The 63,181-nt window shown below is 38.3% G+C and overlaps 1 protein-coding gene across 1 annotated transcript; it reads left to right on the forward strand.

Annotated features, from left to right (window-relative positions):
• Positions 1-27,050: 27,050 nt before the first annotated feature.
• On the forward strand, positions 27,051-60,416 carry igfbp3 (insulin-like growth factor binding protein 3). Its single transcript, XM_056480739.1, has 4 exons — positions 27,051-27,631; positions 44,870-45,150; positions 45,322-45,441; positions 58,254-60,416. The coding sequence occupies exons 1-4, from the start codon at positions 27,274-27,276 to the stop codon at positions 58,371-58,373; spliced, it is 879 nt and encodes a 292-aa protein (XP_056336714.1). The 5' UTR covers positions 27,051-27,273; the 3' UTR covers positions 58,374-60,416.
• Positions 60,417-63,181: the final 2,765 nt, after the last annotated feature.

Genomic DNA, 63,181 nt, shown 5'->3' on the forward strand with positions numbered 1-63,181 from the left:
CTCACCCTGGCTCTGATAAGCGAGGGAGATGGCATCCACTATCCAGTTGGCCAACCTCTGTTTAAATACGGCACTTCCCTTCTGCCGACCACCATAACAGACAAAGAGCTGGTCAGAGGATCTAAAGCTCTGAGTGCGGTCCACATATATTCGCAAAGCGTGAACGGGACACAACATTGAAAGGGCTGGGTCTGCCTCCTCCGCGGGCAGCGCTTGCAGGCTCACTACCTGATCCTTAAACGGCGTGGTAGGAACCTTGGGCACATAGCCGGGTTCCCGAATTCTAGGCACGAGTCACTGACCGAAAATGCCTTCAGGTCCCTAACCCTCTTAATCGATGCCAACGCGACCAGCAGAGCTGTCTTCAAGGACAGAAATCTCAAGGATACTGAGTCAAGTGGTTCGAAGGGATCCCCACATAGACTCGTAGCACTACCGTGAGATACTAAGAGGGCATGAGAGGGGGGCGGGGTGGAAACATCCGCCTCGCACCTCTGAGGAACCGGATGATGAGGTCATGCCTCCCCACGGTGCCGCCATCCACGCATCATGATGAGCGGAGATGGTGGCCACGTAAACCTTTAGTGTGGAGGGCGACAGCCTTCGCTCCAACCTGTCCTGAAGGAAAGAAAGCACAACACTGATCTGGCAAGATCGGGGGTCTTCTCGGCGAGAAGCACACCTCTCAGTGAATAGACTCCACTTCAGGGCGTAGGCATGCCTCGCAGAGGGTGCACTAGCCTGAGTGATGGTATTAACCACCGCCAACGGTAGGTTACCTAAGTCTTCCTCGCCGCGTCTATGGACCACACGGGGAGGTTCCACAGATCTGAGCGAGGGTGCCAGATGGTGCCCTGTCCCTGAGAGAGTAGGTCCTCTCTCAAAGGGATCCGCCAGGAGGGAGAGTTCTGATATCCAGGTCCGGTTGGGCCAGGGGGGCGCAACTAGCAAGACCTGCTCCTCGTCCTCCCTGACCTTGCACAGAAACTGCGCGAGTAGGCTCACTGGGGGAAACGCATACTTACGCATGCCCCGAGACTCGGGGTGGAGTCGCCATTCTCCCGGGGAAGGAGCTGCCGTGAGAGCCCGTTGGCCGCACAATTGAGCCCATCCAGGGTGTGAATAGCAAGCAGCGACTTCAGCCGCGTATGACTCCAGAGGAGCACGGTCGGAGTGACATCTTGAAAAAGACGCGCTGCACGACCGTGTTGCTCTTTTAGGAAAGCTTTTTTCCTATGTACAAACTGCTCTTGGAGGACCGGACCCAAAGGATGCCAGGCAAGGGAGAAAAACCCAGCTCGACCATCTGCCACTGCGTATACGCACTCTGGACCGAGAGAAGCTGCTTCTCGATCTCTCTCTCTGTAGACACAGGTTGGAGAGACCCTCAAAGACTCTCTCAGAAGCTTCGTGAAATGCTCTGACAGCGAAAGGATGTCGAGCTTGGCACTGGCTGCATCTTTAAAGCATGACTGATTGTCATTGATACCAGCTGTGCACGCTGATGCCGCCAACTCATTGGCATTTCATTGGCCCGTTTTTATACTCTTTCAGATGATTGGTTTCTGACGAAATCCCCATAGTGGAAGTTTCCACATAGCATTGGAGTTCCCCATCCTAAGGGGAACCTTAGCTTTGGTTCCAAAATCGGCGGTAACTTCTGAGGTATGTTAAGTAGCCATAGCAACTTACTCTCTGAAGATAACCTGTTCCGGAGCAAGTTATGTTCCAGAGTTTGTCTGTTTCCCAGAGTTTACTGAGCATTGCATTCTCTTTTGATGAGAATATTTATGGACGTAGAAGCACAGATATACAAGTTTTTTTGTTGTGAGAGGGCTGTAGGTGCATAGTTCTTTTCATAACCAAATGTTCATTTGAATTAACGTTGTCGTTTTTCAAAAGAATCGTTATTTAACAAACCTTTTGAAATCAAATGTGACAACCTGCGGGTCTGTGCTTACCATAGAAAACATTCAGTGCAGCTCTTTGCATTTGCGTCAGGGCATTTAGGCAACTGTACAATGTGGCAATAGGACCATTTGTACAGTATGCCTGGCACAAAGTTTTATACACTTTTGTACAGTTCCTTGGTCATAAACCACTGCATTTCATTATACAGATGATTTAGAGTGCGGCAATAGCGTAGTGGACAGTGCGTCAGTAAAGGAAAATTGAGCGCACAGAGGAGCGAGTTTGAATCTCACATAGATCTCGTGTTTTTCTCTCTTTTGCACCCCTCACATTTTTCTGTAGCTTATATATAATATTATAAGAAGTGGCAGCTTTGCCTTTTGTAGGAAAGTATATCCATATTTTAAGATGTAGGACGTCGTTCATATGTTCATCTATTCACACACACATACTTTATAAATTTTTAATATAACTTTTTCAGGGTTTCCAAATGCTATTGTGTGCATTAATTGCAGCCGGTTTTAAAGCTCCATCAGTCACTAAAGGACACTGATAATATAAAATCTGTCAATCATTACTGGGCACTACATTGATACTTGCTGGAGGACAAAAGATTACCTGTTCTGTCTTATATGATGACATCCTACCTGCAGCCTGACCCAGAGGAAACCTCAGTGACCCAACCAGACCAAAGAGATGGAAGAGTGTTAAGAAATATTATTTGTCAAAAAAAATGTTTAATTAAATAGTTTAGTCTGAAGCACTGTTCATTTCTTTATTTCCTGAACTAAAATGATTTTTTTACACTACGACATACTTGTGGTAAGCAGGTTTTGGGTTAATCATCCGAGAATTCAGGGTTTAGCAGATGGTAAGTTAACCCAGCTTTCTGGAATACCCCCCTGAAAAGGCAGTTTACCTTGCCGACAACAACACTTTATTTGCATGCTTTGTTTTAGAATGTATCAAAACCTAGTGCTTGCTGTACAGTTGAGAGTTTTCTTTTGATTACGCCACAGCCACGCTGAGTTCTTCTTATTAAAGGATTCTGCTTTGAAGACAAGCGAAAGTTCTCCCTGGTTTTTTGGGCTCTTCTTAGAATTTCACAACAGTTTGGTGCCGTGAGCCAGACTAGAGAAATTCACAGGAGCATTATAACATAAAATAATACAATGAATAAAATAATTTAAAAAAATGTGCAGAGAAAGCTTTAGTAACAATAAATATAAGATGGCTAATATTTTGATAATTCAACAGTGATTCATGTCTAATATTTGTGTGCGCTATGCATTTTTTATGCATTATTTATTTGTTTGTGCTTTTTACAGTACTAGTGTGCTTTTAGTTTGGTAATATGCTAAATTCTAACTCTTCTGAAATCAATTATTTTTTTGAGTATCGATCAGTTTCATTAAGTTAATCATAAGGAATTTGCCTATGTAGCAGTAGATAGCAATCAGCTAATTTTTTTAGGCAGAACTATAGTGACTTTTCACTCAAAGTTGTGTTTAAGGACATGGTAAATGTGGAAAGCACTGGAATGAACATTTATTGGGTTTCAGTGGAAAATCCACAAGGCAAGAAAAAGTTACTTGTTGTTTAGTAAAAAGAACATGAACAGATAATAAAGTTTGTTTGTAGGGTGACCATCTATCTTAAGCTGCTTTGGCACAATCTGTATTGTAAAATGTGCTATACAATTAGGCATGAATCGAACTGAACCAGATGTTAATGTTTTCTGGGGACAGTCCCAATACTTAATCTTGTTGAGTGATTTTTAATAAAAAAATTAAATTAAAAAAACATAATGAATGTATTCTCCCCATTTTAAAAAACATTTTAACATAACTAAAATGCTTTAGTATGCTCCTAACATTATTTATCATGATGCTAATGATTTTACCATGCTTACCATGCATTTTACTTGTTATCTTGTTGCTCACGTTTTCAGGATGTTTGTAATTTTGCTAGCATTAATTAGCACATCTCTGACACATTTCATATTCATGTATTAAGCATGATTAAAATGCTGATGCTGCTGGCATGATTTAACAAGAGTGTTAACATAAATATGTATATGTTTTTAACATGATTAATTTTGTTAAATTAGCATGTTGCAACATTGTTGGCCCATGGTTTAGCATGTGAATTCTTTTATTTTATAGGATGCTGCTATATGATGTTTAATCATTCATCTCAAATTCTTTAATTCATTAATTTTTGGCTGCAGAAAACACCCATACACTCACATTCACACACAATCATACACTATGGCCAATTTAGCTTATTCAATTCGCCTATACCACATGTCATTGGACTGTGGGGGAAACCAGAGCACCCGAGGAAAGCCACGTGAACCTGATCCAGCCAGGCTCAAACTAGCAACCTCCTTGCTGTAAGGCAACATTGCTAATCGCTAAACCACTGTGTTGCCCTCATCTCAAATTAGTGTGCCATAATGTTTTAAAATGTTAACATGTTTTAACACATTGCAAGCATGTTTCAAGCATGCTTTAACATGTTGTTTAACATGTTTGCCAGCTAGGTCAGTTGCAAGGCTTAGCAGCTAAAAGATAGATCCAGCTTTGCACCGTTGTGTTCATTCAAGAAGAAGAAGTAAGACTAACAAGATTAAATAGAATGTGAACTGCCACTGACTTAAACCCAACTAGGTAAAGGTGCTGTATGTAAAATTTTGACTTTTCTAAAGTATAAAAATACCATAATATGCTTGCAGATATTTCAGCCAGGTGAACATGCCAAGTGAACATACTTGTTTATCTGAAAAACAATGCTGCAGCCAGATATTTTGCTCTTAAAATGTGTGTTAAGTGCCGGAACGACTGTCATTGTTTTGGTTCTTTTAACCCGCCCAATGCTAATTTAGCCAATTATATTTCACAACCTTGGTGAAAAACAGCGTATTTCTTCATTCATTCATTTATTCATTCATTCATTCATTCAGAAAGGCTCTCAAAGCATGCGCCTGTTACCGAAATGCGGCCTCCGGTGGACAGCAGTAGAGTGCAAAATGAGACACAGATTCAGAGTTGCAATTGAGGTTATCAAGTAGCAAATAAACTAAATATTACGAATGTAAACATTAGGTGAGCAGGTTACATTGTAACCCTGTGTCCTAACAACACACTACATGACGAGATTTGCAGTAGAAACCAATTTGGCTGTTTGCACCAGACGAAACATAACAGAAATTTAAATACAGCCATTTGGAAGCACAGAACATGCACTCACTCACGAAATGGTAAGAATTATCATCTAATTAATACATATTAAACCTCTTTAACATTATTAAATGTACATGCTGAATCACTGATAATGCCACTATTCTAAAGTTCAAATGTTTTTTCAAGATCTGAGGTAAACTATCTGCTGCTGCTTTCAGTAGTATGGATTACATGTCATGTATAATGGCATTCAAACTCACAATATTAGCATTTAACACTGAATATAGCACATGTGGTGTACCTGAGATGACTATTGTCAATTTTCTGTTGTTCACCTTTCACCAGAAATAGAAGTCATTTTTACTATATCAATTGGTGTTGGTTAGGACAAAAACTCATTTTAATTTGGAAAATAATCATTATATTGTGTGCCGTTGCTCTTAGAACACAGTTTAAATCAGTCTTTAGGCTCGAGACTCGCTCCTGTTGGTCATCCGGCAACCTGCGCTTGCGTTTGTTTTCATCCAGGAATGCAATATCTAGTTCAACCACTGGGTGTCAAACTTACATACTGCACCATTAGGAGTAGCTAAAAACCAACAGGCATGGTTAATATATTAAATAAAAATAAAATAAAATTATTTTTTGGAAAATAAAAAAAAATACAGTCTTACTATAGTGCATTCAACTTATAAATACAATCTTTCTCACATTAATTGGATGTTCAATAAAATTGACAGCTAATGATGCATTCAACTAATGTGGGAAAGATTGTATAAGTTGAGCAGTCCAAATCAGTTCTGTGATCAGGGTGAGAAATGTTAAATATAAAAAAAGGTTTTTCAATATCAAAATATTAGCCAATATTTGTGTGTGTTTTTTTTTTTTTTTTTTTTTTTTTTGCTTTTTAGCATACCTAGCATAATTCTACATGCTGAATCGGGCCAACTCGATCTGATGTTAACCTGATGAGAGGCAATGTGTGGAACACACTAAACCAACTAGCTGGACCAATGCTTACCAAAAGTCCAACACTGCCCAAGGGCCAACCATTGGCATGGTGTGTCCCGACCCTTAACTTAGTAACATACTCTCTTGTGCTAAGTGCTATTTGTGTGGTGCTGCCTTGGAAGAGCATTCCAAATCAGTCTCTTCTGAGGGTCCATGACCATTTTGAAGCTGCCCTAGAAGGCAACTGCATATATAAGCAGTAGACAGTCAGCCTGCTAGAGCTTTAGTGAACTTAGCACTTGCAAGGTGTGTGAGCATGTGGTGAATGGGGACAGTGTTGGGCTAAACTTTTATTGGGTCTGTTCCATCTGTTTTGGCTCACACTCAAACCATGCAGTGCGAAGTCATGCTCGGATCTCACACATTCCTTCAGCTTTATACTCTCTACTGTGCGCTCACTATTTCCATCTTCAAAACTGCTCTCACGGAAACACTTTTCCGAAAATAGAGCTCAAAGCTCAGAGAGCTTATCAGGAAAACACAAAATGATTATGTTCAGTCTGCTTCGCTTCTAGGATATTTCTCACAGTGACAAACCACCTGTGCGTCACGCCTGCTTTCTCTAAATCGATTTCCATTCTGATTGAGCTCTGTAACCTAGCAAAAGCAAATCTTTCCTGCTACCCCCCACCAATTAGCTTCAGTCTCTTTTCTGCTGCTGTAATAGCCGAACAGCGAATGATTATAACACGGTGGAATTTGATCTCTGCACTGTTAAGTCATATGCTGTGACTGTAATTATTCGTTCCTGGAGAGAGAGAGAGTTGGACACGAGAAGAACAGAGCACAGAAACATTCAGGACATATTCAGCTCCGGCCTGTGAGTGCAGTGAGCATTTGGTTTCCTTCCCGGTTGAATTACAGTGGCTATCGAAAACTGGAGTGGCTTTGGGAAATGTGCCATGGAAAGATGATGTTGTTCTTCACAGGCAATCAGTTTTTTTCAGTCAAACCTGAAAAATAATGTCTCTGTGAGTTTAGATTCAATGAGGCCATTTATCTGATAATGTTGTTTACATTTTTTCGGCTGCAAATGGGCACAGAGGCCTTGCGCCGAACGGTTTCTTGGCTCGAGGTGTGTGAGAAGCATGGTCACAAATTTGGCCATGTGCAATGTGGAAGTGTGTTTCTATGAGGTATTTATATGTATGTTTCTACATATATACCACAGAATATGCAGAATTTTTATGTATGTTTCTTTGTGGTATTTATATTTTATACCCCTTTTTAACTTTCTTTTTCAGTGTCTAGAAGGAGTTGTTTATTCCTGGCACATTTGCTTTGGTGAATATAGACCGAAAGTGTTTTTACAGTTTACATTTTTGCGGTCACATAATGTTTAGTTTTACTATTAGGATAATTTTTATTAAATTACATTTAAAAACATGCTATTTATTTTTACCATGCTGTGTATATATAATATACTACTATTTAAGTGAAATCATGAAACTTGCGTACATTTTAAATATTGTAAAATAAAATATTTTATTCACTATCTAAGCAGTTTTAAGTTTAAAGTACTTGAATCATGAAGATTTTGTGATGTTTTTAAACGAAGTCTCTTACGCACACCAATGGCAAATTTATTTAAACAAACGTACAATAAAACAGTAATATTGTGATTTTTTTTGTCAGTTTCAATATATTATGAATTAAATTTATTTATGTAATTTAAGCTGAATTTCTGCATCATCTCTTCAGTCTTCAGTCTCAAATCATTCTAATATTCTGATTTGTTTCTCTATTATGACAGATTAGGTTTGGTGATCAAACCAAGTCAAAGTGAGTTTTGAGGAAAACCACAGGGTGAACAGCAGGTTCTCATGCTCTAAGTTTATTTTTGAAAGTATCTCAAAGTCAATGGAAAATAGTCCGTTGTGTCTTCAGCATAGGTTTTTGAAAAATTATCTTTGTAATTACCATTATTAAACCAGAGGCACAGAAGCACAAGAAACCAGTCTCACTCAAAAGGCTGATTTATACTTCTGCGTTGAGTGATCACTGTGACCCAAGGTGCCTTCCTTGCACGTAGTCCTTCATTTATACTTCTGCGTGCTGTTTGTGTTGCTTTGCAATAACACTTCCGAAACGCTAGCTGGCAGTAGGCTTTTATGTTCCACTGTGTCATGTTTCTTTGTGTGTGTTTTGTTTTTTCTGAATGCTATCTTAATGTACAAGTAGCTCAAACTCGCTCATTTAGAGGTGGGAACCGGTGGACGTGCAACTTCAACAACAACTTTAATCATACAGTAAACACAAAACAACAGTTTTCATCGGGAGCTCCTCCATGGGACTCCACACTTGTAAACACTCACTCCATCAGGCTGGTGGCTCTTCACACCGCCCACACTCGTCACCATTACCAAGCCGACCAATCACAGAACATGCGATATGCGTCTTTGCGATGTGTAGTTTTGAGAGGTGCGTGTCAGCGTCGCCGTCAGCCACGGCGAGGGCGACCATGTGAAGGGTGCACTGGACCATGCATGTGCACTTGACACAGAAGTATAAATCAGCTTTAAGCTGATGTGTTTCTGCACTGATCTTAAATACTGTCTCTTTGCCTCAATCACTGCAAAAGCATAGGTATTAGTATTGCATAAATTGCATTGTTAGTATTGCATAAATTGACTTTTGATCCATCGTTCTCCCAACATGCTCTGCAACATGACATGTGCTTGACCAAACCCCCTTTGTGACATATTCCCCACACTACCTCCTTGAGAGGGAGTCTGCCACAACTATTTGTGAAATTCCCCACCCCAGCCTGAGGATCACCTTTAAAATAAAAGGCTTTAATGTTAGATACCAATGGGTTATCCGTGCACTGGTGTTCTGTCCTTTGTGTGGTGGAGCCATTTGAAGGGGTACATGATCTTACAGAAAGCAAACTCTGGAGTTAATAGAGCAGTGTGATGAGTCAGGTATGTTTTCACAGTAGTGTTGTACTTAGCTATCCTCTTTGAGGGCTTACAGCTAATGTACTGTACTGGTCGATCCCCCCTGACCTCCTGGCACAAGCCTGGAACCAAATCCTTGTTAGACACGCCTGACTGTAAAAAAGGAGAGTCAGTAGAAATCAGTAGAAAAAAAAGAGCATATTTAATGTGGGTAAAGGCTTATTGGCAGAGCTACTGTATAACTATTAGGGCCAGGACACATCAAGCTGACAGTTGGCTGTTGGCTTCGTCAGTCAGCAATGGTCTGGCTAGTTGGTTTGGTGTGATTTTGTGTGGCCTCTTGTTGGGTTAACGCCAGAACTTGTTGGCCCAATTCAGCATGTCGAAGCCTAATCGGAGCGTAAGTGTGACGTAGTGAAGTGATGTAGCAAGTAAACAATTCAAGCCAAGAAGGAACACAAAGAGGCAGGCTGTAATTTTGCTACATTTCTCAAATATTTGCAAATTATATGAATTTTAGATTATCAGACATATTTGCAAGAGCGAATCCTTTCATGGTGAGCAACAATTACTGTGGTAATGGCTGAACACTGCTTTGTTTACAATTTGCATGTATGCATCAGAAGTTCTGCAGTGCTGAACGAGAAAACAGATCATGCCCCCCACATTGCAGAAAGACATTTACTCTTGCATAGCTGCAGAATGCATACTTTTGAATCAGGTGGCTGCCATCAATTTGGTGTGTTTACGGGCAGTTTTATTTTTGTCCAGATGGAAGACGTGAGCCGACACGAGGTGACAACACAGTTGGGTTTCATTGGTGCTAGTTGTTTGGCATCAGCATGGTGTATACCAGCCTTTAGAGCAATGGTCTCAAACTCAATTCCTGGAGGGCTACTGCTCTGCATAGTTTAGCTCCAACCACCTCCAACTCACACTTGCTTAATAGTCTCTAGTAGTCTTGAACACCTTGATTAGTTAGATAAGCTGTGTTTGATTGAGGTAGGAGCAAAACTGTGCAGTGCTGCGGCCCTCCAGGGATCAAGTTTGAGGCCTGTGGTTCTTCTGAATAATTAGGTACCTAGCACTATCCACAGGAACTTCTTCAACATCTTTTTAATTTTGGGTTGCAGACAAGTTGTAATTGCAGCTTATTACTTTGGGGACACACCTATCCATGACCCAAGTAGAAGCCCATAAACCATGCCTCCAATCGCTTAATTGCACACTTTTTGCAGGTAGGCTGTTAGCATGGTCAATGTCAGCATACCCATAAATGCTTTCTAGGCTAAAGTAAAAGTTTTTAGATCCAATGTTGAATAAAAATGAGAGAACCATACCAGTCAAGAAATTCATCAATATGTAATGTAATGTATTTATATAGTGCATTTATTGTGTGTGGACATACACTCAAAGCGCTTCACAATCATAAGGGGGGGTCTTTCCACTCCACCACCAGTGTGCAGCATCCATTTGTATGATGCGATGGCAGCCACAGGACATCGACATCAGTGTGCTCACCACACACCAGCTATTGGTGAAGTGAAGAGACAAGGATCGAGCCAATTCGGTGGATGGGGATGATTGGGAGGCCATAATCGTAAGGGCCGATTGAGTGACTTTGGCCAGGACAATATGTGGCACTGGACATGCTTTGAACTTTAACACAGCATTTACTTTGAGATGATCCACACAGAAATGGACTGAGCTGTACATCTTAGCATCTTAGGAACTTTTTAATTCATCCTGAACTACTTTTTTAGGTAAGCAGTAGTGAGGTTTGGACTAGTAGTCAGGGGTAGTCTGAACTCTGTCATGGTGGACCAGTGTCCTGCTTGGTTTAGATTCAACTTGCTTCAACACACCTGCCAGGAGGTTTCTAGTATAGCTAGTAAGAGCTTGATTAGCTGGTTCAGGCGTGTTTGATAACTGGCCCTCCAGGATCGAGTTTGGACACCCCTGAACTAGATCATCTGTTTGTGGGTGATAGACAGTAATATGAAAAGATTCAAAGGCAAATAATTAATGTAGCTCCTGTAGTGTATGGGACATTAACACAGTGGTGAGCATCTCTTTCTGGATTCCCACCTGGGAGATGATGTGGAAGAGTGAATTCACCACACCTTTATTAGAAATGTTGCATAGTGTGACAACTTCCTTGTATCATGTTACATAGTCCACCAGGGATGCCCTCTTGTGGTTTTTTCTAGTTGCATGATGATCAATATACCAATTCTCACAAAGAGGATTTCTTGAAATGGTAAAGGGCACAAAGGTGTTTTTTGGTAGATTAGTGGTCAACTGGCTGAAGGGTTTGCCCCATTGATCACTTTGGCCTGCTTAAATGCATTTTTACACTGGCTTCAAAGCAAGACCTTGCAATAGAGAAAGCTGACTCATTTCTCGATTTCTTTGATGCAGTTGGGGATGAGCCCAGTAGGGCTTCCCTCAGCTGAGAGGACACATTCCTACCATTCATATTTTTGTTTCAAGATACATCAGCACACAAAACGCCACCAAAAAAATTAATCTAGCATATTAGAGCCCAGGATCAGCAGATTTTTGAATATCTAACTGCCATGTCCACACTATGCTTTTGCCATAAAATTTGATATTTACGGCCATTAGTGTGTATAGTTCACTGATTTATTTTAATTTGATGTAGCCTATCATGACCAATTGCAGCAACTGGCAAGAAATGCAAACCAATGTCCCAAACTACATTTCGAGACAACTCAGGCCTGTGATCCACCCTCCCGCACTATCAGCAAGACCTCTCTGGCGTTATACCACCAGGCCCTTGGATTAAAAAAGAGAGGGATGAAAGTGCAAGAAGACTGAGGTATCAGAAGCCTCCAATATATCTTGGGGGCCCTGCAGTCTTGACCTGGAAAATGGGCACAAGGAGTGGGGAAAGAGAAAGAAGGCTGTGCTGGTTTTTGCAGATTTGCTGACCCTAAAACATTGCAAAAAAGTGGACCTCCACTATCTCAACGACCTCCTCTAGCAACATTGTGGAAGTCACAACCAACGTCACTATATCAGTGTCCTTCTTGATGACCTTTTTGTCGGACAGAAGCCATCAGTGGCAGCAATCCCTGAGCTACTGTACAGACACAACAGGTTTCTGGAGAACAGAACACTTCAAGAAAAGGAAGAACAGGAGGTTTTGGACTGGTAAATGCTGAACAGCAATCTTGACTTCCTGAGACAATAGGTGAATCACTCTTACAGGCCATTGGTTCCCCAGCCAGCCACATACCTCTGTCACTTTCTCAATGAGATTCAGGAATGATGGCCCCATCATATGCAGTGCCACCTTGCAGAGGTGCAGAGGATGATTCCGCGAGCGAATTATCATAATTTTTTTCATATCAGTCGATGTCAATAATTATCGTAATGAATGTCAAATCTTTATATCTATAAATTTTAAAGGATTTTCAGCATGCTAATCCCTTTGTGGAGCTGATTTAACACATTTTGTGAAATGTTTTAGCTGTCTGACAAAATAGATAAAAAATAATAAACAAAAGAACAATCTTAATCATTTTTCAGCATTTACTGTCCAAGTTTTCAACAATCAAACACATTACACTACAAGTCATTGTATATTATTGTTCAACATCAGAACAAATATAAAACAGGTTTGGAGCAAGTAAAAGGTGATTTAATGGTGACAGAACTTTTAGTTTTGCATGAGCTATCCTTTTAATAGTGAGTATTGTGAATTTTAGGGTAAAATATACTTTAATATATTTTATGTAGGGATGCTAACAATTACTTGATGATCTATTGATTGTCAATAACCCTTTAATTGATGGACCTTATCAATGACTGATTAAGCATGGGCATTTAAAGGTTAAGTTATGCTTTGCGCTGTGGAATGCCTCCATGCATCACAAAAACAAGTGTGTGCAGTTTACCTTATGGAGTCACCCACTTGACATTACATATTGCTGGATGCATAAAACCCTGTTATGCGCAGATCTTGGTTATATCCGTGGGTGTTAACCAATTTTATCTGACAGACTGGCACGAAAAGGGCCTATGCAGACTCTCATTTTAAAAATTGTGCATCACGGCGGGACATGCGGGAAGCATCTCCGTTCACACAACTAGTTTATGAGTTTTCTTATCCTTCAGACCGAGTTGATTCTTCCGAGGTAATCTAAGGTTGGTTTCAAACCTGTTTTGTTCCGAAACAGGGATTAAAATTGTTACAATGTTGCACTTTGTACTTGGTGCGGTTCGCTTTCACATGGCAAAGTTTCTAAATGGATGCTTTCACTTTCATATTTGACATGAAACGCACATTTACCGGTAGGAATGACATCCCATCCTACTCATAATTCTCTCTTCACATAGCCACATATATGCCTATTACATACCCATAATACACTGTGATTTAGCCGGGCTCGGATCGTTTTGCTTTCTGACTACAATCAATCCACTCCAGTGCTAAAGCATATATAGCGGACTTGTTTTGAAGCACTTCACCTCAGATATTATTTGTTCTTCTTGTTTATGTTTTGATGACTGACCAACATAAAATAAGTGTCTTAACAGTGTCATAAAGTGTTTATTGAGATTGCGAGGTCTGTTATGGTGTCTTTTTTTTTTTTTTCGTAAGGCATGGCTTTTTGAAAATGATGACATGAGACAGCTGGGTAGGTGCGCTGATGCTTGTAGATGTTTCACGTTTACCAACACTTGTTTCTAGCATCTTCTAGCATAGTTTCTACCAACACTAGCATCGTCACAAGAGTTGGCATTGTTTTAAATAATGAAACAGCTGTTGCCTGTTTTTGATGACACGAGTCGTCTGCACAGTTTGCTCTGTCACGTTGCTCTGTTTTGTGTTGGATTGCAAAAAACGAAGTAGCTCCAGACTACTTAAGTTCGGAGGTGGAAAGAGTTTTAAAATCTTCTACTCAAGTAAAAGTACTGTTACTTACAAAAAATTTTACTTAAGTAAAAGTAAAGTTACATGTCTATAAATCTACTCAAGTAAAAGTAAAAAATAACTTATTAAAAATGTACTCATGAGTAAAAAGTAAAGAGTAACTATTTCTCAAAAGGGACAATATGCTATAAATCTCCAATTAGTTGTTTTCATTTGTATATGTAACTTTAAAAATTAAAGACTAATAACAAAAAAATTATAATTATTTAACATATCTTACAAATTATACTATTTAACAATTTACACAAATTCACAAATTCTAAAGCTGAGTCAGCACAAATTCTGCTGTGTTAGCTAAATGGGCTATATGCACATGGACTTTTTATTTATTTATTAATTTATTTAACTTACTTTTTATTTACTTTATTTAATTTCCATTTCAAAATTGTCACGTTTAAGATCTGATTTCTTTAAAAATCAGCAATCTTCACTGCCTGTTACATATTCGATATGAAGTGGGTCTCAGATCGGACAAGAAGCACTGCATTAAAGTCCATTTCCCCCTGCCATGTCTTTAAAAATATGACAGTTTGTTTTACCCCAGTATTTTGGTTGTTGCTAGATCGGATACAACTGCAGCCGGAAGTAACAAGAATTATTTATATTATTTATTAAATTTCACATTTGTTGTATTTTATTAACGTCTACCCCCACCCCAACCCTAAACCCAACTGTCACAGTAATTTAAAAACAGTAATTGTATTCAGTATTATTTATGCTATCTATTAAATTACCCAATAAATTGTATTTTTAACGCCTACCCCCACCTCAACCCTAAACCCCACAGTACTGTAAAAATATTAATTATTGCTATACAGTGACCTTGTGAAATCTAAAATTGTCACATTAAGCTTTCACCGGAAGTTTATTGTTGGCTTTAAAACTCCAAGTTAGCTCCAATTTAGCTCCAAGTCCGCGTTAATATCTAATCTTTGTGCTAACGAACATTAGCAATGTTACGAACACAGCTGGGCAAGGTACTTCCAAAATGTAATACATTATATATAAAAAAGTTACTGTCATTTCTTTTTTTGTAACTAGTTACATTACAATATTAATAGAAATGCATTACACTACTTTTGTATTACTTTTAGGTTACTTTAACCAAAATAACCACAGAAGTATGAATTTTCAATAGTATGTCTATGTTTTCAAATACATTTTCCAATTAATTGTAATAATTCTGAGAGATTTTTGTTTACACAAGGAGTCTGACAACAGCCAGTGCTCCACACAGAGATCTGATCATTTGACATATTTTCTTTTAAATATGTATTCATAGCGCTTCAATTCTTCCACATACATACACACACACACACACACACACACACACACACACATATATATATATATATATATATATATATATATATATATATATATATATATATATATATATATATATATATATATATATATATATATAGCTTTGCATGTATGGCTATGACTGTGTACTCACCTTAATCACTTCTGGGGATGGGGACTTATTACTTTAAAAGGTAGCAATTTTATTTTACCCATTATATATGCATTGATAATATCCACTGATTTTTATATAGTCAATCAAATGAACTTAAACAATTAAAAATGCAACAAACTTTTGTTTCGACCCAAACTACAAAAACAAACAAATTGAAAACTTTAAGTTTTAGTATTGGTTTTGCTTAAGTTGCATACTAGTTTGATCATGTATACATGTCATTATAAATATATTTTATAATATTATTACAAAGACATCATGCTGCCAATCAAAAACTAAATGACATGATATAACAGGCAATTGTCCTCTGAATGCACCTGAAAAGACATGAATGAATTCTCATTAAGCTTGAGAAGCAGTTACAGTTATTCATGATATATATATATATATATATATATATATATATATATATATATATATATATATATATATATATATATATATATATATATATATATATATATATATATAAATTCGTAAAATAAAGAGTTGCAGGTTAAGGAAACACTAAACAACCTGTGATAGTTACCGCGGGCCCTGGTGCAGATGAAAAGAAAAACAAAGATAGATGGGTAACTAGAACAGACAGAGATAAGGTGCGCTGGACATTATTGGATGCACCGGTAGGCAAACGCCTGCGAGTTGCTTCTACGCTATGCGCTGCGCACGCGCTGCTTCAGCTCTCATTGCGCGTGCGATGGAAAAAAAAAAAGTCTCCCCGCATCCATCGCGGTCTTTATCATTTCAAGTGCGCGCCGCTTTGTTTCCGCATAGTAATGATCTTTATATCGCAGATCAAGTGCAATGAAGTGTTTTAGACAACATGCGCAAGCCGTGGTTGCGTCATCACAACGATTTGGTGTAGCAACTTTTATACTCTTAGCGCCACTAAGAGTAGGAAATATGTCAGCGTAAGATAATTTCTACGGAAGATTATCAGACTTTAGCGTTAGTGATGAGATTTCTAAGTTAGTCTAACAAGTGCAAACATTACATTAAACAACGGATTGAAGATGCTTTAACTAAGCATTCTAAACTTTCCACGTGTTGTTAATTTGTTTTCTGCATCATAAAGTTCCATATTACGCGATAGACTGCGATTTATAACGTAGGCTATTTAGGGGAACATCGTTGCCATTTAAAGCTATTGTGAAAAAAGTATCAGCTTGTGTGACTTTGTAGACACAGGTTAACACGAGTCAATGGGCCTACTATCTGATTGCACAATATTCTAATATTCTGTTGCATAATATTATATATTAAATATATATTAGACATAATATGTTGCATAATACAATCGTCATTGTATTTATTTTTTGTAAAATCATTATTTACGTTACATTTGTGAGCATGGGTCACGAGTTAACACGATCCAAAGGCACAGGCACACATGAGTCTACAACTGGGGGGGATGGTAGGGGGGGGGTCGTGTCAAGATGGCAGAGTGACAAGTCAAACTTTACACAGGCTGTAACTAATGTTGAAAGAAAGGCACTCTTTTTACGCTATGGTGTATAAATAATTAGTACATTTGTACTTATTTGGTACTTAATCGTGTATGTAAAGTCAGTCTTCTGCTAACGGCCAAAATTGCAGAGAAAAACGAAGAATTTGTGCCGGATACGTCAGATTGTGAGGAAAGGCTAGATGTGATGGAGGTGGAAATATCATCAGCTAAAGCCGTGCAACAGAAGGTAATGCCCCACACCCCTCTCAAAAGCCCTGGGCCCAAACGAGTAAAAGAAACACAGGAAAAAGAAAAAGATGAGATTTCTACTAGCGTTTTTTACGCCGCCATTCAAAGTCTCAGTCGGAAGTTTGATGAGAATGCAGAGTATATTCGTGCTTTCGAATTTCAGCTTAAAGAGAATACTGATGCAATCGTCAACATTACGAAGTCTTTGGATGCAAATACGACGGCGATGAAAGGTGTTAAGGAGGATGTGGAAAAGTTAAAGGCACGGGTGAATCAGCTTCAGAAAGATAACGACCTCCTGAAACAAAAATGCATCGAACACGACCGGTACAAGCGCAGATGGTGTTTGCGATTAAACGGGGTTCCTGAAAAAGAAGACGAGGATACCAGATGTGTCGTGATGGAAATGCTGTCGCAGATCGTTCCTCACTCTCCTGATCAACTGCAAAGTACAGTGGACACAGTTCACCGTCTTGGAAAAAAAAAGTGAAAGGAGGTACACCACGCCAGATCATCATCCAATTTGGCATGCGAACTGTCCGTGACATGGTTTGGAGAATGTCAAAAAATGCATCAATCTGCAGGGAGAGAAACATTCGCTTCAGAGAGGACTTTTGTAAAGACGACAGGGAGGCTCATGCTTGACTTTGGCCTAAAGTTGAGGAAGCCAGAAAGATGAACTTGAAAGCTTACCTACGAGATGGATATGCTGTAATTAATGGGCAGAAGGTAATGGTTTAATTAAGGTAAAAAAAAAGAAAGAAAGGAGGTGTGGAGGAAAGCCTTGTCTTGAGTCCTAGACACAACATCATCTGAATCTGAACTTCATGTTCTGGATAGAAATAAGTACTACTTTAGTTTCATAAAATGTTACTTTAGAAAAGATTATTATTTTTTTTCACCATAGGTTATAGACCAGTCTTAAGTTTCTTAATGGTTGTATATGCCTTTCAATAATGAGTGAAATTGTACAACGCCTGTGTCAGTTAGGGGAAGTTACATTTAGTTTTTCTTCTCTTTCTTTGTAATAATGTCTTTTTCTCTGTTATCTTTAAATGTTCGAGGTATTAGATGTAATGTTAACCGTAAGGCACTTTTTTTTTTTTGCAAGGAGCAAGTTAAAGTTAGCTTTTTTTTTCTACAAGAGACACACTCAACCGATTTAGATGTGAGATTTTGGAAGTCACAGTGGGGTAAAGAGGTTTTTTTTCTCATGGAACATCTAATTCAGCAGGAGTTGCTTTCTTGAGTAATCGAAATGACTTTAAAATAATTGCAAATTTAGGAGATAAAGAGGGCCACTGGATTATGGTGGTTCTTAAATTCAATAACTATTTTTTCTTATTGATTAATATATATGGTTACACTAACAAGGCTGCCAATAAGTCTTTTTTTTTTTTTTTCAAAATTTGGCTTCCATGATTGATGACTGGAAGAACACTTATCTTACTGACAAAATTATCATTGGGGGAGATTTTAATGCTGTTCCAGATGAATGGCAGGATAGGTATCCTTCTCCATTTAATAGTTTTTCAGTAACCCTGTCATAGAATCTTTGACTCAATCTCTTGACTTAATTGATATTTGGCGGATGTTAAATCCACATAAGAAGCAATATACTTGGGGGGCTTTCTCAGGGTGTAGCCAGCGTTCTAGATTAGATTTTTGGTTGATTAGTAATAATCTTCTCTCTTTCTCTTATGACTGTGATATTTCTCCTTCAGTCTTAACCGATCATAGTGCCATATTACTCTCACTCAGAATTAATTCTACTTCACTATCTCATTGGAAATTCAGCAGTAAAATGTTAAGAAGCACATCCTTTTGTAAGGACATTTCTTCACCGATAAATGAAGTTAAAAATTTGCCTGATTTAACTCCAACTGGTAAGTGGGAATGGTTAAAATTTTCTATTAAAAGATTGGCTGTTAAAGAAGGGAAATCATTAGCGAATGTTAGGAAAAAAAGACAGTTAAAAATTTTTATCTAGATTAAATGACCTTGGTGATAAAGATTTTCTTGGAGATATAGAACAAAATGAACTTCATATTTTGCAGTCAGAGTTGGATGACTACTATACAGAGAATGCTAAAGGAGCTTTTATATGATCTAGAGCGAAATGTATAGAGGAGGGGGAGAAAAATTCTTCATATTTTTTTTATTTAGAAAAGCATAGACAAGCTTCAAAAACTATTAATAAACTTAGCATAAATAACAATGTAAGTGAAGAGAAATATTTGATTGATGATCACATCTATTCATATTATTGTAATTTCTATAAATCAACATTCAATGAGAGTGACTGACTTTTTCTTTTCCTTTTTAAAAGATAAAGTTCCTATTATAGATGACAGCTTCTGTGAAATGATGGAATCTGACATTGTTATCTCTGAACTTGATGTTGCTATTTCTCAGATGTCCAATGGAAAATCCCCAGGTATAGATGGAATTACAGTTAAGTTTTATAAACATTTTTGGCCAGAGATAAGATTTTTAGTTTTTGAAGCAATTAAGGAATGTATAGAGAAAGCAGAACTATCAACTTCTATGAAGCAGGGTTTAATAATTTTAGTTCCAAAGCCAAGCGAAGACAAATTATTTTTAGACAATTGGAGACCCATAACTCTTTTGTCCAATGATTTTAAATTGCTCTCTCATGTATTTGCCAATAGACTTAAAAAAGGTGTAGGCGAGATAATTAGTGAAACACAATCAGATTTCATTAAAAGGAGAAGTATTCACAATCATATCAGACTGATACTTGATATGCTCGATTATAGTTATTTAATTCCTTAGACAAGTTTATTTCTATTTCTAGACTTTTTCAAGGCATTTGATACTCTTGAGCATCCTTTTTTGTTTAAGTCTTTAGAAACTTTTGGGTTTGGTCCGAGCTTTTGTGGGGTAATTTCCATGTTCTATACTGATATATTTAGTAGTATATCCCTGAATTCAGGATCATCTCCTAGAGTATACATCAAAAGCGGAATCCATCAAGGATGTCCTATCTCACCTTTACTTTTTGTAATAGCTGAACTTATGTCATTATATATAAAAAAAATCAGAGTACACTATAGATATTGATATACTTGGTAGGACTTTTACCATAAGTTAGTTTGCAGATAACACTCTATTATTTCTTAAAAATAGGGAGGCACTCCCTTTAGCTCTTGACAAAATTTCAGTTTTTTCTAAAGCTTCTGGATTGACCTTAAACCTAAGAAAATGTGAAATATTAACTATTCAGAATTGTACTTTAAGAGAAAATAGAGGGTATTCCATTAAAAGAGGAAGATAAATACTTGGGAGTTACCATCACCAAAAATTCTGTTAATAGAGAATGTGCAAATTTTAATATTAAAATGGAAGGGATGAAAAAATCCTTAAATCATTGGCTAGCTAGAGACATTTCCATATTGGGTAGAATTCTTTTGACTAAGACTGAGGGATTATCTAAAATTATATATTTAACTTATCCTTTATATACTCCTCCTAAAATAGTCAAATCTATAAATTCAATATTATTTAAATTTATTTGGAAAAATAAAACATTATTTACATAAGAATCATATGGTCAAAGAGTATGAATATGGAGGTTTGAAAACTATCGATTTTGAATCTCTTCTTGGCACTTTTAGAGTTAAATGGTTGAAAGAGTGTTTAGCTAAGGCTTATTCAATATGGTATCATATCCAATATGGTATCATATCCCAAATAATTTGTTCAAAAAAATTGGTGGCCTTGAATTTGTATTAAGATGTGATTATGATTGTTCAAAAGTTCCTTTGAAGCTGTCTAATTTTCATAAGCAAGCACTACTTTTTTGGAAAATGATATTTACCCATAATTTTTCCCCTCATAAATCCACTCTTTGGAATAATAGGGCTGTTATTATTAACAGAAAATCATTGTTTAAAAGTGACTGGTACAATAAAGGCATTTTATTTATTAATGATTTGTTAGACGAAAATGGACTGCTATCTCATAACGAATTTTTAAATAAATTTAGAGTTAGAATCACAGATAAATTTTATACTAAAATTTGTGAGGCTATACCTATTGCTTTGTTTTGGTTAGAATTTTATTCAGGATATATCCTGTAAATGAGTTTATTCAAAAAAGATTTAACTTTGATGTTGACAAGTATAGCTTCTGCTCAAATTTTCCAGAAACACTCGATCACTTATTTTTTTCTTGTGAATTTACTTTTAAATTCTGGTTTGACATCCATACTTTGCTTTCATTAAAGATGATTTCAGTCCCCCCTATTGTTCTAGAAGATATTTTATTTTACAAAGGTGATTTACATTTTTCTTTCTCTGATGTTGTGAACTTTAGCACCCAACAAACCTTATTCCTGCACGGGGAAAAAAACAATCTACTGCTTTTGGCGCTGCTTATATCTGAAGGCAGCCACAGCCTCTCACATGATAGCAGGGAAAGGCACAGCCAATAAAAATGTCCATATCCATTTTGTGGGTGGGAGGACTCTAGGAGAGAACGTCCCTTAACCTACGTGTCTAAGTTAATGTTGACAGCGCGATTTTTTTAAAAAGTGGATTAAATTATTGGTGGGGACATTTCTATGGTCAGGGGATATTGGTGGAGACGCGTCACCTCCGTCCACCCTAAATCTACGCCCCTGGTAAGAGGGAGTAGACATGATATTTATAAATAGGCACGAAACTTAAGGATTTATTACAGAAATGCAATAGTTTGAATAGAAGTTATAGTCAATCAATTTGGACCAAAAGCTAACAACTGAATATTTTTTATTATTTATGTAATTGTCTATGTATACTTTAAACAATGTTATACTTGTCATTTTTTTTGTCAAAAAGAAATATTATGTTGAAAAAAAGTGTATACAACTACAGTTTTCTTGTTTTGACACATTAAAGTATGTTGCTGAGAAATAATTACATTTGGTGGCAAGCAAAAAAATATCCATTGGCCCAACCGGTCCATTAGAAATAATCATTAGTGTTTAGTCCTGTGATGGTCTTAAAAGGGTCTTTAAAATTCTTAAATTTGTCCTGATGACACCTGCTGAATGATGTGTTGTTTTAAAATAGGATAAAATACAGATAATTTGTGTACTGACTGTTTCGCACGGAAAACATATGTGTGACAGAAACATAAAATGATTTCTATGCACACAGTGTACCTACGCATCTATAAAATTTCTATATTAGAGCAAATTTAAAGCCCTGGTAAAAACGCACATATGCTTGCAAGACACAGCCTGACACACAAATATGTGAGCCAGTATGTTTAGTGTGACAGAAAGCCTCCATGACAGCCCTAAATCATGCAGTGTGTGTGTGTGCTTGTGTTTAAACCATTAATGCATATTTGTGTGTGACCAGCCAGATCCATAATATGGAGTGGCAGTGCCATCGAGGTTGTGCTGTTTTCTATAAAACTCCCTTGGAGGAATGAAACAAATAAATCAATTTATCCACCCCCTTGTATCATTCCCTACGTCCCTCTCCAGAAACCACTGATGAAACTCAGTATTAAATGAGTGTCACAATGAAGGCTGCCATACATGACACACTGCAGAGCAGGAAGAACAATTAATGATTTACCATCCACCTCTGAGATCAGCCAGAGGAATGTAAATGAGAGACAGAGTTTTTGAGATGTGCTGACACTCCAATAGAGAGTGCGAGATTTAGATCATTAAGCCTAAATGTAGACGCTCAGTTTGGCATCCGTTTATTAGAGCGCTGCAGCGTTTTCAATAAACATTCAGCCAGCTGCAATAATATTCACAAAAATAAACACCTAGACTCGCACACAGCGGTGCTTCTAAATTTAGTCAGATGACTTTATTGGCTTGCACTGATAAGAAAATGTTGATACGATCTAGGTCGATAAACCATTTTCATGGATGGCACCATCAATCGCTATCTTATCAGATTGCTCAGTCTGATTTTCAGTCTCTTTCCAATGCACAAACTGTTCCTCTGTGCAGAAACACTAGAGCATTGCATTCCCATAATGTTCGGGGAAACCAGAGGAGAGCCCTGATGTGCACAATCCTGAAAAGGAATTCCTGAGGTACACAGAAAAACAGACAATGAGAAATCAAGAGCAGGAGACCAAGGAAGAAATAGGAAAGAAAAAGAAAACCAATCTTAATAGTCGAGGCTGCTGTTAGTGGGGTTGTGTGTGCCGGGGGGTATTTCCTTACCCCCTCTGCTTGTTTTCAGTGGGCCAGTCTCAACACTGGGGTCTGCAGGCAGGCCTGTAGGCCTTTATTTTCCCAAAGCTGGAGCCACTGAGCTGTACAGCCTGTGCAGACTTTGTGTTATTACAGAGCAGAGGCAGGAGGGGTGTCCAGCGCTGAAGCAGCACAATCCAACATCCAAACCACAATCTAATCATCTCTTACCACCCAGCAAGAAGGAGAGATAGACTGAAAATGAGAAAAAGGGATGGCCGGATGCAGGCCCATCTCAGAAATTCTCAGGTCGACATGCCCATTGAATAGAAAAGGGGGTCAAGTTCCCTAGTTGTTCTTCCCCACTAATGACAGTGCTGGATGAATGGATGGATGGTAAAAAGTAGCAAATGGTCAGTGAAGGATCTGTATGGATGAATAAACTGATCGTGGTACATTAGGTGTCATGAGACCACTAATGCCTGACCACCCACAGTGCATTTTCCACATTATTCTGCAGTGCTCAGAGACTTCCTCTCGTAGTCAAAAATGGGTCAAAATGTGTCCAGACTGTTTTTTTTTTTACATCTTTTTTTTCACATCCATGTTTGAATTGGGAAAAAAACAGTACATTTATACCTTATTCACTATTAAGGGTGCTTCTACTGTAAATACCATATTAGGGTTTTTGCAGCAGGGAGGTTGCAGGAACTCACCAGGGGAATGATGTTCCTAGAACTATACTAACTGACAAAAGTCTTGGCGTCAATCCCAGTTGTAAGAGCAACAAATAATAACTTGACTTCTAGTTGATCTTTTGGAAAAGTGGAAGAGGGTAGATTTTTCAGATGAATCATCTCTTGAACTGCATCTCAATCATCACAAACACTGCATAAGACCTTTCGGAAACCATGTGGACCCAAGATTCTCACAGAAATCAGTCAAGTTTGGTGAAGAAAAAAAATCATGGTTTGGGGTTACATTCAGTATGGGGGCTTGCGAGAGATCTGCAGAGTGGATGGCAACACCAACAGCCTGAGGTATCAAAACATTTGTGCTACCCATTACATTGCAAACCACAGGAGAGGGCAAATTCTTCAGCAGGATAGCGCTCCTTGTCATACTTCAGCCTCCACATCAAAGTTCCTGAAAGCAAAGAAGGTCAAGGTGCTCCAGGATTGGCCAGCCCAGTCACCAGACATGAACATTATTGAGCATGTCTGGGGTAAGATGGAGGAGGAGGCATTGAAGATGAATCCAAAGAATCTTGATAAACTCTGTGAGTCCCGCATGAACACTTTCTTTGCTATTGCAGATGACTTTATTAATAAGTTATACAAAATCTAATATTTTTTTCCACTGCACCATGACTTTATATTCTATACTGTACATTATTTCTGTTAATTGACAAGACTTTTGACAAGACTATAAATCAAGGCATGATCATAGTTTACTTTGGTAAAATAAGTGTAATCTAGAGGCCTTTGGATATAAGCCACTTCTGAAAACAACTGATCAACTTGAAGTCAAGTTATTATTTGTTGCTCCTAAACTTTAATAGACGACAAGACTTTGGTCAGGTAGTGTAAAATGTTCCTAGTTCCTGTGGTACAAACATGCCAAAAGAGCAGGTACTTTCACAAATAATTTGAGAAAAAGGTTCCACTGGGGCAGAAGTTTTGTTAAGGATTAAATACTTGTTTCAACAGTTCTTGTAAGTACTGGTGTAACTACATGCTTCAGTACACAAAGGAGCTGTGGATGATTTTAGTTATATGGCCATGTTTTGGTGGGAGTGAATTAGCTTCTACTTCAGAGTTTAACTTTAAAGCTGAAAGGTATTATTCGGTTTTTATGCATACACAAGGGTCCGAAAGTAGTGAATGTAAAGCACACTTTGTCAAATTGGGGAATTTAGAAGCAGCTGGCACACTGTTTGAGCAGTTTGCATATGTGCTTTGAATAATTTTTTAACTACTTAATTTGTCCACAAGGTGTCAACACTGAACGGGGCTGTTGTTTCACATTTGACAAGTGAAACATGGTAGGCAACAATAACCTGGCTAGAACAGTAGATTAGTACATTTGTGGGGGAACGTAAAGGTATCTGCATCAAATTAGTACAGGGCATTTTTATTTGGTTGGAGCTGGAAGGGCATCCGCTGTGTAAAACATATGCTGGATAAGTTGGCGGTTCATTCCGCTGTGGCAACCTCTGATTAATAAAGGGACTAAGCCGAAAAGAAAATTATTGAATAAAAAATTGTTATTTGCTCATATCTATTGGAGAAAGAAAGTGCAGACACTGGACAGGGACAGGTCCTACTGTGTCAATGTGTCAAGTGTGCAGGCATGCTATAAAATGTATTTGAAAGACTGTGCATTTATAGTGTGTGGCATATATTTATATGTGGAAAAACTAAACAAATTAAAACATCTCTATAGTTTTGGATTCAAACCTGTACAAGAGCAGCTTATAGTGATGCTATATGAAGCACACTTTCCCATCATTTTTAAAAAGCTATGTAAACACAGTTACATATACGTTTTCAGCCTGTTTGAACTAGAGTTATTATTCAACAGTAAACTTATGCTGATGCACAACTGTCAGGGATGCTATGTGCTCTAGCAAAGTGGTAAATTCTTGCTGGCATGTTTAATGTGTGAATGCTGCTGAATCCTGCTGTGCACCAAACAAGCAGACTGAGACCAATAGAAAGATGTCAACAGAATGAACCCAAAAAGGACATGGTGAATGGCATGAAGTTTTATGTTTATTAATTTGTTTTAATTATCCAGTAAATGTAACGCAGTGGCGCAGTAGGTAGTGCTGTCACCTCACAGCAAGAAGGTTGCTGGTTCGAGCCTCGACTGGGTCAGTTGTCGTTTCTGTGTGGAGTTTGCATGTTCTCCCTGTATTCGCGTAGGTTTCCTCCGGGTTCTCCGGTTTCTCCCACAGTCCAAAGACATGTGGTACAGGTGAATTGGGTAGGCTAAATTGTCCGTAATGTATGTGTGTGAATGAGTGTGTGTGGATGTTTCCCAGAGATGGGTTGCAGCTGGAAGGGCATCCGCTGCCTAAAACATGCTGGAAAAGTTGGCGGTTCATTCCGCTGTGGCCACCCTGGATTAATAAAGGGACTAAGCCGAAAAGAAAATGAATGTATGAATGAATTATCCAGTAACTGTAATTTCTGTCTTAATATGATGTCTTAATGTATTCGACAGGCTGGGCTTAATGCATCCATGAACAAATTGTCATCGTACCTTAAGATCGTTGTTTTTTCTGTCTCTAAGTAACCACTAACACTTAAAATCAACACTTTCACACTTAAAAATATTTTTTTGCACGTTACACATAAAAAAGTACTGAAAACTAGAAGTGTTCTAAAGAATTGTTGATAATTGTTGATGCATGCAGATAGCAGAAAGATAGCTTTTATTCATTTTCATAAATAGTTTTTTTTAATGCAAAAAGAAGTCTGTTATAATTCAGTTACATTACCTTTGTGATGTCAACAAGTGGTTTTTAAAAACTCAAGTGCCCGTAAATGACCATATTATGACGGGTCTAATAGCGCGCGCAAGATTGCTGTATTTAACCAATCTGTCTAAAATGCTGTTCGGATTTCATTAGAGATGCGCGCGGTCCCTTAAGGCCGGTGACTACATAATTCATACCGAGGGGAGTGACTTACAGCCCGTGCTTTTCCTGCCTGTATAAAACCTGAAGTTCCACTTAAACTCACTTACAGATGGAGAGACCCAGCCGCGTAGTTCACAGTCTAGTGAAACCGACGTGACAGCAGCACAACCCAAAGCCCAAAGCCTCGCTACTTTCCTGCAGCATATGTTGACAGCTCAGGCTTAAGTGTAATCATAGATCCAGGTGAGGTGATCTGACGCACCGGTTTTTCCACGCATCTTTGAGTGTGCGCGTGTTCAGCCCTTCGGCTCCATGACGGGACTGTGTGCGCTCTGGTTGACCGCGCTCCTCGCAGCATTCGCGCGGCTGGCTGAAAGCGTCAGCCCTGTGGTCCGCTGCGAACCATGCGACGACGGGGCGATGGTGCTGTGCAAACCGCTGCCCTGGGATTGCGCCGAGCCGGTGAAAGAGCCCGGTTGTGGGTGCTGCTTGACTTGTCCGCTGACCGAGGGCCAGGCGTGCGGAGTGTACACGGGGCGCTGCGGTATCGGGCTGAGCTGTCAACATCGCCCCGGGGAGAGCAAACCTCTGCAGGCTCTGCTGGAGGGACGGGGCGTGTGTGCGAAAGCACCGGACAAAAAGCAAAGCGGCAGTCCATCTCACGGACACGGTGAGCGCGAACGATTTGTATGCTAATACTGTACAGCCCTCATTACTTTAAGGTACCCTACTACATGCGCAGTGCTATTTATTTAATGGCTTTAAGGCAGTCAGATTTTATGTCTGTTTAATTTCTGTCTGCGCACAAACGACGTAATACTTTGTAAACAAACTTTTGTATTGACACTCATTCAATTTTATACGTTTGACACAATGGTAAAATATGACATTACTCGACACAGATCCGAATGGAACGCACTTGGGCAGCCTAAAACTGTTGCTATGGTTACCACTTACGACGAAGGCGATTTCTTCGCGAACGGTAATTTAGGCGCATGTCTACTAAATTGCATACTTTTTGGTTTGGTTTCTAAACTTGTAAATATTTATGTTGCGAACGCATGTCAATCGCGGTCAGGCTAGTATTTTGGATACCTGATGATCAGCTTTATCAGACTGTAAGGAAAGAACACCAAACTTCTTAAAATGTCGTCTTAATTTGGTTTAAGATCACTGCGAAGCTTTCATTTTTAGGGTCATCCACTTAACCCCAATCCTCACTTCACAGCCTGTGGATGAGTGTCTTGGGGTGTGTTAAAACTTGTAGACTGATTTTCCTGGTTCAATTGTTCCAGAATAATACAATTAGTTCTGGTTCACTGTCATTTTTAACACACACACACGCACACGCACACGCACACACACACAAAATAAGAATTTTGTGACTGAACATATCAGACATCCATAACAAAACAGTGTTGTGGATGTGCTCTTATCTGTTCTGTTTGTGATTGCATCTTAGGACATTATGCCATGTTTTTGGTTCATTTAGATTTATTTGCTTTGTGCTTCATTTGTGAACTGAAAAACAGCTCTCCATTGGTCATAGTCAACTTGTTTGGTGTGCACCAGGGTTTGGATGTTCACACTTGACATGGGACAATATCCGGTTTCAAGGTTTATCAAGGTTTGGAAAAGTTAAGGTTTTAAAACTGCCAATTTTTTTCTGTTATACCATTTCAAGGTATATATGTAAGTTGTTGTTTTTTTTTTTTTATGAGTATTTTATTTAGTTGTTTAGGGCAACAATATCTCCATCAGAAAAGGACCCTGTACATCAAAAGCTGCTGATCAGCCCATGATTCGACAAAGATTTGAGAAACAAATCACTTCTAAACCAACATCCAGCATGTTGCAGAGCTGAACAGTGCAGTGGCTTTACTTTATATCCAAATATAAGAAAGAGATTCAAAGATGCCTTTTCAAGTTGTATGTGTTTATGACATCAAAGACTTATCTTAATTATTTATACTTATATGTTTACTGCTCCAAAATACTTAAAATGTTTCTTAAAATAAAATATATTATGTTCAATAGAGGAAAAAGAAATGAAGTTGTTGTTTTTAATCCAAGACATTTAAAAAGAGCATTTTTAGAGCAGTAATCACAAAACTGTGAAACCGTGATATTTTTATCCAAGGTTATCATACCGTCAGAATCTTATACCGCCCCATACCTAGTTCACACTTCTTCAAATAAGTCACATTAACAATGCAATTGCACTAAAGTTTTCCAATGTATGAAGGCATTCTGTAACATCCCAACATACATTTTCAACACTGTTGCACAGTTGTGTGAGTTTAATGTGCGCTTCATGGTTAATATGCTCATAGATTAGAAATGCCTCTGTGCTCATTGTCAGTCTTTCACTCTAGGGAGGTTTGGGGCTTTCTTTACTGCCTATAAGATGCAGCAACTAACTACAGCTTCACTGCACTCATGCCACTACTTTACATCTATTCTATAGACACAATCTTTCCAAATAGACTTCTCCACTTTAAAAAATATAATGTACATCCAAGACTACAATATGCAGAAAGATTTAAGGTTGTCAAATAGCATAGACAAACAAAATACACAACCCATGTTGAAATCTCAATGTGTAGTATTTTCAGCATGACAGCACATCGTTCCTGTTTTTAACAGTGGTAAAACATCCCAACAGCGTTTGCCTGAGGAGAATAATTTTAATTATTACTAGTAGGTCATTCTAAACAGGTAGGCCAGAGTTTCAGAACACCAGTATGACGCAGCGACCTCCAGCAACATGCAGTCGTCGTGAAGTCCAGCCACCATGAGACGGCCCCACACTACTGCCGTTGTTCTCAAGGTTTAGCACTACAGCAGTCTCTCTATGCTGTTTAATGTGTGGTATATGTGAAAGAGAGAACCAGAGATGGAGAGAGAAACAGCTCTGTGTATCTGTGTGTGTGCACTAAAATTTGGCTTCTCCAACCCAATCGTTAAGAATGCCACATTCGTTTATATATAGTCCCTGCAGAAGAGCGCAGATTCACAGTTTTGTGAATGATGTTCTATAGCTGTTTACTGGCTCAGGGAGTCCTGAGCTCTCCATTGAGAGCATCAAAAGTCAAGAAAAATGACACATCTTGGGCAAAGTTCCTTTTCAGTTTTCAGTATTTCAGACCAAGTCTGCCTGTGCTAAAGCTTTTATTGTGGATCTCTTAAAATGCATATATAGAGACATCACCTTGCTGCAAGAAAACAGATTCATTCAAGTGAATTCCTTGAGAAAGGGAAGGCTGCAGAGCCACACAACCAAAATAAGTGGCATTCTTGGATATAACTGACGTCAAGCAACCAGAATGAATTTGTTTTTACCCTCTCTAGTTATTTGAGAGAGCCGCAGTGGTGTGTTGAAGCAATCAACCATGACATTGTCACACACACAAAGGCTATTGTTAGGATTCAGAGTCACTTTTAAAAAGCAGTTTGGGGGCGCCAGCTGTTTTACAGTAGTGCCTTACCTCATGTTTTCTCCCTCTGCTGCCCTTTCATTTGAGCCCATGGTGCTTTTTAGTTCTCCTTTCCCATCATACCACACTTTATGGTAATTACACACTCTGGCCAACCAGAAAGCAGGCTCCATTGCCATGGTGTGCATGGCTCCACCCCATGGCTCTGCCACACATGAATTATGATATTTTTGCAGGGCCTGATTGGGCTGGTAGCAGTGTGGCCCAGCTTGATTCTGGGTGGGAACGGTGGCAAAGCAGGAGGAATGAAAGATCATGAGGGTATGAGTTATGGCTTTGTTTGTGCGTGTGCAGTTATATGCTTAATTGTGTGCATTTCTCAGAAGAGGCGGATTCGGTTTTGTTTGTAGCCTCAGCCATGAAATTCACCTGCTGCAGTTGCATTAACTTTTAAGAAAAAACTCAGCATCTTTTTACCCCCGCATTCACATTCTGCCTGCTTTACCATAATGCTAAATTGTTTTCTCATTTGGGATTGAACAAACATGTCATGCTGATTGATTCAAAATGGGCTACTAGGTTCTGGGAAAAGTCATAAAAAGTTCTAAAAGTTTACACTAGAGTTAAATATTGATGTTTTCCATGTTCCTGAATTAGATGGCCTTCCATTCCCTTACTCTGCCTTGGATTTGTTTATGCAAGAGGTAAGGCCTGTTTTACAAGGAAAACAGGCTGCAACATGTTGCACATGCTATTAGCCACACTGTTGTTAGAGGTCATTGCAATTACTTGCCTTATTCGAGTTATGTTGCAGAAGTTGCTGTTATTGTTTATTCTGTTGTTGTTGTTTGTATTGTTGTTTTTGTTGTTGTTGTTATGTCATTGTCAATGAAGGCATAGCTTAATTCTGGTTTGGACTGCTTCTATGGCTAAAGAGGAGTGTTTGGTGTGCCAGAGGTGCGCACTTACTCACATACACACACAGACTAAATCTGTTTTCACTTTACGCTTCCTCTCTGGTGTACTCTAGATGCTATCTCTACATTTCTAATGCAACAGGGGAGAGCTATTAAGAACTGTATTGGTAAACCGCACTCCCCGCATCTTAAAGGGCACCTATGGTGAAAAATCTACTTTTCAAGCTGTTTAGACAGATGTGCAGTAATAGTGTATAGACCGTCATATTGGGGTGATAAAAACACAATCAGTCCTTTTTTTTTAATTTAACAACATAAAAACGGTGGACCAATTGGAGCGGTTTTCAGACCGACCGCAACTTGACGTAGGAGTGCGGTCCCCCCACCCACCGAATTGATTGACAGCTGCGCGTATTAACATGTCCCGGTAGTCACGTCTATAATCATATCAACAAGAGAGGACGTGCGCAAAGCAACTGGGAATAAAAGGTCTGTTCAGTTCGCTAGGATCATCAATCATCATCAAATGTGATCAAGAGTGAGTTTTACAACTTTAAAATGTTTTAAAACAGTGCACATGTGTAATGAATTACAGCCATTTACTTCAGATTCACTTCATCAGCAAAGCCGCGTGTCAGAACAATTATAAAGAAAGATGCTTTAATCCCGCTTTGTGGACGTTAAATCAGGTTTATTTTGTACATTAACACAACAGATATTCATACAGCAGTGGAGATTAACCTGTATCCTTTCACATTTGCGTGCAAAAAGAGTGCAAAGCTAAAGCTAAACGCACGCTGTCTGTGTCTATGCGTGTCGTGTACGCGCTGTGTGTGTGTGTGTGTGTATCTGTGTGTGTGCGTGTCGTGTCCACTTTGTGACTGTGTGTGTGCGTGTGGTGCCCAAGCTGTGTCTGTGTGTGTGTCTGTGTGTGTGTGTGCGTGTCGTGTCCACACTGTGTCTGTGTGTGTATCTGTGTGTGTGCGTGAACTTTGTAACAATATTGTGTGTGACTCATCATAGCAACTCTACAACAAATACTAATTGGTAAAGTTCTTACTGTAGTATTTCTCACAAATGTTACATGAGATCTTCTTCCTTAATGTCTGTCTGTTGTCTAAATCTGCCGAGGGAGGAGATTAAGGCATGCAGAAAGGCACGTAGAAACGGTGGGTGGGGAGGACTTAAAGGAGCAGTACAGCAAAGCAGCCTCCTGGTGCAAAAATGTATGAATTAGAATTTAATAAAAGGTATAATAAAAAATCTGATGGGTGTTTTGAGCTGAAACTTTACAGACACAAAAGACTCATATTAAATCTGAAAAAAAGGGTAACCTAGGTGCCCTTTAAGAGGTGTAGTAGTGACAGATTCTATAGGCATTTAGCATACTTTTTAATGCACCCATCTCCCATGCCTCCCATTTCTGGTTCAGATACCTTTCGGGGCATGCAGGTTGAGTAGGACCAGAGATATTAAATTGGTGCATGTGATCCGGACATGAGTAAGTGTTAGGAGGATAACTGTGGCAGAGACCAGCTATTGAGAGTTGTCGGAGTAAACTTAATTCCCCTGATCTCTTGAGCTACACTAATGACAGATGATAGTTTTTGCAGTCTTTTGTGTCGATGTTTGTGCACCGGCCTCTTTGCGATAGATCTGTTGCGATAGTTTTTTTTTTTTTGTTCGATGTTTGACGTCATCTTAACTGTAAAATGAAAAGAGGAAGAGAAATAAGCCCCTTTCATGCAGTGATACTGGTAAATATCTGGAAAACTTCTGGATCGACTTTACCGGTGAATTGAAAAAAGACAAGAACCTTCCGGAATTTTTCCGGAAAAGACCATTCACACATGTATTTGTAAATATAGAAGGAGGTCGGGCTTTTGTTGATGGTTTCACTTTTATTTAAAGCTTAAGTATTCATGCAGCTGCTTTGTCCCAGAGACATCCAAAGGCAGAAGCGTGAACCGCAGCTAAATGTTTACACATTTGACTACATTACAAATTCTGTGGATGGATAAGTATTGTGAACAACTTTGATGAAAACATATGGAGGAACACTTTTGCATGTCGGGATTTAGCCTACATAATATGTGTGTGTGCTGGTGCTCACCGGAGCACTTTTTAACGTGCACACACGTCAAGCAACTGCAGCAGAGGTTGAAGGTAAACAAACAGCGTTTTATCATAAGTATTTTATCGATACTTGTTCACACAGTTGGCATTAAGAATTATCTAGAACATTATCTGACTAACAACTAGCAGCTAAATTTGTCTGGAAAAAATATACAAAGGCTTTTATTTTCATTAACAGCGTTGATGTAAATGCGTCTGAATGTTCTGATTGGCTGGAGTAGATGTGTCACATTAGCGCGTTCTAAGTGCGAACGCGATCTGTCTGGGAATTTTCAGTTTTTTTCAAAAAGGGTTTGTTCACACATGATCCCTTTGAAAATTGCTGGTAACTTTCCAGAACGGTCTGTATGTGTGAAAGGGGCTATAGAGTAGCTCCTCCACATTAAATAAAAACTTTTGCCAATTGCATTTCATATTTATCACAGCTCTGCCAAGTGAGTGTGGTTGAGCTCAAGTGCATCAAATGAAAAGCAAATGAGAAGCGTCATAAAGGGGACGGGGCATGTCAGATTCTAGAGAGCATTTGATTGGTCAAAATTTGAAGAAAAACTTAAGTATGAGGTGACGTGAAATAAAATTGTTGATCAATTTAGGCGGAAGTGACAAACTGCAAGCTATAGAGGTTTATATAAATTTTATATTTTCTTAACACCAATTTTGTCACTGTTTTGCAGTATACTAGTAGCTAATAAGACATTCTTAAAACTAACAAACAAAAAATAACATTAAAAAAATGTTTCTCAATTGTATGGGACATTTTTTTAATGAAAAATTATATTAAAATTTTTTATATTATATTTTTCCACAAAAAAATTCTGTCACAAATGTTTTAGTCGATCACACTGCCAGTGTCTGCTTTCTGTTGGAGGCAGGGCTCAGGCTCAATCTCCACACACACACACACACAAACTGATAACACGTGCTATCTGAGGAGATTGTGTAGGCCGAGAGAGCTTCAGTTGTGAGTTAATTCAGCGTGATTTTGCCAATCACAGTTTTTCTTAATGCAAGTTAATCGAAAAGGAATTGTGACTGAATGACAATTCATGCTCCCTTTGATTAGGCAAGATAATGGGATAGTGGCCACCCTACAAGGCTATAGCCCCCCTTAGCCAAAGTGTAGTGCTACCACTGACTCAAATATATGCAGCCATTAAACACACAGAAGAACCCTGCCTCACAAAGTAAACACTGTAAATACTTTTTAATCGTACTATAGTATAAAGTATGTAAATCAATTATGAACTGAAGATTTCTATAAATAACTACAGCGTATATGATACCACAGTTTACTGTATACGAGAAAAAAGGTCGCTGGTTCAAGTCCTAGGTCAGTTGACATTTTTTTTTTTAGGGGTTTTCACCTTTTTTGGGATAGGACAGTGGAGATTGTACAGAGGGGAGGGATCAACAAAGGACCTCAAGCCGGGAATCGAACTTGGGTCACCGCCATCACCTCAGTGCTATGTGTCGACGCACTAACCACTAGGCTATTGGCGCCGACCAGTTGACATTTCATGACAGTTTACATGTTCTCCCCTCATGGGTTTTCTCCAGGCCAAAGACATGGGGTATTGGTGAATTGAATAAACTAAATTAGCCGTAGTGTATGCATGCGAATGAGTGTGAATAGATATTTCCCAGTACTGGGTTGCAGCTGGAAGGGTATCCGTTGTGTAAACCATATGCTGGATAAGTTGGCGGTTCATTCTGCTGTGGCTACCCCTGATGAATAAAGGGACCAAGCTGAAGGAAAATGAATGAATGAATGTTTACTGTATAGACTGTACGTATACTTTAGTATTTATTAGTAAAATCTAAAGTTAAAACAATGATATACTGTAGCATTCAGCAACTAAAGAGATGTAAATACTATAATATTTACAGTATATTACATTATACTTTAGCACGGTTAAAAATTTACTTTAAATTACTGTAGTATTTTTTCATGCTGGTTAACAATTAAACAAGCATTGTTTAATTGTGGTGCTTAATTAAAATTAGATCTTGTAGCAGATATGGCCTCTGTGTGACTCTTTAAATGTCTAAAATGACTTTTTAAACATGTACATTTTAGTTCTTGTTACCTTGCACTTTTTTGGTAACATTCATTATTATTATTATTATTATTATTATTATTATTATTATTATTATTATTATTTATTTGTTTAGGATATATGTTTGCACATTCCATTTCCAATGCCTAATTATTAAATGGTTAAAAATATTAAGAATAAAATAGTCTGTTTTCTTTGAAAAAGTGTACTTGTATTATTGTGCTATTATATTGTTACACTTAGGGATGCAACGATTGACTGATTTCACTATTAGCCACAACCGGTTAATTGATCGTAAAGGCTTCTCAACACCGTGTTTCTGCACAACTAAACAAAGTTATGCTAGCTGTGTGCTAGTTTAAAGTTCCAAGCTTTTACACAATACGCACGCACACTGGATTTAAGGCTGATTTCATCTATGGCTAATGCTATTAACTAAGGGCTGTTCACATATCCCGTATTTTGCACACGCAAGATTGTTACTTCCAGTTGAGGGTGAATTTTCAGCAGTCTTTTACTACATTATTTACATACAAATATTTTTTTTTTTATTTACTCTGATTTTTTTATTTTTGTTTATTTGTTGTTCTGTCATTTATTTTCAGTGCTAAATTATTAGTTATGTTTAAATGCCAAAACCTTTTCACTTATTTTTAGGTTAAAAGAGAAATGGCCTATTGTTTATTTTTTTTACTATTATTTTGTGCTTACTGAGCAGCAATAAAAAACACTTGAAAATATAAGGAGTTTTCATGTGATTTTGAAATTAATGAATGTATAATAATCGTGATAACCAAGCTTATTCCTCAGACTATAATTGTACAACCAAAACCTATAATCTTGCATCCCTAGTAGGGCTGCACGATTAATCGAAAAAATATCACGATCTCGATTCGACCCTACACACGATCTTAATTCAGCTTTTTCTACGATTCAGCCAGGAGAGGTCAGGAGAGAAGCAAGGCAGTCGCACAAGTCTTCACAGGAACATTGACACCTTCAAATGGCATTAAAAGTGTCACATACTATTTATAAGGTATAATTCACCCAAAAATATCATTTCTGTCTTCATGTAATGATTTCACACTTGAGCTGACCGCCAGCTGTTTGTTTACTTCCGAAATCTAGTGTTGCCAGATGTAGCTGACTGTTTCCAGCCTAAAACCTGCTAAAAACTAAAAGGCACCACCCAACAATCTGTAGTCTCGTTGGGAGATCACAACTGTTGTAAGCGTTGTATGTGGAGAACGGGGGCTATGGCACCTCTTTGGGGGATCATAACAGGTTTATAAGTGAAGACCGGGGCTGGCGGGCATGCCGTTACAAAACCGCCCCATTTTACACTACCCGCCTATGTCATTTTTTACCCGCAAAAATAAATTCAAAACTGCCCAATCTGGCAACATTGCCGAGAACGCACGCGTGCCCGTCTATGACGCCTACTTTAGTGAACAGAAGCTGCATAGGCTGTGGATAACAGGTAATGAAGTTGTAAACAACGTTGAGTTTGTAGCATTTAAGCAACAGTATACCTACACATAGGCCTATTATTATTACTATTGTTTTACCATATGTTTGAGAATTAACAATAATAATAGGCTAATCATATTAACCTTTATTTTACATTTACAGAATCGTGAGAAAGAATGGTGATCTTGATTTTAAGCAAAAAAAATTGTGATTCACATTTTTGCCAGTATCGTGCAGCCCTAATCCCTAGTTACACTGGCGTTATATATTAAAAGTTTGGCGTCGTGAAAATCTTAAAATGACAATAATATTGTTTATCACAATAAATTTTGCTGCAATATATCATAGATCAAAAATTAGATATCATGGCAGGCATGCTGACCTCTAATGCTGAAATCACCACTTTGAATCCCATTCTGAGTTTAAATACCTGAGAGGTTACATTCACAATATTCGGATGTTTCTGTCTGACTTGCAGTGGACCTTCATCTATCTCTCCTTACCAGTTCTGCCCCACCACCCTCTTTAACAGCCTCTCTCTCTCACATTCTATATTTAATGGCCCATATTGTTTGTCTTTCTTTCTAAATATCTCTTTCTCTTCAGCTCCAGCTGTTTATTAGTCTCTCATTCCTGCGAGAGCTCTGCTTTGTTTTGTATGGCCAAAGACTGAATATTTATTCAACAGACAAGGGCTGTAAAACCCCAAAAGGACAGCATGTTTAAACAATGCCATAATTCATCTTCACCCAGCAGTTTCGCCAGGCATTTGTTGAAGCTGACAAATGCACTCTTTACTGGTCAACCACTTTGCAGTTTCCATGCAATTTGGGACCTCGTGTTCCAAATGCTCAGATTTTGTCCACAATAAATGGCTGATCAAAATCACATACAAAATACTGACGTTGTCTGTTGGCTAGCTTATTTCATTTACCTTACTGGCAGGTTTTCTCTCTTATGGCTTAACTACACTAAAAACTACCCTCTGGGAAATGTAGCAAGCTAAGCTAAAAGTTACTTGGAAAAAGTAGCTTAGCTACATCAAAGCTATTTTTGCAGTTTTCATTTTTCAACCGAAGAAACTTAAATCCAAGTCAATCAATAAAACTGTCAATGAAACATATGAAGCATAGTGGTTCAGTTCAGTTATTTACTGTAGTATATTATTTACTATAGTACATGACAGCAAAAACAAACAAAAAATCCAATAAAACTAGGTGTTACACATTTAAAATACTGTAGTAATTTATAGTAATAGGAAATATTTAGGAATGAGCATTATATTGTGTATATATATTTACAACTCTTCATGAATGAACAACACTACATAATGTAGTATCATTAGTAACTATCATGAACTAATAGTAATTGCCATAGTATACTTTAGCCTATATATATATATATATATATATATATATATATATATATATATATATATATATATATATATATATATATACACACACACAGTTGAAGTCAGAATTATTAGCCCCCCTGTTTATTTTTTTTTCAACACAACACATTTCTAAAGTGACAGTAAATAATATTTTACCTGATATTTTTTAGACACTTATTTACAGCAGTGACATAACTAACTAGATTAACTAGGTTAGTTGGGTTAACTAGGCAGGTCAGGGTAATTAGGCAAGTCATTGTATAATGATGGTTTGTTCTGTAGACTATCGAAAAAAAAAATTGCTTAAAGGGGCTAATATTTTTGACCTTAAAGTGGTTTTTACAAAATTTTAAACTGCTTTTATTCTAGCCGAAATAAAACAAATAAGACTTTCTCCAGAAGAAAAAATATCAGACAAACTGAAAAAAAAAGCATTAAAGTCATCTCTTTTAGCTGTAATTTGCTTTCAAAGTATTTTTACAGTTCAGTTTTAGCGATCTTCATATTTACAATTGCGCTCCCTTTTAGTGCACGTTGAAAACATTGATGTAATTTTGAACACAGCTGTGGCTCATGACGAAAGCTATAGGTGGCCTATTATTTAAAAGCGGAATTTATGTTACGTCTCCAAAGCTTCAAAAAAACACAGCATACGTTAATGCTTTTAATTTATAGTAGGTTATTTATTAAGTATCTGTACTGTATATGACATGGGCCTGTTGGTTAGAACATTTCTGCAGTGGTTTGCATGTGTCATATTGTAAAAGTAGACTTCTCAAAAAATAAAAAATAAAAACTAAAAAAACAATATCCTACATAATAATAATAATAATAATAATAATAATAATAATAATAATAATAATAATAATAATAATAATAATAATAATAATAATAATTAGGCAACGCAGTGGCGCAGTAGGTAGTGCTGTCGCCTCACAGCAAGAAGGTCACTGGTTCGAGCCTCGGCTGGGTCAGTTGGCGTTTCTGTGTGGAGTTTGCATGTTCTCCCTGCATTTGCATGGGTTTCCTCCGGGTGCTCCGGTTTCCCCCAGAGTCCAAAGACATGTGATACAGGTGAATTGGGAAGGCTAAATTGTCCGTAGTGTATGAGTGTGAGTGAGTGTGTATGGATGTTTCCCAGAGATGGGTTGCGGCTGGAAGGTCATCCGCTGCATAAAAACATGTGCTGGATAAGTTCGCGGTTCATTCCGCTGTGACGACCCCGGATTAATAAAGGGACTAAGCTGAAAAGAAAATGAATAAATAATATTAATCATCATCATCATTAATATTATTAATATTTCATTTCTTAATAAATAGCCTCATTACTTATTTATTTATAAGATTTATATATGATATTAGAATACGTGTTAGCTTTTGTAAGTGATTTTATGTTTTAGAATAGAATATGTAATGTTTTCAATAATATTTGTAAAGGAAACATAGGCTCTATATGTGCCATTTACATATATTTCAATTAATATGGAAAGCGAGTGCATTTTTAAAAAAAAAAACTAATATTGGATTTTTTTTTTATGCGTGTACGTGTAAAACAATATAATTTGCACAAAGAAATTATGGGGTTCTTCTCCAACGAAGTTGTTACCACCCCGTTTAGAGCATCATTATGGGCGTTTTACGTTATAACTAACATGGTTCAAATGATCTGCAACAGAGAAACTATGGGTTTTAGGAAACTCTCGTCACTACATTGTTCTTTTCCCAAACAATGCAAACTTTGATAGTTCAGCCGCAAGTTACTTTGTTGTTTGGAAATGCACCCCAGAGCGAGAGGTGGCAGTAACGCACCAAAAAGTTTGTTGTCAACAACCAAAAAAAGGAAGAAAAATAAGTCGTCATTCTCGACATCATATGGACTTACTTTCATCGGCTAGACCCCGTCCTTACAGCTCCATGAATGCACGTGCCATCACTTATTAATCTGCGATCGGTAAATGTAGCTTGTGTGGAGGCTACCTTGCTACTTGACTCAAAAAACAGCTTTTCTACTGAAAAGCTATTTGATTTAGAAAGTAGCGTTGCTACCCCCACTCTACTGAGAATTTTAATTAAGCTAGTAGCGTCACTATTTGTAGCGACGCTACTGCCCAACACTGCTAGGCATGGGATTATAACTGTTTTCAAGGTATATCGCTTTTTGGAAAAGTCAAGGTTTTAAACTGCCTTTTCTGCTATACCGTTTTAGAAAAGAAATCCAAAGATGCCGTGTATAGACTGTCATATTGAGGTGATATAAACACACCCAGTCCTTTTTTTTCAATTTAACAACATAAAAACGGTGGACCAAATGGAGCGGTTTTCAGATCGACCGCAACTTGACGTAGGAATGTGGTCCCCCCGCCCACCAATATTGATTGACAGCTGCGCGCATCACCATATCCTCAGTTTGTTGTTTCAAGTCCGCCATTTTCAGCGTGTGAGTCAAGGCGATGTCACTAAAAGAACACCCTTGCTCTGTTTTTAGATGTAAGGCTCATTGGGCTCAACACAAGATCAACATTCACCACATGATCGCTCTAATCGAAATTATTGTTTATAACTTAGTTTGTTTATAGGTAGGCTTGCAAACATGTGTACTTTTCATTGCGTCCACCTTAAGCTTCAGCCATTTGCATTTCTCACGGTCACAGAAGCTCCCTGTGATCTTAACTAGGTGCAGCTGGAAAGTGTGAGTGCGTTATCTCACGTGTGCATCCCTCCATTGGAAATAAAATAACGAACTTGCCTGCAGGGCACACACCAGAAACGCCGCTCAGCGTCGCTCCATACAGCGCCATGCATTTCAGAATTCTAAACATTTTCATTCATTCTAAACATTCTAAACATTCTAAACAGAATTCTAGGTTTCTATCAAGGTACACACAACAGCGCTTCAAGTTGGCAGCTGTCGTGCCCAGCCACGATTCGGGACACTTCATATTTTTGCTGCGACATCTGAATAGTTTCATTTTTAATAACATCCGAATGTGCGTGTCTGAGTGTGCCGTGTCTCAGCTCTATTGCCTCAGTCAAAGTTAATTCAGTGTGCGTGGTTATTAGTCTCGGTGTACAAGCTCTGCACTTTAAACTAGCACACAGTTGGCTGTAAAACTATACAAAGACACTGATGATTTTGTACTCTCTGATTGGTCTGTGTCCGACTCGTACATGAACGACTGGTCCTCTAACTCATGTTGCTTCTCTGTCTGCCTGTCTGCTGCTAAACACAGAGTAGAGGAGCTCTTGGCTCCGCCCCCTTGTTACGTTGGGCTGGAAGTCGAAACTAATTTTCGAGTGAAGCAACCATGGAAGCAACACACCCCTAAAACGGCTGCCTGTGTACACGCCCCCAAAATGACACTTTTTAACACATTATAATAAAACAATCTGAATTGTGTTTTTGAACTGAACCTAAACAGGCACACTCAGAAGAACCATAATATTAATATAAAATCTTAAAAAAGGGGTAAACTATGTGCCCTTTAATACAATAAAAATAAGCATACTTCTTTTTCATAAGAGTGATCAGAAGAGTAGCCTGAACATTTTTTGCAGTAATTTCTTTTATATGGGGGTAAAAAACAAAGAAAAAAAACAACAGCAACAAACTAGTTGTAAATGACATGAGAATGAGCAGGTGATGACAGAGTGTAAGTGAACTTTCCTTGTAATAGGTGTAGTAGTTAAGAGTAAATAATAATTAAGTGAAATTGGGAGGTTAATAACAATTCCTCTAATAATACATCTCTAATGTTATTTAGTAGGATAAGTATACAGTTCACATATTGAGGAATGGTGTGGGATTAAATAGATTTTGTGAGCACCCACAGCAAAGCTTCAGTTGGACACAGATAGCAAAGCATGTGATGTTTGTTGGTTAAATTATCCTACCAGACCATGTTAGTGAAGGCGGGCAAAGGCAGCGCAATCCTCTAGCCCTATTTGGTTTCTGGGTTTCGGGTCAGGTGGTCTATCCTCCGCCTATAACGATTGTAACTTGGGACACTATAAATACACTCACTCCTTCACTTCCCCATCCCCCCTTTCTATATATCTTTCTCTTCTGTAAGATTTCTGTCTCATATAAACCTTTACACTTCGTCTTTGTTTGGAAAAAAAAGAACATTTGACATTGAAGTATGCTAGAAAATACATGTTAGTTCTGTAGCCTCAAAAGCTGGAATATAATTAGCATTTTCTAGCCACGGATTCCCTCAGGAATTTTCAAACATTTTTTATCATAGTTTTCTTGATTTATGGGTGTGGTAAACGCTACTTGAAGTTACTTTCACATTTTGTTCTACAACATAAATTACACTGTCATAGCACAAATCTGAATTTTGAATATCCTTCCATGCTCAATATAAATTCATGGCAAAATAGCCATCTCAATGGGTCTACAAATTAACATGAGTGAATGACTCCATGGGGCTGTTTAGATCTGGTCACTTCATGACTTTTTTTCTGATCAGACAACTGTCTGATCTTGAAAAGGACAGGTGCCCTCCGAAATGCAATTGAGACGGATATACCTCTGATCGCTCAGACCACATCAGGAGGTGGTCTGAGACACATTCTAGATGAAACTGGACAGGTAATATGTCAAATATGTAAATTTTACTACACTCAAAATTAAAAAAAAAAATCTTTAAGAGCACATGTATAGGGATATATACCCTCACATAAACAATCACAAATGGAAGGCCACAGGTGACAGTTTGAGATTTTTTTTTTTTTTTTGGATGTGAAATATAAAATTAAAATGTTTAAATGTTATATCCAATGGCAGCATTAACAACAGAGATGCAGTAAAGAGAGAAGTAATAATAGAAAAATAAAGTCAGACAATTTTGAATTATGTCTTGAACGTGTCTGTATGACAAAAAAGATGTTTCATTTAGCCAATAATTAATCACAGAGCCTGCCTTCTGCTCTTGTAATAATGTTTTATAGTCTGCACATATAATACATCGGATGCCAAAAAATTCTATTATTTAAATAAAATTTGGTGTATTTAATCAACATAACTTAGTTCAATTTGCGAGATTTGAAAATCGAAATCTGTTTATCCATACATTTGCACAGGGCGTCAACATCATCTCTTGACAGAGGGCGTGTTTGGTACTGACGTGATTATCATAGCAGCGTCAGCCAATGAAATGATAAAATCTCTGTGTATATATGTTACTGGCAATGTGTGAAATCCCGGCATTGTATAGAATGGCTAGGAAATGTGTAGAATGCCTGATGGTTTTAGGCGAAGTATGAAATATCAGTATACTTTCCCTAGGCATTCTGTAAAATTCCCTACAAATCAATACGTATTTTAAAGTGGAAGGAATACGAAATAAATCGTATGATCAATGAACTGACATAGAACTGACATAGAAGTATTTGTTACAGTAGGTAAGACTGGAATTGCACTTAGAATTGTACTTAATTTACTTCTTTCACTCAAAAAGAAGTACAGTTACATACTTTATACATTCTATAGGATGCCAATGTATAAAGTAGCAATCGTTTCATACTGAGATGCTTTGATTTTCCTTGGCATTCTGTAGAATGCCAGATTTTGCATATTGCCGGTAACATATATATACTGGCGCCCCCTGTGAAGACACATTTATGTGGTGAAGCATAAATGAAAAGTTTTTGACAATTCAGATAGCTATCTGATCAGAAAAAAAAAACAAAAACATATGAAGTAACTAGATGTAAAAAGGCTCTATGTTTATAGATATTTAGGTTCATATAATTCCAGGGGGTCAAGTCCTGCTTTTGGGTGGACACCTAAATAGTTGTTCTAATCAAACCTAATTAAGTATTGCTATATAAGTATCCAGGTCACATACCTAAGTCTTAAGGCTGGTTTATACTTCTGCGACATGTGAGCTGTGTGACACACGGCGGCTGCCTTGCGCATAGTCTTGCATTTATACTTCTGTGTGCTGTTTGTGTTGCTCTGCAAAAACACTTCAGCAAACGCTAGTTGGCAGTAGGTTTTTATGTTTTATGTCAAGTTTCTTCGTGGGGTATTTTGTTTTTTCTGAACGCTACCTTAAAATACTAGTAGCTCAAACTCGCTCATTCAGAGGCGGTAACCTGCAGACATGCAACAACTTTAATCATAAGGTAAACTCAAAACAAAACTTTTCATCTGGAGCTTTACGGCACTCTACATGTGTAAACACTTCCTCAATCTGGCTCCATCTACCCAAGCCGACCAATCACAGAACTTGTGCTATGTGTCGTTGATGCGCATCAATGTCGGCTTTAGCCCTGGCGAAGGCTATGCGACCCATATGGAGCAATGCGTGCACTTGATGCAAAAGTATAAATCAGCCTTTAAGTATTACTAGAAGCATCCAGGTAATTGTGTTGGAGCAGGTTGAAGATAAAATCAGCTGAACATTGTGCCATTGTGGTAGTCTGTTTTATGTGAAAAGATGCATCGCTGTGAATTCCCATTTACATGTTTTATCAATTTTTATTTAGGCAACCCGGAGGAAGAAGGTAAGGAGCATAATGGTACCAGAACAGCAGGCACTGGGGAAGCTGAGACCATCCATCACACAACAGATGTTTCCAGAGATGTGCAGGGAGGGTCAAGGACGCCATCAGAACCCAGTGATCCTATGATGCATTCAAATAAACTGGAGATGATCCAAAAAGAACAAGTCAAGAAAAGCCAGGTCCATAAAGTTGTACCATTTTCCAGCTGGATCATTCAAGATATTCACAACTTTAGTCTGGAGTCGAAGAGAGAAAATGAATATGTAAGCACTAACTGTATTTCTGCCAGCATACATTTCTAAGACAAAGCATGTGATTGTGTAGAGTACATTCTATTCCCATTCTCCTTGTTTGTGTCTCTCAACTCTGAAATCTTCATAAGTCTGAGATTTCCTGTAATTCTGTGTTCTCTCTCTGTCTGTTTGTTTGTACAGGGCCCATGTCGTCGGGAGATGGAAAGTGTTATGAAGCAATTAAAGTTCACAAATGTGCTGAACCCAAGACGCTTCCGCATTCCAAACTGTGACCAAAAGGGTTTCTACAAGAAAAAACAGGTAATTACATTTTACCCAAGTACTTTGGCTTTTTTTTTTTGCAGATGCTTTTATTTACAGTCCCTTACATTGCACCAATTACAGGGCCCCATGTGGCTAAGTACTTTGCTCAAGGGAGAAGTAGGGATCCTATTTTAGGCCATCCTTACCTGGGATCAAACATGCAGCATTTGTGTTATCAGCACAGATTCTCAAGCTATTATTGTACCACCATCTATGTACACAATGATAAGTAACTGTCATGGCAACTTTCACAACAGTATTGGAAAAGTGGGATATCTTGGGTTGAGGCCTATTTATATGTGCATGCTGGTTCTTGAAAGTATGTGTTGTTTCTACAGTTGACGAGGTGCATCAGTGAGTCTGAACAAGAGAAGGTAGTTGGTGGGGGAAAATGCAATTCTCGGAAATTTGTGAGTCAGCCACAACCCCCTATTAAGAGCATGAGTCAAAGAGCCTTGTCTGAATGGCCCTAATGAGTTTGGGTGAATTTGGGCCAAACAGATTATTTGTTGGTTTTTGAAAATGGAAAACCACTGACGGATACCACAGTGACCCTGAAAGCCTAATAACAACACTGTGGCTACTATGAAAAGGACATATAGAGAAGGAAGGGTTTCAAAAAAAGGACAAGATTTATACGTGTAAAACACATGTTGCTAAGGTGCTGCTTTGTGCTGAACAGAGGGGGAGTCTGTATCTGTAGGAGTGCACTGGTTAGTTTGGTGCTACATGTGACCCATCAAAGGATGTTCAGGTTGTTGGCTGGTTAAACCAGCTGTTCTGTAGGGCTGGGTTCTCAGAATGGAGAGAAAGTTATAATATGTTCAGATTTAATAACTCTGGAAACACTTGCAATAGTGTGCATGACAGATTCATTGTGACACCTGTAAGAAACTTTTTTTGACCACAGATCTAGTTTTTTACCATAAATCACCCACAACCTCAAGGCTGGTTTATACTTCTGCATCGAGTGATCACTGTTCTGCACCTGCCTTGTTTGTAGCCGTGCATTTATACTTCTGCATGCTGTTTGTGTTGCTCTGCAATAACACTTCCGAAATGCTAGCTAGCAGTAGGTTTTTATGTTCCTCTGTGTCGAGTTTCTTCACGGCTGTTTTTTTTTTTTCTGAATGCTACTTAAATGTACAAGTAGCTCAAACTCACTCATTCAATGATGGAAACCTAAGGATGTGCAACAACTTTAATCATAACGTGAACACAAAACAAAAGTTTCCAACTGGAGCTTTTTTACAGGACTCGACACTTGTAAACACTCCCTCCATCAGGCTTGCAGCTCTCAGCACTGCCCACACTCGTCACAGCTACCCAAGCCGATCTATCATTGAGTTGTGCTATGCATCGTTACGATGTGTAGTTACATTTTTTGAGAGTTGTGCATCAGTGTCGGTGTCAAAGGCTATGCGACAGGCTGCAGGCTGCGTGCAGAAGTATAAGTCAGCATTTAGTGTCATGTGATACTGTGTGAAGGAACTCCAGTGCTGCATCCCAAGTTGCATAATTATACTATGCCCTAAAAGTATTTACTTTTTTTGTGGAGGAAAAAAATATACTTTTAAGTGTGTAACAGAAGAGTTTGCAAGCTTTGGGACATACTACTTTCTCGTTAACAGATCATTGTGTTGCTTAGTTATGAGCTTGTCAATCATCCACACACATCCACATTTCTCACAGTGGAGATTCAGCAGCAAGTTAAGTGAAGTTTATTTATAAACTAATTTTGAGAGGATCACACGCTTATGATTGCTTGCGGCTGGTGCCGCATTATCCAATTTATTATTCACCACTTAAATGTTTCCTAAGCCACTATAAATACCCTAAGTTCCATATAACAGCCATCGAAGAATCCCCCCTTCCACCCCTACTTCTCCTCCTTTCCTAGACGGGTGGCAGAGTGGCCCAGTGGTTAGCACTGTTGCCTCACAGCAAGAAAGGCACTGGTTCTAGTCCTTACCAAGCCAGCTAACGTTTCTGTGTTTACACGAACTAAAGTTAATTGACTGATACAAATTGTCATCATAAACATGCACCTAGTAAGTAGTTATCTCTTAAGAGCAATCACTATCTGTTCATTAGCTACTACAGCAGGAGAGTTTTCGAGATCTACCTGAGCTCAAACTCCCCTGTTGCTTTGCAAACAGGAGGAAGCCCCAGGCTCGAGGATCTTATCAGCTCAGGGCTCTCTTCCAGGACAGCAAGCCAAACAAGCTTTATAATCATCAGCTGAGTGTGAACTCTTGAATCTCCCATTCACGAGTCTTTCATGCAGAGAAATCTCCTCGGGTCTTTGGATAATTCTGCATTCAGATGTTAATGTCCAAACACGTTATTATATAAGGTCAGTATTGTTGTTGAAGACGAAATATAACACACAATACGCAATTTAAATATTTTATAGTGGGCTAGATATTAATCAACAGTCATACAAACATCTTTACCAAAGCCTCTATACTTGACGGTTGGTCTCGCGCGTCCACCATTTTTGTAGTTTATTTATACTTTTCATGCGTGTTTGTAGTTCTAATCGATTTCACTTTTAATGCGCAATGTACTGTGGCCAATATCAGTTAGGTTAGGTTAGAATATCGGTTAGAGTATGGACGGTTCAACACTTTAAATTTTTACCAGAAAAGTAAACCTTTGGCATACTCTTTTCAACATACTACGATTTGGGACATACTAATTCTATTTTCAAATACTATTTAGGACAAATAGTATGCGAATTGGGACACAGCACATGTTTTTGACTTGTAAGCCCAGAAGTTCTCATCTAAGAAATTGATAATAGGTTCAGGTTGGATATCTTAAGAAATCTGTTTAACAAACCCTGCAGGTGAAACATGAGGGTTATGAGCATGGTTGCATTCAAGAGCGATTCATAGTGGCATTTGTAACAGACAACTTTTTGGACACAATGTAAGTGGAAAAACTGGCTTGAGACATTTCCCTTCCCTCTGTACCTTCCTCTGTATGATTGTCCTGTGGCCATTTAAAATGATTGTTGAATGAAAGGATGTTGGCTGGTGAGCAAATCTAGCAATCAGCATCTATTAGTTGGTTTAACAATGTGTGCAAGAGACATAATAAACTAGCAAAAAGACACTTGAGCAGAAACATAATAAATTCAAAAGTTCTTCCACAAATAAACTCAAGTTTGTTTGGAAAGATCAAACATTTGTTTGGATATCTGGTTATGATAGAAGAACATCTGCTGGACAGGCTGTGTCCAAACATGAGACTGTGCCTGATGAAGATCAAGCTGATCAGATTCCCCTCCAACGGTCTCCATCCTAAATTGGTTTGCTTCTATCGTGGTGGTTTGAGCCGAAGCCTGAGTCTCGGTCGACCCTGAGATTGCAGTCATTCATTTTTATTTTGGCATCAAAAACAAACACGCACAAACCCCTGTGCATACATACTCACACAAGTGAACTGTAGATGTCCTGGGTGCCTGGGGGTCCCTACACTCCCCAGAATAAGATCGGTAATGAGAGCATTTGTGTATGTATGTGGGGGCATGTGTGTCTGAAGGCCATTCCCGTGGAGAGCAGAGTCCAGTCTGTGCTAATTTTAGCCTTGATTATATGAATTGGCTCAGTGTGTTAGTAGAGGCCAGGCATGCGGGCCCCAGTGCTGCCAACCCCACCCCTCCCGATTCAGATGCATCTCTCACCCAGGCTACTGTACTTCTGAGCTGGGCTGGAGCTTTGGTCGGCCCCCTGATCTCTCCCAGGGCCAGGCAGTCCACTTAAGCTTTCACGCTGAATAAGATCTCAGTGATGCGGGTTGAGAGACTAGAAGAGAATTCCAGGCATGCTGGGAATGATCCCGAGTGCAAATGCTCTCACTCAAACATCAATTCACAGATATGGACACCCATACACCAAAAACAAACACACACTTAGGCTTTTCCAAGATAGCCGTCTTAGACTATCAGTTCCCTTTCATTCTGACTTGAGGCTACATCAATGTATATTCATACCTGTTATCTGTCTAGTCTCTATGTTTGCAGTTGCACCACGGTGGCTATGTAATGATCATGTAATCTACAGGCAGCGTTTATTCCAAATGGCATGCAACCTAACAGACACAAACCCTCTTTGACACACTTATTGTACTGTGGCTAAGGAAACAACCACCGTTCTTATTCACATGCAGTTGTTGCATTCACATATTGTGTATGCATGTGTGTTTGTGTGTGTGTTTTACGAGCCTGTGTTTACCCTGTGGCTGCTTTTAATGCCCTTCCGCCTTCCTGCTGCCCATAAGGGCATCATTATGGGCCAGTGCTGACTGAGGCTTGCTTCGTGACACACACACATGCGCTCTCTTTCTCCCTCTTTCACATACAAACTCACACAGGTCCGTTGTGTTGCAGCCTTCAGAAATTGACACACTAAAAGGGGTTTGTCTCTCATCCTTAATTATACAAACACAAAAACAAAATGCAAAAATACAGTTGTTATTTATTAAGCCTTCATATTACTTGAATGTATGTATAGTATCATAATGTGAAATATATTCAATTCATTTTTATTTATATAGCACTTTTACAATACAGATTGTGTAAAAGCTGTTTAACATAGAAGTTCTAGAAAATTGAAACTTTGTCAGTCCAGTTTTCAGAGTTGAAGTTCAGTTTAGTTCAGTTCAGTGTGGTTTAAATTTTACTGCTGAAAGTCCAAACACTGAAAAGCAAATCCATCGATGCACAGCTCCACAAGTCCCAAACTAAGCAAGCCTGTGGCGACAGTGGCAAGGAACAAAAAAATTCACCAACTGACAAAAGTGAAGGGGAAAAAATACTTTCATTTTCTTAATGGGTGCAGGTTCCACCATGAGTTTGAAACTCTTTTAACTAGGCACACAATTTCTAGCAACAAATAATTAAATGTTATATTTACATTATGTTAATATGGAAAGAGATTTGTGACTGATGAGATTTTAAGGTAAATTGAGAACCCAACAAATTGTCTCCTTGCTCATTGCATCAGTTTTGACGAATCATTAATTTAATTTGAGAAATAGATCACTGTGTACGATGAAAAACCTAATTTAATCATTATTAGTTCCCCTTGTATCAGACAGAAAGCATCCTGTGTCCCTGTACAGTCTGAATGGAACATTCCCATAATACATAGCAGCTCAGCGTGAGCAGTTTTCTGCAGGGCTTATTTTGTGCCGGAACAGGCAGGATCCGGATCCACCTCCTCTGGAATTGGATCCAGCACCTATTTTTGTGGATCCCTAGCTCATACGCCCTTGCAAGCAAGAAATTGATGCAATGACCATATGTTTAACAAATAACAAAGTATAATATTAATGGTCATTTAATATAACATTGGAAAATTTGCAATAATGTACTAGTTAAAGTCAGACTGTTATTTATGAAAATATTCTGCCTAGTGTACATATTTATAAGTGAGAACGGTAACACTTTATTTTGATGGTTCATTTGAGTATTAGCAGACTGTCTGCTTAATATCTGTTGATAGTGCTCGTTCAACAGACATTTAGAGAATTAGTTAGCATGTAGATGCAATGTAACTTAAATTCAACAAACGGACCATCAAAATAAAGTGTGACCATGAGAACTATAACATCTTTTTAACTTGCATTCCACGTGCCCTCAATTATCTATTACCAGTCCTTGTTCCGGGACTTCATCATTTAATTAAACACTGGTTTCCCGCACACTCATTGTTTCTCTTTCATTCTTACACAGATGTAAACTCATAACCAAATGATCAAAGAGTATTTTGAAAGGGATATGTTACTTGTTTAGGCAAATGTTTTTAGTTTATAGCAAAAGTGGGTGAAGAGACAACTGAAATTGAAAGGATGAGTGTAACATTTGAAGCAGCCCCCTTGTAGAGGCCAGGTTTCATTCCCAGACTGCTCTTGTTATGCTTGAGGTATTTTAATTTGGTACTCTTTCAATAAAACTGCTTTTGATCTCTCCCTCTCTCTTTCTCTTTCTCTCACTCATTCACTCATCCACTTTTTCCTTGCACAATGTCTGTTTATCTCTTGCCTTAGCTTTCTTTCATTCTTTCATACCTCCATGTTTTCTTTCATGTGTAAAAGAAAGGATTTTGACTAATGGATGTACCACCTGAGGATATGTGTGTGTGTGTGTGTGTGTGTGTGTGTGTGTGTGTGTGTGTGTGTGTGTGTGTGTGTGTGTGTGTGTGTGTGTGTGTGTGTGTGTGTGTGTGTGTGTGCGTGCGCGTGCGTGTGTGTGTGTGTGTGTGTGTGTGTGTGTTTGTTTTGCCTGTGTAGTATAATAAGCTCCAGATGACTTTGAGTCCATGCCAGTTTCCTAAAATAGTCCTAGCAGCACTTTAATGGTTCTTGGCAAATATTTTAGCTTGGTTAAATTTACCTTCGTGTTTTCAATTGTTTTTATGAACACAAAATCAGAATTCATTCAGACATTTAAACCTCTGTTCAATGGAAAACTGGGTCATTTTTGTATGTTTGTAAATTAACAAGTTGTCAAAATGTATAAATAGTTTGGCAAATTTGGGGAGTAGGTGGCTGATCATTCATTCATTCATTCATTCATTATCTTTTCGGCTTAGTCCCTTTTTATTAATCAGGGGTCACCACAGCGGAATGCCCTTCCAGCTGCAACCCATTACTGGGAAACACCCATTTACTTTCAAGTATTTTTCCCCTTCTAACTTGACGTACATCCGATTGGGTTAAAAAATGTATGGGGTACTTGGTTTCATCAATTGGGAACTGATTGGATCATTGGAAGATGGGTGTTACTAACAAAATGGTCCACCAAAATCACTGGTATTTTCTGATGCAGAATGCCATTAGATACCTGATGATGAATTTTTACAGATGGAATTGTATGATATTCTTATCAGGGCAGGGCATAAATGAGGGCATCATTTCTTCTGAACCACAGAAGACCGTTTGATTAATTGATTTATCTCAAAAACACCCTTACTGTGAGTGGCAGTCATGCATTCTTCCAACTTAGATGTGATGTTTGACTTGCACAGGTCTCCAACTTGCTGCTGAAAGAGCAGGAAAGCAAGAAAGAAACAGAGACATAACGAAACTCCCTCATAATATTAGCATGTTTTCATATTTAATGGTAAATGTGTTGGTTATTTTTAGATAATTATGTTTTTATTAGCATTTCAAGAGTTCACACTTAGCTGATGATTTATTATAAAGAGCTCATAAGATCCTCAACCCCGGGTATCCCACCCATTTGCAGGGTGAGGGGGGAGTTTGAGCTCAGGTAGGTAGGCTTGTGCCGGTATTCGGTAATGCGATAAATCACGGTAATGAATATGCACGATATTGTTATCGCGGGCACTTCAAAATACCGTGAAAAATAATAGATCCGAATTTATATTCTTAGAACGCGCCTTTGCTTATTTTCCATCAACCGCTTGAAGAAACACTGCGTATATGCTGCGCAGAACTGATGCGCACTCTGATGTAAACAATCCCCACATGTAGAAGCCTTGTGTGCGCGCCGCCGCTGCCACCGCACTAAAATCCTCACACGCAGGGGCGTACTTGTCATCTGGCAGACCGGGCACTTTTCCGGTGGGCCGACATACTTTTTGGGCCGGGCTGATCATCGTCTTATGATTTGATCGGCCCATAAAAGGCTTAGCAGCCTATTTTTTTCTTAGCACCCTTTTTCTGCCTTATTGATTGACGCTGCTGTGATCTGTGACTCTCTGAAAGTAGATGCTTTTTTTCCCGGACAGACAGACCGGGCCGGTCCATGTGACACTCTGCACCCCATTGGCTCATTTCGGTATTGACATTGGGCTGGCCCAATCACAAACTCCTATTTTGGACTCGTGTGAGCGTGCGTCGTCTGTGTGTATTTGTCAAAATAGTCGAGAGTCAGAGAGAAGAAACGCAAGGGAGGCGCAGAGAAATCGCGGGAAATACACCGGCGTTTCATTTAGCGATTCTGAAAGTTCTCTGTTCATTCTAGTACACGGCTAAAAACGCAAATCACGTGACCACACACTCTCTGCCCAGAGCTGCAGCCACTAGTTCAGCGGGTGAGCATAAACCCAAGGTGAGAGGATAGTACATGTCAGACAGTTCATCTGCTGGATGATCTCATCTCACTATAGTTGTTAAACGTGATATTGAATTCATCTTGTTGTCTCTATCTAACAATTCTTATGTCTTTTGAATCACTTGTTCTCAGTTAACTGTTTTGGCTGAGTGCAAAGCTAATATATTAATTTATGTAACCACACACACTGATTCTGCACATTGACTGATTGCTTACCTTTATTGTTTAAATTTAATGTACGTTATACTGTTATAATGGCCATTATTGGTTATTAAAACTGATATTCTGCAAAAGAGACAGTGTAAATCAAATATCAAAATGAAACAAATTTGACTTATATTATGTTTTCATTGTTTAGATAGTGAAACAGCAAGCAGGATGAGGTGAAAGAGGTTAAAATGTAACACTGTTCCCTTTGAAGATTAACCCATGCATTAGCAGGCAGTTTTTGTTATGTTTATTATTGAATAAGCTAAATTGACTGTAGTGTATGAGTGTGTGTGAATGAGTGTGTATGGGTGATTTCCAATATTGGGTTGTGGCTGGAAAGGCATCTGCTGCATAAAACATGCTGGAATAGTTGGCAGTTCATTCCACGATTGCTGATCGAAGACGGTTTCCCTTTGCACATTCACTTTGATATAATTGCTCTAGTTTACTTTTATATTGTGTATTGTTTTATTTATATTTATTTGTATTTAAATGTTTGAAGTACTTTTAGTTAATTAAAAAGTTATTAAAGTTACTAAGTTGACGAAACTGAAGTTTTTTGTGTTTTTACCTGTTTCTCTAGTAAAATTACAATATCGTGATAATACCGTATACCGTGATAAAAGCTCAATCAATTAATCGCAGCACGAAAATGTGATACCGGCACATCCCTACAGGTAGGTCAGGTAGGTCTCGAGAACTCCCCTGCTTATTTATGGCTAATGACAAAATAGGTATTGCTACGGAGAGATAAACTGCTGATTAAGAGCTTATCTATGGTGCTAATTTGGTTTGGTCAATTCACCTATGTTGCAAGTTTTTGAACCGTGGGAGGAAATCAGAGAATCCAGGGGAAACCCACGTGAGCACAGGGAGAACATATAAACTCCGCACAGAAACGTCGACTGACCTGATAGAGACTTGGACCAGTGACATTCTTGCTGTAATGCAACAGTGCTAATCACTGGGCCGCCGTGCCACCCTATCAAAGAAAAGGGAGGAGGAATAGGGGTAGAAGGGGGGATTCTTTAGAGGAAGATGAATGAGGTAAGAAAGGTTATTTATGGTGAGTTAGGAATGATCCAATTGGTGAATTATGCATTAGCTAATGCGGGACCAGCCGTGGTCAATCATAAGCACGTGATCCTCTCGAAATTTTGTTTATAAATTAACTTCACTTGAAAAATATAATCAGCCTGATTGAGATATGTCCAATTCATATAAGGTATATAGAAGTGGTCATTACGGCTAGCAAAAATCTCTAAAGTTGTATTTAAAAGTAGCTAACAATATTGTTCAAAATCCTTCTTTAATATATGAAACATGGCATCGTTGTGTATCTTTTTAATGCACGACTTATAACATGCTATGTTATGATCAGATATTAAATTGAGGAATACTGTTAGCTACTTTTAAATGCTACTACTAGCTACTTTTTTAGAGTTTTTACTAAGACTACGGTTTAGGGGAGTGAGTGCAACTGAGGCTAGCTAGTTGACTTGCGTAGTAAACTTGCGGAGATAAACTTTCACTTTCTGGACCTCAAGAACCACACTAGAAACAGGGGCCTTGCTTGTGCATCTTATGCCAGAACTACACATGGAGTAGGATGAGTAGAAATGAAGGGGTTACATTGGAACCATGGACCTGCTGGGAGTGAGGTCTTGGGGTATGAGTGTAACAAAGGTCTGCTAGAACCCTAACCTGATTTCACCAAGTAGGACACCAAGTAGGAACATTCCAATCAGCCAACCAGAATTAAGTGATACGTTTACTGTTTGTGTTAAATTAAGGCTTATGCTGTGTTCACACCAGACGCGGGAGATGTGTCAAGCGCGAGTTATTTACATGTTAAGTCAATGCAAATGGCGCGATACGTGAAAATGTCGCGGCGCAAATGACGCGAATGGCTCGGTGTGAATTGAGCGTTTTGTGCGTTTGATGCGCTTAACGCACGATTTGCGCAAATCGCTCGAGTTCAAAAATCTGAACTTAAGCGGACATTCGCGCCGCAATAACCAATCAGGAGCTTGCTCTTGTGGGAGCGTGATTGTGACGTAGTACAATGAAGTAAACAATGAAGTGGGGTTTGACACGCGAAAAAAGCGAGTAAACTCAAATGTTCACGCGTCTATTTACGCGTGGATAGCGTGATTTATCCGCGCGTTTCGCGTCTTCTGTGAACACAGCATTACAGTTAGGTTTATGAATTTCTACATGATTGTTATCCAATTATTATTCCCTTCTGATGATGGGAATAATTTACAGTTATTGTTGGGTTAAGGGTTAGGGAATAGGTATGGATTACATTTTTGAACAAAAATTATGTTCGAGGATCAAAATAAATGTTAATCCAGGATCTCATCATACTTGTCAAAATCATAATGTGCCTTCTAGTAAGTGCTGTGAAAGCAAACCTTACTTCATTCTTGTTGTGTGCTTGGTAAATCAATGCTGTTCAAGCAGACTGGATACGAATCTTCCTTGAAGTGATGCAAATAGAACTGTAGAAATTACATTAGAGCTCTGACCTGAATGGGAGTTAGGTTTGGGCGAAATTGTGTTATGTAGGCCAGTTATTAAAAGCTGTGCAGGTAATCCTTACTTCCTCGGCCTGAAAAGACATATTAAATTCTGTGGTCATTAGGGTCATTGTGAGTGACTCCCATCAGAGGTACTTCTAGTAATTTTGGACCTTGTGGAAAAAAATACAAAGTTTGTACAAAATATGAAAATTTTTCAATAGATTTCACTTGCTCTGTCCCTCAAATCTTAAGGCTCGTACACACTGGGACGCTTTTTGTTTGCGTTCATTGTCTGCATTTTACGAGACATTTTTCCGCATTCAAACCCAAGTAATTTTTACTGGCGTCAAGCAGAAGAGTATTCAAAATCACTCCTTGACGTTAGATGGCGCTTCAAAACTTTAAGCTTCTGACACCACGCTTATAACACAGAAGAATAGGAAGAGAGGAACTTCACACGCTTGTTGTTAAAGTTACTGGTGACTCGAACAAGCATGGATGGTTCAAGGTGCAGCTCCAGCTCTAGCGTTGAAAAAAAATTATCGTTCACAGAGCAATATGCAGCTCCAAATTTAAATCGTCTCTGAGCATCTTCTTCAATGTGCGCTTGCATTGACAGTTCTGCACTTGAGCGCCTCCAAGTGCTGTTTACTGTAACTTTAGCAGCTCCGTGCATGTGAACAAAAGTGCCAATCCGATTGGAGGAGAAGGTTTTGATGTGGCGCGTCAAAAAAAAAAACGAGCATGAGGCATTTCTTTAAAAATGATGCTTTTACGCCTGCTGTTTTGCGTGTTGGTGTGAACGATCACATTTGCGCCCTTTATTTAGTCAAGAGGCGTTAAATGTCGACGGAAAACACAAGCAAAAAATGTCTCTGTGTGCACGGGCCTTTACATACACTGCCCCCCCCCCACACTCCCCATCAAAAAAGGGTCACATATCCTAATATTACATTAGAGCAACTTTAGCTTTGATTACAGCACATATTTGTCATGGCATAGTTGCAGTATGTTCTGAAATGTCACAACATTTATTCTCATCCCATGATAGAAAAGTCAAACTGCTATGCAAGGTCTTCTCCAGCACATTCCAAAGATTCTCAATAGAGTTAAGTTCTGGACTCTGTGGTGACCAATCCATGTGTAAAAATGATTTCTCATGCTTCTGAACTACTCTTTTACAATTTGAGCAAGATGAATCCTGGTGTTGTCTTCTTGAAATAGGCCCATGCTATAAGGGAAGAAAAAAAAACATTTGATGGAATAACATTTTCATATATTCGGGTACTCATCTGTCTTTATTCTTTGAGCACATAGCGTTGCTCTACCAGACCTGACAACTGCAGCAAACCCAAATCACAGCATTGCTCCCTCAAGGCTTGAATGGTAGGCACTGGTCAAAGATGGTTGATCACTTCATCTACAAAACTTATGACCCTGATGCGCACATCACTAAACCGGGTGAAATCTAGACTCATCAGACCACATGACCTTATCCAGAGTTAAACCTTTATGCTTCCTAGATAATTTTATCTTTTTTTCCAGATCAGCTTAGCTGACAAGTTGTTTGTGTTGAAGCAAGGTTGAGTTTGACAGCCCTGGTTTAGGACACAAGGAGCTATTCTATGCAATATTTAGTGTTAAATACCTTGTTAGCAGCTGAAACACAATCACCCATGCTGCAATTATCCAATGGGAGGCTCTTACCCATTTGATTAGTTATATCCAGGTGGACAATTTTTTGGACGGGCAGTGTACTTCCCCTTGAATACCCTCTGGTTTTCTTTTCCCCAGTCTCTTTTCCTCTTTCTCTCTCTGGCTCTAGTATTTGTGTTACTCTCTCTCACCTAAGTGCGATGCAGTGAGAAATGTGTGTTTATGCCACTGTCTCTTCCATTTGGAGCATGCTGTCTGTTTTGCATATACTCGTCCAAATATCATATGGTTATGCATTTCTTTTCCTGTCTCACCCACTCTCCCCACAGTGCAGTCCATCCAAAGGCCGCAAACGAGGTCACTGCTGGTGCGTGGACAAGTATGGACAGCCTTTACCCGGCTATGATGGAAAGGAGAAGGTCCACTGCTATAACATGGAGACAAAGTGAAGGGGAAGGAGAGGCAGAGTGGTGGAAACAGGGAGACAAAGAGGGATATCTCCCATGAAGAACTACATGAATATAAACTCAAAAGTGCTGTCCCAAAGCTGACCTCCCACTTGTATGCTGAGGCATGGACTCGTGTGACCAGCAACTCACTTTACACTTCAGTAGAATGGGGAGAATGAGAAGAGGAGACAAGAGAGTGTCAAGTCTTCTGTGTTTTGGACTCTATCTTAAGGGGGAAGTGTGAACATAGTCAAAAGAACGAGCACATTTCAGTAATGACACGCTAAGTCTGAGCATATGTACTCTTGTGTATGTGAGGGACATTGTGTACTTGTTCTGTGTGCATAGGTAGCCTCTCTCTTCTGCTACAAGCGTGTGTTGACTATCTGCCATGACTATCAGCGGCTCTCTCCTAGTCCCAATTCCTGTTTCTGCTCTCCTGGTGTTGGGTCGTTTAAACAGTGGCACTAGGCGGCTCTAGCCATAGACTCCATCTGAAGCACAAGCACTTCATGCACTTTGGCCCCTCTTGAACACATACTCCAGACCAACAATCCGATCATCCGTTTTAAACAATTTGACCAATTTCAAACTATTCTACAGCAGGACATACTTTGATGACCTATCTGATGCAGAGCTGTTTGCTAGTGTTGTCAGAACAGCAATGATATGCCCCTAAAATATATCCACAAGGGCATTATCTCACTTTCAAAACATCATGAAGCACTTTGAATATTTGATTTGTACTCCAAACGCTGACTATCATTGTCCTTCACATTTCAAGGCCTTTGCTGAAAGCATGTATCTTGCGTGGCGTTTTTTTTTTTATGGGTTTGAATGTAACCGTTATGCTACAGTGCCCTGAATTACCGCTGCGAAATCGGTAAAGCTATGGCAGTTTTTTAAATCAATGCCTTAACTAAACTCGTGCAAAAATGTTTAGCTAAATGGTGTGGGTCGTTTCACCCTTTGTCTCTTTCAATATCAGCAATTCACCCCAGTAGGAAAGCTGCAGGATAACCACGACTTGTGTCGCTGTCTCAAAACTGACCTCCTGAGAAAAGACTTGAAAGGTGGAGGGTGCCAGAGAGGTAGCCCACACATTAGCTTATTAGCATAGTGTCGACAGAAAGCTCAACCCCCTACCAAACAGCTACAACAAAAGACAAACAAAATGTTTGGTGCTACATCTCATCTGACTTGATTATGGGGAAAAGAGCATACAGTATGCTAAGCTATTAGCCCTTCCTTAACTGTAATTGTGTCTTGTATTTTTATAGCAATATATATTTTGTTTCAGGCCAGCTAAATGTCTAAAGAGGCATGTGAACTTTATGCTAAAAAGATTATTTATCCAAGAAAGAAATATAAGCTGATCCAAACTATGTCTTTGAGAACAATTCAGTGACCCATTGATTGCACAGTAGTGAAAACATAGAGCTCAGCATATTTTTGGGAATATAATCACTAAAGTCTTTTGTTTTTGTTTTAGATTTGTTATTGATCTACAGTGTGGAGTGTGAGGAGTCCTTTGTTAGCTTAGCAAAGATGCTGTCCTCGAATCAGTTTGTGTAAAACTCTAGTTTTAAATCTTCAGGTTATGTAGGCCTTCTATGGTATGAATTAAGCTAAATCTAAGCTTAACTTTAGCTAATCTAAGCTAAAATGAGCTAAAGTAAAGTGAACGCTAAAAGTAAAGCTGAGGCCAAGCTTGCATTTCAGAAAACATCAAGTTCAACGTTCAAGCTAGTTGATCTTCAAGAAAGCTTGCTACCCTCATTCTGTGCAATGCCAGGGTCACTTGCCCGCAAGTCACCTTTAAAGATCCCTCCGTTCACGGGTAATTGCCTTTTGTTGTTGTTGTTGTTGTTTTTGTTTTTCATTTAAAATAATTTTGATTCTTCAAAAAAGCTTTTTACGTTACTAAACTAGAAATTTTACAGCTATCACTTTCTTCAAGAAAGGAATTGTTTTGTTCAAATATAATTTGTATTTAATGCCTTTTTTTAAATAAAATATTGTAAACACTATTCTATGTACAAACTGGCAGGCTGTAATTTCACAGATTTAACTAAATTATTGAGATTGTTTGCCTTAAAATAAATTTAGCCCATACAGAAAAGCAGAAATGGTTCTTCAAAACATCTTTTTGTTCTGCGGAATGAAAACATACAGGTTTAAGGGCACAGTAAGTAAATGGTGACATTATTTTCATACTTTTCATACAGTCTCTTATATATTACAACCAGAGCATATGTGATTTACTGGATAATAACCAGTTCTGATTTGCTTTTAGTATTTGTTGTGGTGTTTATTCATACATTAAGCTAGCTAGTGTCTTCTTTAGGAGTTTCAAAACAATGTTTCTTTCTCAGAGAGTGTACATTGTTAGCTACAGTAATTTTGCCAATAGTATTACAGAACGCCATGAGCAATGATGATTTATAATCTCATGTGTGTAACAGGGTCAACATCTTTGAACCGCTTTGTTTCACACTCAAGCTTGCGCCCATACAGGTCATTACGCCTCAAATCTACACACAGAGATCCCATTCACATAAGCATAGTTATTTGCATGTTCAAACCATGTTAGTTTAGCCAATTCTCAAAAAAAAAAATCTGTGATGCCACAATTGGCAAATGAATTTGTTCATGTGGAAGATGTGAAAAGTTTTTTTTTTTTTTTTCTTGTTTTTTTTTTTTGACAACATGTCGACTCATTAGAGTATAATCAGTGATTGGAGTTTATAATTCAAATGTTTTACATATCTTTCATACAAAAACACATTGATTCCCTTCAAATTAAAACTCGGCAACTCCAAGACTCTAAAAGTATCAAAAATATATTTATTTTAAAAAGCTATGGCATAGTTCATGATGTCTAGAGCTACAGGCTTGTCATCAGACTTAAGTTGAAGGCTTATATTTTAAATGCATCATTTTCTTTTTTGGTCCAGTCCAAATGAATCAAACTGCAACTAAAAACCCATCATGGTGCTTTTACACCCAGCTCGTTGTTTCAAAACCTGCTGCTTTTACCAGCTATTTTTTTCACAAAAGTTTTGGGAATGTTAGATTCTGGTTCTGTTTATTAGCCAGAAACTTTTATTTATATTAATAGACTCAATCTTAGGAGAACATTTTTAGAGCTCAAACACACTGCAAGTAAAGAAAACATAAGAAAATAGAAAAATATACTAACAAGAAAACATTTTCATTTGACAATGCATGCAAATTCTTACAACACATGCAAATACAGAAATGCAGTGCACATAGGCCAGACCTCAAAGAAAATGTGTCCACATGCAAAATTGGTTGTATCAGCTCATTCGTGGCTGATTTAGAGTCAGCTGAAGGACATATATGAGCAGGACATAAAAAAAAAAAAAAAAAAAACAATACCACTGACTCCAAACAGCCCAGGTTCGTCACTTTTTGGGATCCCCCAAACGTGAACTTCTTAATGGTCCACTTACAGTAGCATTCCAACTTAAAGGACTAATGAAACCAAGCTTTTATATGAATGTAATTGCAGTGTTTGTTTTTCTAATGCCTCAGAATTAATCGTGGAGTAGCTGAAGGAAAGATTATATGAAATACTTGCAAAGCACAAACACACAAAAAGGAAAGCTTGATTCTTACTTGAAATGGTAATATAAAAACAACTACAATGAAATATAATAAGCAAACAGAGTAGCTTTCTAATCATTCCGACAGATAAATAATGAGTAAAGTCCTAGAATATACCCAGCAAACACAACATCCCTACATAATTTCCAGTTGGATTTTTGGGAACCAAATAAAAACGTTCTGAAAAGATCTCTTTTTTCTGTCCAAGAATATACTATTTATGTAAAGAGAGCATACCAAAAATTGTTAGTCAGGTAAATTGGTGTCTACTTGCACATGACAAGTTTTGGTCCATAATATTACCCTGTGAAAGCAATCCAAACTAAGAACAAATTGCAACATTTAGCTTTGTTTCAATCTAGGGATTTGAATTACACATGCAAAACTGCAATATCCAACACAATCTCATAGTAATTTGTAATGTTTTGATATAGTGGCTAATTCGTATGAATTTGTACAATCTCATTTGTACAATTTAGCTCGATTTTGCTGTTCCCCCAATAATGGTTGGTTTTATGAGTGGGGTTGGCCGCCACACCTCCTTTTAAAAATCGTACATTTTTGTACAACTGAACTCTGAATTAGCCACTAAACTGTCAAAACGTAAAATACTTACATTACCTTGTGAAATCAGGCTGCAATATCACATAAAACACTTGAAAATAAAGCACTGTTTTCATCCAATTAGTCAAAGAGATTTAAACATCACCTCTTGATGAACTTCTGCCAATCAACTATCAAAAAATAAACAAAAAGGACTTTGGCTAAGGGATTTCAGATGTTGTGCAATGAGGTCTCTCTGCTGGTACATCTGTTAATGCCATCCCATTGCTATTACATGATCTGTTAAAACAAAATAACATGCCTTTTTTGATGCACATGTTGAAATTATTCATAGTTTATGCACATTTTGTTCTTGTCGGATAGAAGTTTATTCTCACAAAATTGATGCGCACCCTGCTATTTCTATTTAGCGGGGGTTTTTTTATGCGATATTCCAAAATGCACAAAAAAAGGTGGGTAGAATTTCCTGTTTTGGAAAAAAAAAAATCTTCATGTAAAATTGCTCTTCAACTCCCCTAATGTCAACCAGGGCTGGATGAGGTTTTCAAAATGAAATAAAGGTGTATAAAGAGGTTGTATCGCCTGCGGCCCAGCACAAAAACAGTCAACCCAGG

This window comes from Danio aesculapii, chromosome 20 (genome assembly GCF_903798145.1).
Source record: "Danio aesculapii chromosome 20, fDanAes4.1, whole genome shotgun sequence".
NCBI classification, from domain to species: domain Eukaryota; kingdom Metazoa; phylum Chordata; class Actinopteri; order Cypriniformes; family Danionidae; genus Danio; species Danio aesculapii.

What these genes read in the sequence shown, in the direction of transcription:
- igfbp3 (XM_056480739.1), top strand. Translation starts at nt 27,274, where the DNA reads ATGACGGGACTGTGTGCGCTCTGGTTGACCGCGCTCCTCGCAGCATTC. An exon ending in CAGTCCATCTCACGGACACG is followed by an intron (nt 27,632 to 44,869) that starts GTGAGCGCGAAC and finishes ATTTTTATTTAG; the next exon opens with GCAACCCGGAGGAAGAAGGT. An exon ending in CGAAGAGAGAAAATGAATAT is followed by an intron (nt 45,151 to 45,321) that starts GTAAGCACTAAC and finishes TTGTTTGTACAG; the next exon opens with GGCCCATGTCGTCGGGAGAT.